The sequence below is a fragment of the Adelges cooleyi genome, unplaced genomic scaffold, assembly GCF_023614345.1.
Source record: "Adelges cooleyi isolate 19-005CV unplaced genomic scaffold, UGA_ACOO_1.1 ACOO_flye_CR_arks_rails_tigmint_CR_PRNA_108, whole genome shotgun sequence".
Taxonomy (NCBI): domain Eukaryota; kingdom Metazoa; phylum Arthropoda; class Insecta; order Hemiptera; family Adelgidae; genus Adelges; species Adelges cooleyi.
This window is the reverse complement of record NW_026095761.1, coordinates 8,082,634-8,134,011: the sequence shown is the minus strand read 5'-3', so window position 1 is coordinate 8,134,011 and position 51,378 is coordinate 8,082,634. Positions and strand designations below refer to the sequence as shown.

The following is a 51,378-nucleotide window of genomic DNA, read 5'->3' as shown; positions in this document are numbered from 1 at the left end:
TCTCTATAGACCATACGTACATCGCCTATATGGCATATCCAATCACCGACAATATAAATACATAAGTAATTAATTAATTAGTATAAATTAACAAATCATACTTGTAAGTATAGGTGTGTGTATTTATTCAAGAGCCGTATAATGATAAGTTCAAAACATCAATTTTTCTAAGCATCACTCAAAAGTTTTAAATAAACATAATATTTAAAATTTGAATCATATATTTATTTCAGAGTGGACACTTTTTATTAAGGCATTAGGGATAGTTTTTAATTTTTTACAGTAGTCGACGATTCGTGCGCTCATGGCTCACTCCTTATTGAAAACTATTACCATTGATAATGAATACAATAGATATTCCACTGGACTATTTTTCGATGGTGCGAGTTTCGACTCCCGGTAGATGGCGATAAAATATATAACGGTCAATAATTGAAAATTAAAAAAAAAACTATATATATTATTTTTTTTTAATAGCCTTTATTGTGAAATATGATAGCTCAACAATTACAAAATACAAACTATTATTTAGACAAAAATTATAAGGACGTTTCAATAAGTAATATTAAGTACATAAAGAAAATTAAAATTAGTGTAATAGAAAAGATAAGAAGTACAGTTAAGTTAAAAAAAAAAAAAAAAAATAGATAAAAGGGAATCGGCAATTTCATTACTCCTAACCCCAGCGTGACCTGGAACCCAGTGAAAGTGGACTTCTTTCCCGGAAGAATGGATTTTGAGTAAAAGGGATCTAATCGAAAGGATTACAGAGGAAATATAGGTGCTGAAAGGATTAGAAGTTAAAGCTAGAAGACTCGTTTGAGTATCAGAGCAGACAAGGAAGCGGTTTTCTTGTGAAGAAATTATATAGAGGAGCGCGTGAAGAATGGCAGTACATTTCGCGGTAAAGGAGGAAGAAGATGGAAATAAGTTGGTGGAAAAGATATACTAAGACTGGGAATAACATATGCGCATCCCGACTTGAAGGTCGAGACAGACCCGTCAGTAAAAATTAAGCGGAAATCAGGGAAGCTGGTGAGCGTGTAGTGTGAAAAGAACTTATTTACAACAGGCGAAGGCAAGGATGTGAGATTAGAGGAAGAGAACCCAAGAAATTGTGGAAGAATGTGAATAATGGGGAAAAATGTTAGGGCCTCATAAGGGCAGTCACACAAAGGAAGGCGGCTATAGTAAGAATGAATATACTGAGAAATAGGGCAAAGTAAAGCACAGAGAGAAAAAAGGATAGGCAAAGATTTGGGGACATATCTCCAGGATTGATGGACTGACTAAAAAGTTTGAAATAAAAAAGAAGGAGAGAAGATATTTACATAAAAAATTCAATTTTTATATTCTGGTGTTGATATTTTGTATAATGATAGTATTTACAATTAATATTACTTTATAAACAACATGTTAATTTTAGTTAGGTTTAATATTACGCCTTCAATAAGTATAATACGAGTCCTGAAATCTAAAAACATTTTTGACACAACATTTTAATTGTTAAATACTTTTTTTATTTAATTCTAATAAGTTATATAAAGTATTTGGGATTCCATATAAATGTGTCCTATTTACTTATTATCTCAACAACTGAAAAAAAACCTTATATTATTTTTACAGTATATAATAAATTGATGCATGTTTGAAAATAGAGTCCGGCTATGCGTTAAAAAGTTGGAAAGTACGTCAAAATCTTTCAGTAGGCATCTCTAATCATATCGTGGCCTTAATAAAACTATCCGTCCCTCTAAACTATACTTCTTAAATTGCATTAAAAAAAAAATGTAAAACCACATTCCTAAATCCTAATAATTATAGAAATAACATACATATGATTTAAGATTAAAAACATAATATATTTTTGTTCACTAATTAAGGCGTTGCGTCGTCTGCACCAGTGTAATGTCAAAAAAAGTAACAATGACATATCATATTATTTAAAAATATTTCCAAACCATTTTCATTAATATTTAATTAATTTAGTTTTACATCTTTCATTTGATCAAGATTATTTTTATAATTAATAATTGTTTGAATATAACGCATGTGCATACCGGACGAGCTACTATATACTCCCTTCTATCAACCACAAATACTTTGTCAATTAATTCAATCTATGCTAAATTAATATTAATAATGTAAAGAAATGTTGTGTTCAAAGAGATCCTTTATTATATATAAATATATAATACAATATAGAATCTCCTTGAACACAAAATTTGCAAACTTATGCTGACTCTATGTGTGTTTTTAACTGCTGAAAACAATTCGTTTCTATGTTAACTTCTGCATGTTGTTTGAATAACAAGACGTAGCAATTGCACATTGATAGTATATTAAAAGTCAATACTTAGATTTTAATATTTTCAGCGAACAATATGCATTGTGTCGAAGCGTTCTGCAGATATATTTTACGTTAAAACAATTACTTTCTCGAACGACTTAAACATTACTGTCATGTTCTACCATAAGTTTGGACGTAACTTCAAGCTATTTCAAAAAAAAATCCGAAGGCGACCAAAAACTCAAAAGAGGTTTCGCCTGGAGACTTGATGGTAGGTATTTCGAACACATACAGTTATTATACTATGTAACATAATACAGCAATACCTATGTTCTTCTCTCTCATTGTTATTTATAATAACCGTTTCAAAAAAAAAGAAAACTTTTATAAAAACACTAGGAATTTTAAAAGTTGGTAAATTAATTTAAGCACTTGAGAGTCTAAGGGGGGCGATTTCACATTTGGGCTTCAGAGTAATGCAAAAACCCAGCATGCTGTGTAGAAATCTCTTAATATATAATAATTTAGATACCAAAATCTAAAGTCCAAATCCAATTATTACTAAATACTACCTATTTACTAATATTATGTTGCATTTTTTTTTAGATTTAAGTGCAATTATTTACACATGGCGGTCGATCATAAATTTCCTAATAAGTATAAATAATACGAAGTAACCCGTAAGCAAAACATGTAGTAATTGATTTTAAATATTAATAATAATTTAATTGTATACAGCTGTAAGGGTGCGGAATTAACTACAGACGAAATAATTGTACTTAAGTTTCTCTGCTCAGTAAAATTCTTAGATATTAAATTCAAAATAAAATAATTGAAAAAACATTTTTTTATATGTCTGGTTTGTTAATTCTAGACATTTTTCTAGTGCTTGATTTGGTATAAGTAATGTATTCCAATACATTTCTGAGTAATATATTCTGGTCTCACTTGGAAGTAAAATAAAGATACCTACGCTAAAATATCTAAACAATAGAGTTACCTCCCCTCCCCTCTACTAAGTCAAGTACTGTGTGGATTAGGTCTATGTGCGATGATGCCATTTTACTCTCAATTCTCCCTTTATAAATTATTTTGGACAACCGCACAATTATAATTTATTTATTTAAGTAAATTTACACATTTTAGCACTATTGTCATTTCAGATAATTGAACTAAACTACTTTTTAACAATCTTTTCGTTTGTAACTTCTCACTTTCGCGTTGTGGTCGTTCTCGTTATAGTTCATAAACCTCTCACATTTTCTGCTCAGTAAAAATTAATTACTTACTTTAAAATTTGCGTCCAGTTAATCAAGTCACAACATTTTTACACCAACAAGATTTTTTTGTAAATCAAATTACCAATATCTATCCCGTGATCCTACTGGATAAACTCATTCGTACTCTTTTATACGCAAAGTCTGTCGATACCGGGATATCTTAGTCATTAAGTTAGTCTTAAGTTATGCCCGGATCGACTTCGATGCGTAAGTCCACCATTGTCTGTTGCGTGGCCGCCCAGTCTGTCGATACCGGGATATTTTAGTCATTAAGTTAGTCTTAAGTCATGCCCGGATCGACTTCGATGCGTAAGTCCACCATTGTCTGTTGTGTGGCCGCCCAGTCTGTCGATACCGGGATATTTTAGTCTTAAGTCATGCCCGGATCGACATCTATGCGTAATTCCACAATTGCTTGAAACGCCCCTACCACGCATTTCTGGTGGTTGTACAGTAAATACAATTCGAGCATCATCGTAGATGGAGATACCACATTAAAAAAAACGAGCCAAATACTCTACCTCATAGGTGGTTTGGAAACGAGTATACAATCCCTAATACGAAGTAACCGGTAAGCAAAATATGTAGTAGTTTATTTTAAATATTAATAATAATTTAATTATATACATCTGTAAGGGTCCGGAATTAACTACAGACGAAATAATTGTACTAAGTTTCTCTGCTCAGTAAAATTCTTAGATATTAAATTCAAAATAAAATAATTGAAAAAATCTTTTTTTTATATGTCTGGTTTGTTAATTCTAGACATTTTTCTAGTGCTTGATTTGGTATAAGTAATGTATTCCTCCTTAATGACGTCTTCCAATAAGGTACACCAACGAAATTCGAAAAAAAACTAAAATTCATTAGCGTGTCCATAAGCCTAAGCATGCGATAACGATAATATCACGTATTTATTATTATTTAATTCTATTTAAGGCTTTAAAGTTAAAAGAAAAATTACATCAAAATATTTTTATTTTTTTTACATCATTTTCAGGAATACTTTAAAAAAAAATGGAACAAAAGACATAAAAGAAAGGTAATACAAATATTTTTCGATGAAATTTCGGGGGGGGGGGGGGTTGATCCCGGACCCCCCCCCCTGAATACGGTTATGACACATTGTGAAATAGGTTGTCAACTATGTATATTACATTCACTTATTATCAATTAATTACTCTTTTATATACACTGGCACGATGATGAAATTAAACATGACCTTTCTCACAATGTCTTCGATTGTTTATTTATCAGTAATATTTATCCTGCTCTAAATCATACCGAGACATGCTCCCTACATAATTCCCCAATACAATATAAATCATACAATAGCATGATGTTCCTTAGCACCAAATCAAGGTAATATGGTTCATACATTTTATTCAGTTAATAAAACTAGATCAATTTATAACTGATTGTATAAATATACATACATACTTGTGCTAATGTATGATAAATATTTATAAGTTTAATTATTTTGTAAAATTTATCTAATTGACAAGCTATCGAAATAAAAGCTAAAAAAAAGACATTTAATAACATTTGTCAAACTATTGTAATAATTGTGAAAATATTTTCAACGTTCATATGACTGTTAGCACTAAATAGGTATTGACTAACTTTTAGAGAAAAATTTAATATAAAGATAATGCCAGCTCAATTGTCATAACAGTAATTACGATTTTTATAAAATAACTAAAACATATTGCTATAAAATATACCATTAGTTAGTTAAATAGTTTTTATTTTATGGGGGAAAAAACTGATCACATCTATAAAAAACCTATTTCATAATCTTATGAAATACTATCTCTTTCATTATAATAACAACGAGATTTACAGAAAAATGACTGATAATAGTTGACCTATAGCCTAACAATAAATGTAAAATGTTATCTGCGTGCATGAATGCATACTAGGTAGGCAGAAAATCACTTGTAAAGTAATATGAAATAATGTGATTAATATGTATGATTTAGCCATTATAACTTTGATATTTAAATAAATGTTTTGTTTTAATATAAAATACTTACTTAACATTTCAAATTTTTTATTATTATTTTGTTAATAAATCAAGAGCTTATAATGTAATAGTATGCTTATCCTTATAAGAATGCTTATACACAAGATAAAGCACTAATATTGTGTGCATTTGAATTATAATTCATAATCCATTTAAATTTACATTAATTTAAAATTAAATAAATAAAGAACATAAATAAAATATACATCACTATATTAATGGAACAAACATCACAATTAATAACTAAAATAATTACATATAACTTTGAATAGAAATATCTTTAAAAAAACAGTAAACATTTTGAGGAAAATAATTATTGCACAACCTGCATGTTGCCTTCTTATCAGAACAGTAATGTTAAAGAAAAAAAATCATGTTCAGAACTATTTAAATTAAAGTCTAAACTATATCTATTTTAAATATTATACTTTACAGTAAGGGCCATACATAATTTGAACTTTTTGTTGTTTGCCTACGATGTAGGAAGTTTAGATATATTATTATCGAGAATGTCAGATGTAGTGTCACTTAACAATGTTTTTAAGTCAACAGATTTTGGAATTTCAATTTGTGATGTGCCTGAAATAAAAATGTTGGTATTAATACACGAATAAAGAAAAATCATGTTTATTTAGAAAATTTACCTGCTTGCGCCATAAATAACTCTTTTAAAAATCCCAGCTCTTTACTTAAAAGCTTAATTTTTTCTTCTAACATATCGTTTTCGGTTTTTAATTGGTTGACGCGTTGTAATGTTTGTTGAGTACGCATCCTACTTTTGACTCGACTTCTTTTAACAGCCTAATATAATAATAGAAAATAAATAAAATTCAAATAATAACTTTAATATTAGCAATAACATAGGTTAGTTATGTAAGAAAGATACTTGATTGTTTTTATCTCGTTTGCGCCGATAGTCATCCTCACTGCTATCAGCTTCGTCTCTTAGTAAGGCCGATAAAGCCATATTTTTATTTTCCTTATTTTTACGAGCCATGCACCGCGACACACGCGCTTAAACGATCCTGAAATCAAGTTTTAGTACTGAATGATTGTTGTTTTAATAATACTTATTATGAAACAGGTAATACATAAGAAAAGGAAAAAAATATATAAATATATTGCGAAACTGAATAATTGTTTAGAGAAAAAAAAGCAATTATTATAATTTCGAGGACACGAGAGAAACGTGTAGATGTCTCTAGGACACCATTGTGTGTTAATTATTGGGTCATTGACAATATATATAATAATAGATAACTTAGTAAAATATTAGCTACTTAAAATGCAACGTTTATTTAAGTATAATAACTCGAGTACTTACGTCGTACACGAAGGTAGAATTTTACTTAAGTCAAAGAATCAAATCCGGTGTTGCGAAAATTAATAAACAATTATTATTCTTCAATAGAATTAATTTGCATGTATTCATGAAATACTGCAACAGATAAAACGCATTATCTTATCAGCTATGTAAATGTTTATTGTCCGACTTGTACAGTGTTTCCAATATTACTACAGTAAAATATGTACTGCGGAAGTCTAAATATTGTAAATTTTTGAATAGACACAATGATCACACTTTAATTGTGCGATAAGTTTAAAGTTAACTATAATAATAATAATATTATTGGTCATAGGCATAGATATATACTAATAAGTAATAACACTAATGTAGGCATAATTCTTTTTGACGGAAAAAAACTAAGAGTTTGTGTGGAAACGCACAGTTAATAGATTTAATTGTATTAGTAGAGATGCTAGTAAATCCAGAACTTACCTACCTAAAATGTTTTTGGACGTATGCTGTATGGTTCGTTTCACTGATGAAACGACAAATGTACAGTTATAATCTTACAAGGCGAAGTTGGTAATCTGGTATTTCTAAATTGTACATTAGTATCATAGACCTATCTTTATAGGACTATGATTAGTATAATAAGATTGGACAAATATTTGTTTATACATTGTATAAGTCCAATAGCTTGGTCCACGTTCACCATCTAAAACGTAAGTGATAACAACAGGTACAGTAGTATTTTTCCAGAATTTTGCCGGATACAGAGCAGGACTGGAAATAAATCCAAGTGATAGTAAATACTCATCGTTAACAACAAATTATTTTTGTTCAGCTATTTTTAAATTGTCCTTAAATTATTGTTAAATTAAAGGAAAATAAATTGATTACAAACCACTACAAATATTTGTGTAATTCAAATATAATACTTACTTTGAAATTGTTTATCTGTTTATGAGTTTCAATTGCCGGTCGGCTCAAGCTATCTTGAAACATGATTAACAGAATGCTGAGCGAAAAAATTGCCACAAAGCACAACACCATATAACGGGATCCCATGCTCAAATAATGTAACCTGAACATATGGCTAATGAAAAATTGCAACAATATATAGAGATACTATTAAATATTAATGTATGGAAACAAGTAAGTTTCGAAATCATAGAAAAAGTATACGCCTTCGTAAGCCGTAAGTCTACGTGTTGTGTGTACTAGCAATAATTGGCATAGACCCACGAGTCGTGTTCACTTATTAGGTATATTTGTTTTAGATATTAGTTTTATTCTATTTTCTATTGAATAATATCGATGAAAAAATAATCACTGGTCAGTAATAATTTAATCTTGGCGGGTTTTTGGTAAAATCGATGTTGGTACTATCTGTAGCATTACACATTTTAAAGGTTATGTAACATTTATTTCTTATCACGTGTTATCATTTTTTGGTAGAACAGCCCCCAACTCTATATAAGTACACAGTAATATGTATAGTAATAGTAAAGTATATTATATTAAAACTGATATCCCGTTATGCTGTCATTTTATTTCTGAAGATAACAATTCGAGACGATGTGCGATAACTTGAATATTTCAACCATGGTTCTAACAATAACAATTAACGCTACTATTCAATTTTCATTTTTCAGAATTATTCATATTGTGTTCAATGTTCATTAATATAGTACTTACATACTTGTCTATGTATTAACGTTTGCATCAGCCGTTTTGTCTAAACTGGCTTTAATTAAAGCCCTAAGGTAATGTTCATATTTTATATTATAAAACAATATGTTTTAATATGTAATATTCATATTAATGGTATTATATTGAACGTTTTTATCTTATTATTCAACGCAGAATAATCTCGAATAAAAAATCTAAGTTAATTTAAAAATATCGGCCATGGCCCATGATGTGTTATTATGTTATTCTGGGGTTCAAACATAATTTATCTACCAAAAAACAAAATAATAACAAATATTGCCAATTAATTATTTTATTATTAATATTTTTCAAGATAATACGTTACTCAAATTTCATGGTACTGTAATTTTTTCTTGGTAATAATTATTTTACTGATAAAAATCTTAAGTTTGTAGGGTTTTACCACATAAAGGATAATATTTAAATTAAAATTGGGCAAACTATTAATTATAAAAGTATAAAAAAGAAAAATTAAAAAAACTTCTGAGATATTAACTGATTCATAGTTAGTAAATCACCTTGTATTTAATGATTAAGAGTTATAATAAATATTTGTTAAAAATATTATTTAAAATGGTAATATTAAGAGGTGACTTTTATAACTCGAATAGTATTCTAGTTATTAGATTTACCTATGAAAAGCAGAATTATGTAATAGAAATAATGAGTTGTCAATAACCATTTTTAGATCAATACTTCTTAAATTATAAGGATTATTAATAAAGGCACTTAACTTTCGTGATATCTACTTGAGTTGTTTCTACACTTGTAAAAAATAGAAATTTTATCTGTATTATCTTAATCATAAAATTAAAATACTTGAGTGAATAATGAGGTATGATATTAATGTTTTATAATGATTTATGAGACTTTTGATAATTAACTAAATATCTAACAATTTTACTCTGTAATATCTATTATAGCCCACAAAGTACAGAATTTAGAAATTTGGTTTTTAGTGTTTAATCAATCAATAACTAGGTGTACAATTTATACTTTTAATAAAATTACTAAGAAATTATTCTGTGAGATGCTTGAGTTACTACTAGTTTAAACTATTTCATATTTTACTAGTAGTCAACAATTGTCTTTTTTGCTATTTTAAAATATAGTTGGCCTCATATTTAGATTGATATATTATTTATTGGTTACCTATAAACAAAATTTTCAATATCATTTAGTCAATATTAGATTAAGATATTCAACAATAAATGTACTCTATTTTTATTCAAATTTGTTGTATAAAAAGTAATTATTAAAAATTTGTAATTTTTCAGAAGATGGCTCAATTAAAATCGTGGATATCGCTTCCTCTCGGTTTACCAACAAATGAATTTCAAGAACTCATACAAAAAACGAAAGATTGGACTCTTATGCATGGTTATATTTTTATTTTGTTTTTTTTTTATATGATAAAAATTGTTTAAAAAATATTTTAATTTTTGTATTAAAGGAGGTGGAATCAGATCTAAGCACCATTTCAGTAGCGATTCGTTAACAGTGGTGCCATTTACATTATTGCCTTCAGTTTTCCCAAGAGACGAATTTCAAAAGGCGTTGAACATACAGCCAGTTCTTAATGAACTTACGCATATGGTATCTCGCGACTATGAATTTTTGCAATCATGCTTAGAAAAGTACTTAAAAAAAATATTTGTTGTATATACATAAGTTTTTAGTACATAATTTGTATTGTAATTTAGAATGCTCCAAATATTTGGCAAGTATTCGGCCTATTCTTAGAGTATTTGTCTATATGGCCTAATAATTAATATTTTGGTATAGTTGAACAATTTTATATATATACTAACTTATATCAATTACTTAGATAATCATAATTCAACACAAATATAATGAATTTTTTTTATGGTTAGTATAGATAATCATGTTAAAATTATACATCGTGATTCATGACATTTACATTTGACACGATTGCTGCGTATCAATTTTTGTATCCTGTGCGAGTGAGATATATATTTTTTTTTATGTCGCAAGTTTGCAACATCTACGTCATTAAATTAATTTTATGGCAGACGTTATAGGCTACGTTTTGAGTCATGATAAAAATATTTTCTTTAATACCTAACTCTGGCTGTATTATAACCAATTAAAAACAAATATCAAGGAGACGAGTATACACGTCATACGCAGCAAACGTGTTAAAGCTTTTCTCCTGAAAATTAAAGAATTCTCCAAATTCTAAACTTCAGTGTGGTATCAACTTATACTTTAGATTACATTGATGTCTGTTTTTAATTACTTAAATATGTAACATTTTTGGTCCCTTCCTTTCAAAATAAACAACCTTTTAAACGTTTCGAGTCCTACGGGTTTATTTTTGAGTTTTTATCGCATTTTACAATACTCTGATGACAGCATTCGATGCATAATTGCTAAATTTTATTTTTATAATTATGGGTTAATTTTTCCATGGCTGTGCCCAGTCGTGAACAAAAAACATTTTGGCAGTTAATTAACTAACAGAATAAATATGATCTTAAATTTTTTAGCAACTCATAATAATTAGTATTTATATGTACTAACTTTTTTCTTTAGAACAATTGAAGTGGATGAATTCACCAACAATTTATATAAATTATATGAAACGGTTCGAGAAGAAGGTTTTACGCAGGTAAGATTTTATATCTCAACTGTATAAAAAGTAAAAATCAAAAAATTGCTCTCATACATTCATGTTAATTACACAACACAGTAGGAACAATATACATGTGATCATATATGGTTATATGTTTTGTCCATAATATTTAAAAATATTAGAACAATTTTTTTAATTTTGCAAGTTAAAATTTAATACAACGTCTAATTTATCAGAATTTGTATTTTTCAGCTCGCATGAAGGTGCTTAATTAATTGATTAATGTTTATAGATTTAATAAGTTGAATATGTTTATTAATGCTTTTTATGAATAATATTACTGCAGTAATATTTTTGTGAATTTTATTTTAATTGTTTTCTCATTTGGTACTTACTAATGTAATACTATAGTAGTATATATGGGCACTACTTAGGTTAGTAGGTACTTTTAAACACATATTGTTGTCAACATAATTCTCTTTGGAGATTATGTGGCTTATGAGTTATGAGACTACATCAGAAGTTTTGGACATCTTAAGGGGAACTCGTGTATATTTTATATATTATGAAGAGTGAATTTGGCAAACGTTCTAAGTGCAAAAGTATAAAAATTGAACTTAATAAACTGAATTGTATTTCGCATGTTACAGGAAACAATTTTGTATTTTTGTCAAGTGAGATATAGTTTTAAAAATGAAAAAAACAATCTTATTTAACACTTAAAAATATGCTTAAGTGTTTCCAGTAATGGATAAAATACAAATCTAATTATAAAGTTCAATTTTTATACTTTGGCACTTTGAACGTTTGACAAATTCACTCGTCGTATGCTTCTATCATTTTTCAAGTGCTTAAGCCTGGGCATGTTTCGTTCAGACTTTATGCAGCAAAAGGATGCAAACGGTTGTGGTATCAAACAAGTTGAAATCAACACAATTGCTAGCGGATTTGGTTGGCTCGGTATTGTGTCCGGTGACATACACAGGTCAGGACTGAATTTCCATGTACTATCTCAACATGAATCTTAGTTAACTTTACTTTTAGTTAGATGGACCTCTGTCTTTGTATTTACCATTTACATAGGTATAATATTCGGATACCAGTATTTCGGTAAAATGTATGGTTGGTTTGGGAATGAGTGAATGCTGCATAATTTATTTAAGAGTTGCATTGTTAAATTAACAATTATTTATTAGAACTATGGATAATATATAATTTTGCATCATGATATTATATTATCTGGATTTTTCATTTAGCTTGAATTGCTTATAATCAACATTTTATTATATGTTTTTTTTTTTTAACTGCTTCAAATACAGTGTCGGACTGGCCATGGCAGCTTGGCTGCAATCAAGGCTGGAGCCCCTCAACTTTTTTTTTGTCCTATAGTTTTCTTTACTTTTTGGATCCTGATTAAATTGTATTTTAGACATATTACCGAGCCCATTATCCATTTAAAAATGCATAAGAGATACTTACGCCTTCATGTAAAGAATTTAAATTAAAAATTTAGTGTTGCTTATCAATACACTATTTAACTTTTAAGCAGAGTGTATAGGGCTTCAGGATTTAATTTTATGGATTCCCACTCGCGTATTGCATTATCAAAACAAATTGGACAGTGAAGAATTTTTTTATGCTCAATTTTTTTTACAAAGCTCTAGTTTTTAATTGTACGAGAACTATCATGATAGTCAAATTTGTTTTCTATAAATTTGTATTAATTTTGTCATCAACACAAACAACTTGTGAAAGGGTATTTCCTAAGCTTAAGTGCATAGAAACAAAACTTCACTTTTTCAATATACGGTATACCTACTTACATTAATAAAATGTGCTGTTTCCATCAAATTAAAACAATTTCATATCAAATATAGATGTGCACCATTATTGGAGAGTCTTTATATTTAATTATGGGGCCCCTTAAACAAATTTCCTTATGGCCTTTGGTGTGCCAGGCTGACACTGTTTAAATTAAAAATACTAATACGTGTAATGGGTATTAATTATAATTATAGTCAATAAGATAATTGGTTTGTATTAGTAAGCTTAATATTATTTCACAAAAAGATCTCTTATAATTAAATATTTATTTTAGTAATGGTATGTATATTTTGGTAAAATTATTCATTTATTTTATTATGTTGAGGAAGAAACTTACAAAGTTCAATCAATTAAAAATTTGAAGTAAAAAAAATATGTATGAAGTTTTATCTATGATATTGAAATTTTAATACAAGTATACATATAGATAGTTGAAAATATAAAATTTGTATGAAAAATGTATGTAAACTTTGTGAATATATTAGCATCATTTGGTAACTGCAGGCGTATTGTAGCGTTCAATGTTTGATTAAAAAAACTAAAAATCAATTAATTTTTTTTACCATAACATTTTATATAAAAAAAAATGTGATTTGAATCGTGTCAATTTTTCATTGAAAATTCAACTTTTTAAGTTTTTGTTGTCAATAAAAAAGCTTAAAAAATCTTTAATTTAAAAATTATCGTCTTAAAAAAAATAAAAAATACTGAAACTCACTTTTTATGGTTAAAAATAAAATAAACAAAATAGAACATCAAAAACATTAAAAAAAAAATTCTAATTATGAACCTTTTTATTTTTGTACTCATAAATCTTAATGGACTCAATAAGATGATCAGCAACTAGGTTTCTCCTTAAACATATCACTTTCAATTACATATACTCAATAATCATTATAAAACGTGTTATTTATAATAAATATAATCTTTAAATAAATTGTTAGGATATTCAATACTAATTAATAAACGTACAAATGTAAAAAAAAAATGTTTATAAAGGTGTGAGATTAGTATTGTATTTTTGTATTCCAATATATTTTTTATTAGTGCACACTTAGTTACATTGTAGTTAGAATGGAATAATTGTGAAAAGTGTGGTGCTTTACAGTCGAAATGCCTGGGACTATTAAGATCTGACTACATGTTAGATGTTTGTCATTCGTTATCAGTGAAACAAGTCGAAATGAATACAATTGCATCAAGTTTTGGTGGAATGACATCCTCAGTGCTAACTCACAGGTATAAAATGACCAAAGTAGTGTGTTTACTTAATTAATATTATTATAAATAAAAATAACAATGATTGACATATTAAATTTGGTACATACTGTAAATTCTGTTAGTATTATTTATTAAGTAATAACAAGGACAGAGGTCTAATATATTTTATTACAAATAAATTATCTTATTATAATTATATTATTTTATTAAAACACTTTTAAATAAACGCTTCGATGTAAATCTGTGGATAGTAGGTTGGTCAAACCAGTACTGTGTTCAAACCAAGCACAGTAAGAAAGTAATAGTGTTGAGTAAGTAAAGGATGTCCAGTGTACACAGATAAACATACAAATATCCATAAAGGTATTGTATAGTATGACAATTATGAGCTTAAAAATTAACTTTTAGTGTTGGAATGGATACGATTATAGTATTGATCGTCTGTCTATTAAAATAAATTGCCATAGTTATCCATATATCGTAAATAACAATAAATATAAAAAAAAGTTTGACTACAATTTTTTGAGAAAATTTTATATATTACAGTTCCAGATCTACCTTTGGTAAAATTTTCAGATCTAAATCCCTAAAACTGCTTGAAAAAGTGAAAGAAAGAAAAAAATTAAATCCCTTCTAGGGTAAAGGGCTTATGATATTCTTTTGTAAAAATAAGTAGTACTATGTTTCAAGAATATTTCATACAAATTTGAAATGAACTCTTACTATTTTTAAAAAAGTTATGAAGCGCCGTAATTTTAAGTAAAAAAATGAGTACATTTCATTGGTGTTTTTCTCGATTTTGAAAGGGAAAGGATAAACTTTTTAAATTTTTGGTCCAATAAAGTATCTTTCAGGTATGATTTCTGATTTATAGGGTTGCTACACAAAGAAATCATTTCAGGGGTTTAATAAATATCGTGGGTACACACAAAAAAAAAACCACATTGCAAGTGCTATACCTTCTCAGCTCCGCATCGAAGCTAATATATAATACAACTGTTAAAAAAAGGCATATAATAAAATGATTAGTTTAAAAATTAAAACCTTAAAATTTTCAAATTTTGTATAGTTTTAAAACTAACAAAAATATAATATTGTAACGCTCAAATATTGATTTTTTCAGATTTGTTTTACAACAATTGGATTTATTGGATACATTTAAATTGGTAAGTACTCATTATCGATAATATAAGTGAGGCACATTAAACCCCCCCTACCTTAAATTGTTAGCATGGAACATGCTTTAGCATTGGCCTCCCAGCTCAAAAATGACACAAAATAGTTTATCTCTCACACCCAATGGGCCACGGCTTGGTCCCTCTTTCCTTTCTTGAATATCGGCCTTATCTTGTCCTTGGCCATGCTCTCGCTCATTCTCAGCTCTGCGTTTTGCCTAGCTATCATGGTTGGAATATCATTGGGCAGCATGGCCGCGTCCACTCCTTTAATAATGACAGCGTGGCCACGGCCCTACTTCTGTTAAGATAGATTTGAATGCATCGGATCATTTTGATGTGGTCGGTCCCTGTGCCTCTTGCCTCAGCACCTCTACTCATTATGCTGCGTAGCGGTCCCCATTACAACTCTGATGTGGCGCTCATTTACAATGTATAACATATAAGATGCCATCGAAATAATAACAAGTCGTCATCGTCATGCAAACGTTTTGGCCAGAACATAAAATAATTAAGACTATACTATCGTCATAAATCGCAAGGAGATTATAAATCAGAAATAATCACTATTCAGGAGCCAGCAGGCTAAAGCATGTTCCATGTTTTATAAATTTTAGCCGTTAGGCTTTAAGTAGACTGTAACTTTTTAATTTTTTAATTTTAAGGGAAAATTTTTGGACTAAAAAATTTAGAGTCAATCATTTTATGTTAAATTAGTTGCGTTACCACCTGGCTTCGCCCAGGGCTATGCAATGTGTCTATTTTTTTTAAATTGTTCCTAGCTAATTGTATAGATTTGTCAATTTTAATATAGAATTTTCAAGTACCAAATAGTGAATTAGTTATCTGGTTCTTGATGTACAAAGTATCAAAAAATAAAAATATCGCTTGTGTCTTTAAGAAAAAATTGTAGCTATTGATTCAAGTTTATTTATTTAAAAAAAAATGAACCTATTAATACAGAATTATAAAGCTAAACTAAATCACAATAGGATAATGGAAAATTTGAGGATGTTCTATAGATCAGTGTTTCTTAAACTTTTTGAGATCATGGAACGCCAAATAATAATATTTATCTATAGTATAGATAATTCTGGACTTCTGATTCCGGTTAGGTTCTTGTTCTCCATTTATTACTCTAATTCTTATTAATAACTTTTGAAATTTTTATTTTATTGATGAGTTCTAAAATAAATGTTATCTTAGCTCATTATAAATCCTTTTTTTTATTGTTTATTTAATATTATTATTTTAATGAACATAATTAATAAAAAATGGACAATGTTTTATAGTTACCTGAAAATAAAGCTGTACAAGGCCTGTGTTCAGCAATCATCAAAGCGTGGGAACTATTCAACGATGAAGAGTATGTTTTAACTTTTATACATTGAAATTATTATTAGTAACTCGTTTGATTGTATGTATTTGTGATTTAACTATTTTAAAACAGCTGATGTAAAATTCAAAGTATTGTGTTTATAATGTTTTTTACTGCGGTTACAATAATATCATGCAGTATATTAATTGTTCCAGTTCGGTTGTATTAGTGATCATCGAAGACAAATCAATAAACATATGCGATCAACGTTTTCACGAGTTTGAATTAACTCGTCAAAAACCTGAATTGCGTGTTATTCGAAAAACACTAACACAGATATCGAATGAAGCAAAACTTACAGAATCCAAAGATCTCATAGTGTAATCAACATTTTTTTACAACAAGATGTTTTATTTGTTAATAATAAAGTATACTATTTGACTTTATTGTTTCAGTCAATCAAAAAAAGTAGCTGTTGTGTATTATAGAGCTGGTTACTCACCAGACCATTATCACAGCGATGCCGAGTGGTCAGCGCGATTGTTAATTGAACGTTCTACAGCGATAAAATGTCCCAATATTCAATACCATTTGGCGGGAACCAAAAAAGTATTAAACTATTTTTTTAATAAAACCATTAAATAATTATGATACATATAAATACCAAGGGATCATTTTTTGAGAAAAAAAAATGTATGTTGTGCTCTACAGCATATAGGTTGCAAACCAACTAAAAGGAAATCTTTTTTAATTTTAATCCTTTTCTTTGAGCAAGAAGTTTGGCATGTATGATCCCAAACGATTTTCCTTCTTTTTTCTATAAACTTATATCTTGATTCAATTGATTCACTTATTTTTGATGTTTTTAAAAAACTCTTCTTTTACTTAACTTAAAATTAATTTAAAAACTTTGTAAAAATTTAACTCTTCTATCTAAAAAAAAAATGTTATAATGTAGTGCCTAATTTAAAAATTATGATAGAAAACTTAATTTTCATACCTTCAAACATTTTTAAAAAGTTAAAAATTAATTTTGTTATGTTTATGTTCATTTTTTTTGGTGGTAAGTTAAAAGGCTTGTGTTCCATATCTCTATGTACAGTAAAATTATACCAAATAAATTATCACATCTTTAAGCATTTTCGCAAGAAAATTTATTTGAAATGTTAATAAATAGGTATAATGAGAAAAATAGGTATTCTAAGAAACATTCAAAATAAAAATCTCAAATATTTGTTTTACTAAATTGGACCTTTTTGCAAGTAATACAGTATAAAGTAAAAATAATCACCTTATTATACACAGTATACAGATTTTATAAATTATTCGCTGTAAGAGTAACTGAGTTACACTTGGAAGTATTTTATAAACTAACAGTTTATTGTCACTCTTATTTTTTTTCATAAATGTAATCAAGTCAATTTAGTTAATTTAATTTTAAGAATAATTGTAAGTGTAAATAATTTTATAAACTGTATAGAATTCTATTAGATGTCACCTTTATAATTTATAACTCTAGGTTCTTCTTCTTTTCTAAAGGTGAAAAAATAGACTTCCACTCTTCTCTCTTAAATGCTAGAGTCTTCATATGAGAATACCCGTTGCATCCAGCTATTCCAATCATCTCTCCTATGAATGTCTTCCTCTGTCTTCCTCTTCCTTTGCGTCCCTTGATTCTTCCTTCCATTATGTTGGTTATGAAGGGGTTATGTCTCATTAAGTGTTAATGTGTCCTATAAGCTTTCCGCTTCTTGATCTAATGATAGATAGCAAAACTCTCTTCTCCTCTACTATTTGGAGAATTTCTTTGTTGCTCTTCCTTTCAGTCCAACTAATACGAAGTAATCTTCTCCAGGTCCACATTTCCATTGCTTCGATTTTTTTCTTATCTTGTGCTGTTAAGGTCCAGGTTTCACGATTAATAATTAATTAATTTAAAAAAATTGTGTTTATATAATTAAGGTACAGCAGTCATTAGCGATTCCAGGCATGCTGGAACGTTTTATTAAAGATCCCGCAAAAGTTGCTGATGTTCGAGAAGTTTTTACGGGTTTATATTCTCTTGATTTGGTAAGGAAATTAACAATTGTTCAGTCAATACCAAACATTTTACCTATATGTATATATTATTATAAACATGGTTTTCTTAGTCAGACATTTTGTACAGGGTGATCCATCTGGTGTAAGACTCATTTACTCGGAAAATATGATGATTTAGAAGAAAAAAAAATTTCTCATACTTTTAGGTATATAATTTACTATATTTTTCAAAACGTTGAATATTTTTACCTTCATCTCTTACACTTAAACCAAATATGGATCTCGTTTTTTTAAATAGGAATATCTGTTTTTAATTTTATCAATATGTAGACAACACATTTAAAAAAAATGTTAAGGTTTAAAGTTTTAGTTTTCATCAATCTGTTCGTTTGGTATGCCTTCACAAAGATTTGCGTTTTCTCATATTATTATCATATGTCTTTGGTTTTCTAATTTCCAGTAGCTTCCAGAAGTTCATATTTATGTTGGCATTGTCCGATAGGCAACAACACCAATAACCAGACACAATGAAATTTTTTGAGATAATGATGGACAAGCCGACCTTGTCTACCTTTTCAAACACAGGAACGGCGACAATATTATCGATGGGGATTACCATTATTATTTAATGGCAAATAAAAGTGCTACTGTTGTAAAAAAACCGAACGAATATTATCAAATATCAAATTATTCAAATCCTAACAATTTTTTAATTTTTTGTCTACACATATTTATGGAACTAAAGACATATGTTCCCATTTCAAAAAAACGAAGTCAATATTTATTTTACGTATGAAGGTAAAAATAAGAATCGAAAAATAAAGTAAAATTTTCAAAATATTCTTATTTTCCGAGAAATGAGTGGCTTCAGATGGATCACCCTTTATGTGCGAGGCGAAAAGGAAAAAGGGACCACTTGTCACAAAAATCAAATATTGAGTTATTCTAAATTCTGAACATGTTGATCAGATCAGATACGTTCTCCTATCTTAAAAATTGGCCATTATTAGTTTTGTTTATTTTTGAGAAAAAACACTTGTTTTGAAATGTTGCCTACTTTTTGCTTTACATACTTAAGGAATGAAACTCAACCAAAAAAATAAAATAAAGTACCCTTAAGCCAATAGTATAATTTTTTTGCTAAAATATGTTTCCTACCCTGATTGATGTTTTGGCCGCTCCTGAGATTTAGATTCTGGGGACAAGAAGTCCCTTTCCCTTTCTGTCTCCATACAAAGTCAAACCTGGGCATTATTTCAATAACTTTTATATTTTATGTAAATAAAAGTTAAAATAATGAATACAATTTTTTATTTAACATAACTATTTGAAACAGTCTAATAAAAATGTATTTTAATAAAAAAATGCTTTTTCATGTAATTTATCCAATCGAGGCTCAGACATATAAATTTGTCATTTTTTGGGTAGAGGGTTTATATTATTTTGAACAGTAATAAGAAATTTATTTTGAATAAAAAATTATTTTATACACTGAAGAAATTGTGTTCAAAATAATTTATTATTTTAAAATCGTTATTTAAAATGAATAGCAATTTACTAACTGCTAGGTCTGTAAAACAAGCCCAGGTTTATTTGAAGTACTTCACAATTATTACAATTTTTGTTCTTATCAAACCAATATCTGTAGATTATACATGAATTTTTAGGACGAAAGCGGTGACAAAGCTGTTAAATTGGCCTTAGACAATCCTGAATGTTATGTATTGAAACCTCAGCGAGAAGGAGGTGGCAATAATTTTTATGGTGAAGCTATTAGACAGGTAAGATTTTATATGGTGTTTTACTATTGCTCGTTAAAAAAATTAAACTATACTTGTATTTGAAAATTGTAACTGTGGTTTTTGTTTCATAGAAACTCATGAGCTGTATAAATTCTAAAGAACGATCAGCATGGATATTGATGGAGAAAATTTGTCCGCCAGTTCAGCAAAATTATCTAATAAGACCAGAACAGGATTTCACGAAAAATTCTACTTTGAATGACGTCATTTCTGAATTAGGCATTTTTGGAACTATTCTTTGGTAAGCTAATAAAAATATAATACAATTTGTTGTTATAATGTTTGCCAGTAAAATTTGACTATCCAATTATATATTTTAGTGATGGCGATACAATTTTACTTAACGAACAAGTCGGTCATATGATGCGTACAAAGTTAACATCATGTAATGAAGGAGGAGTTCATGCAGGTGACGGAGTATTAGATAGTCCATTTTTAATTGATTTGCAAAAAAAATAAAAAATATTTTTCTTTACACTGTTGATATTTTTATATTTTATGTTTTTATATTATAATATCCAATTAACTTATGTTTATCCAATCTATTTAATTTATTAAAATCTATTACATTGTTATTTTTTCATAAACTATTTTTAATTAAACGGATATACATATTTCATTATTATTAAATAAACTGTCAATGTTGATATTTTCCAACAATAAATTTATATAATTGACCATATTTTTTTACTATTTATTATTCATTAACAAATCAGTCGCTTAATCAAAACGTAGAAATGATAAATCTGTATTTTATGTTATTTCAAGGACAACATACAATACTATTTAAGAAAGTAAAAAAAAGATACAATTGAAAGGACTACGATCGAAAATTTAGATTACTAGTGTTATTAAGATGAAACTTGGGAACTTAGGAGGATGAAATATAAAGACGTTTCCAACTTTTTTTTTTATTCAGATAATTATGTCAAAATAATGAAAATCAACACTAGTATTTGAAAGTTATAACTTGTAACTAAAAGTTTACAATTATTAACTACACCATAGCAAATGTTTAAAGTAAAACCAATTTGTATGTACAAAATTACTTTTCAAAAATGAATTGAATTTTCAAGATAGTGACCAACATTAAATGTCAATCTACAAGATTAAGGCTAATGATAGTAGTGATTTAAAAATCTTCGATTGAACGTATAATTTTTTTGAAATTGATTTAACAGATATGATACATATTTTTATTCGTTTTTTTTAAGGAGATTAGGATACTCTCATCATCCTGTACCAATACAAAGTACGAAATGAAAAGATTGTTTTTTTAGAACGTTAACTAACTCGCTTGAATATTGAAGAATTGGTCTGTACGATGATATTTTTATAAAAAAAATGCCTAATACGATGATAATGGTAGGTCAAAATTAAAATTAAATAACAAAGTATGGACACCATTGATATGAAGAAAAATATAATATGTAAAATTCATAAAATATTATGTTGAATATAAGGCTAATATCGAAATGTCACTTAAAATTAAATACTTATACACTAAAGAGGTGATACTGAGTTATAAATTAAAAAAATAAAATACAAATATTAACAAAATAAATAAATATTAACAGGTATTACTATAAAACAATTTAAATTACAGGTCTGTATTTAAGGTACTAAAGTTATCCAAAATAATTGTAGCGTTGTTCGTTTGCGCTGATGATTTTGAATATATATATTTTTTCATCTTCTCCTACACATAAAATACATATGTAAATAACAACATTACCTAGGTACATAAATACCTACATTAAAACATTTCAAACAGATATAACAAGATATAACAGATTAAACAATTATTTACATTGATTAATAATTGTGAGTTCAACAGTTTCTCTCCATACTAACTGATAATAAAAACAGATTGGAATTTTAGAAACTGTTATAATTAGTTTCAGACAACAAACACAAATACAACTATTAAGTTCATTGATGTGTGGACAAGCTTTCAAGTTAGAATTTATATATGTTAATGTATCTAGAATTTTTCTCGTTTTAAATTCAAGAAAATATTTATTCATAACTTACAGGAAATTAGACTTCAGACCTCTTAATGTCACAGACAAACTAAGAGGCCCCTAGAGTCAAGTCATTTCCTTTCATTTAGAAAGGATAATCTCGCAAGGATGGTTATGTCATCATTAGTCTAATTTCCAGATTATAAAACAGGACCAAATAAAATAAATAGATATTAAAAAAAAATATTGCAATGATAAAAACTACCAAGTGTCATTTTGCCAATCCATGTGGAGTCAAACGTATTACTTTTCATAACTAAGTGTCAAACGTTATAGTTTTCATCATCATAAGCCGGTCACACACGACTCGTGTACTTGACTATCATTGTCATTGCCGATGCTCGCATAATTATCGTCTTTTGTGTGGCGAATATAAACGATCGTAGACGATGAACTCGGAGTCGTATGAGAATATCGACAATAGTTAATAAGAACATTCGTTATCCCTTTGACACGTGTCACATTCACCAACAACCATCGGGAAATGCTGAGTAAAAATAATTGTCATACTTTGCGATTAAATATCGATTAAAGTAAAACAATTAATCATTATTTGCCAAATACGCGAGTCGTGTGGGACCGGCTTTCGATACAAATTAATCGGTATTCTTTTAGAAATGTTGAAATATGTAGATATGTTGATACGTACTAGTTTTAATTGTTTAAGTAGTGTACTGTGTACTACTTAAGTTAAAATAAAAACCTCCAAACATAAAATATAAAATATTTTAAAAAGTACTGAATTCATACTTACAAAAAAAAAAATAATAATAATGAGTCACCACACCATGAACGTTCATCCAAAATTATTGTTACGTGTAGTTCGTCTGCGCTTTGGTTCTATAACATTGTCTTCCTCATCTTCTCTCTGAACACAAAAAAAAAGGAATTATTTGATTAAAACAATTATCTATACAGTTAACTATTTAATACTTACATCTTCTGACATGTCTAACATGGTTACGTCACTATGCTAAAAAACAAAGAAAAAAAGATGTTACACGTTATAATAAGCTCATTAATATTACAAATATTTCCAATGCTTATAAAACTAATTGCTTATTAGTTTATAGTAATTTGTAAAATTTACTATTTGTTTTTAATTTACAGGAAATCAGACTTCAGACCTCTTAAGGTCACACAGACTAATTAAGAGGTCCCTAGATTTAAGTCATTTCCCATCATTTAGAAAGGATAATCTCGCAAGGATGGTTATGTCATCATTAGTCCAATTTCCATGTTAAAATTAAACCAAACAATAATTAATACCACAAAAAAACTTATTTATAATTGTTGTGAAAAAATAACTTAAATGTAAAGAAAGATCACAGCACCTTCTAGATATCATAATGATACATAATAGTGATTAATAATAATAATATTTAATAGCTACACATATTATAAAAAAAGTATTAAATCAAATGTTAACAAGTCAGGATAATATAATTAAAACAACATGAAAATAGTAAATTATAGCACATACTAAAAATAAAAAATACTAACCACTTTGGTATCGTTAGCCCGGTTAGTTTGAATAGTATGCTTTTGAGCTCGTGTCTTTGTAGTCCTCAATGCTGCCGATAGTCCGGTTTTCTTACCATTATTATTTACTTGCTAATCATGTAAAAATTGGTTAAAAATAATTAGTTAAGAGAAAAATATAAACAATAATACTATTTTTAAATCAATTATAATTCATTGTTAGCTTAGTTTATTTCCAGTCTAAAACAATTAAATAATATAAGAATTTTTTTTTTTTTTTAAGAAAAATTGTATTTAAAATGTTATACTAAGTTATGGTTAAATTGTAATACACTGTTAATATTGATCAGATGAATGATGTTATTAAACTGTGACATAGGTTCAAATATTTTGCTGGTTATTTTCTTCATAAAATAAGCAATAGGTACTTACTTTTATTTGGAACTTTTCAGGTAGATAAACTTTGACGTTCACAAACATTGGGTCTTCGTGGCGTTTGAAAAACATTGCCGATATTCTAATTTCTGAGAACGGGGCAGTTTCAAATGTACTCGTGTGTACAACTAACACACTCATCGCTAAATCGCAAAGAGCCCACATTTTCTAAAAAAAAACCAACAAAATAAATAAATTTCTTTTTAATTTATTATTAGTTGTAAAGAATAATATTGTTCATAATAATAATAACTAATTAGTTAATACAATTATTTATAATTAACTCAAGGTTTTTTCGTTACAAACTTCTTACTTCACACTTATCAATAACATACGGGCATTTCTTCCAAGCCTACCTACCATATCTCAAAAAAGTACTACTTATTTTAAACAATAACAAACCATCATCACGGGTATATTGCGGTTATCATCATGTTTACAGTACTTGGGTTAATTAAAAGTTTTTCACTTAGCACTGTGACAGGTTGAAGCGTTTTGCAACAAAGTGATCCAAGTGCCAAACATTTGAAATTTGTTTTCCTTCATGCATTGATCTAGAAACAGCTAGTGCAACATACCGGTTATCATCGGAGGTTGTCAGATTTCTATTTATAGTTCAAAAGCATCCTAGTAGATCACGCTGATAACACCATAGCCAAACTAAACAGTTTTTTAATTATCCCGCAAATTTGTTTTTCCACATTTAAATCGCTTTGTCACAGAACGCTTCAATTATGAACTTTTTTTTTCAACATACGTTCACTAAATGTTATAAAAAATAATTTTGAATAAATTACCGCATTGACAGTCTCATTAGTTGGTTCTACAGCATCTACATAATTTTTGACCCTCTCCAACATCTCTTTGTAAAACCCAAAATTATAAGAGTCGTTTTTCGTAATTAACGGTTCTAGTATGAACCACAGACACTGTTGCATTAATGTCAAACTCTCTTCGTCTTTATTATCTTTGTACACCGGCGAATGAGTTAAAATGGATATAGCAAACAACAACATGTAATCGGGTAATATATGAGGCAATTGTGCTACGGCTTTATCAATAGAACCTAAAAACAAAAGTAAAATATATTTTTAAATAAATAATTCTGCAATAATGTATGTATTACTTAAACACACAAACGTATGTCAAAACTTAAACAAATGTTACGTCATACAGTAATATTAGTTTAATAGCTCTTAAGTAATATTCTTGTCTTGTTACGCAGTATTGCAGTTATAACAAATAAATTTACTTACATGTAGTTGATCCTTGGGTCAAATTCCGAGCATACTCTCGTCTTCTGTTTATATCTTTTAAAACGTAATCATAAATCTTACTTCTTAAACGTTCATCGGTCTCTAAACCAGCAAGAGCATACATTCCCATAAAATCTAAGGGGAGACATTTGAAAGGTAAACCACGACCTAAACCTTTGTGAAGTTTAGCAGCGAAAATTTCTCTAACTTGTATAACTTCGTCCTGAACATTTAAAAAAAAATCCTTAACCACTCCCTTAAAATTATTTTATTATATAATAAAATAAAAGTTATATATTACCATCATAAGCCTCGAGAGTAAAAAGAACTGTTCAGCAGTATATTGATCACCCACACCTTTTTGTTCACAAATTTTCAACATCGAACATCCAGCTTGTAATCGTAACCAAGCTAATTCAGATTTGGTTAAAATTCCTGATTGTGTAAGATCTCCCTTTTGAGAGAGAAAAGCATTGAACATTCTAAAAGTCTTTTGAGCAGACACTTTGTCGTTTTTTAAACCTATCAGCCATCTAGCCATAGCTTTCATACCCTCAGCCTGAAAAAAAGAACATTAATTGTAACAAGTATAGTTATGACGATTTCTAACCAACGAAAACTTACTCTACATTTAGTCCCTTTTGGCAGCATTTCTTCAGAACACCAATCGGCGTCTGCATTATAGATATCGCTTTTGGTTGAAACTTTGACTAATAATTCTTTAACAATCTAAATGTTTCAAACAAAAAGTGCACATTAGTAAATATAAAGTAGAAACAAATTTAGTTAGTTATCATAATACCTTTCGAGATATTAAATTTTTGAATTGAACACTATATTTTTCTGCCAAATTTATTGCAAGATGCCCAAGCGCAACTATGGCAGTTTCGTAATATTCAGAATCAGGTTCTAAATTTAATTTAGTTTTCTAAAGAAAAATATAAACATCTATTAACACATAATATGATACTTTGTAGAATAGTTGACAAAAAAAAAAACATTTTGTTTTACATGAAAGGTAATTTTTTTTTTAAAGAGCATTTGTCGATTTATAAGAATTACTAGTTTGTACTCTGTAAGAGCTATAACTAGTCTTAGTATAAACTAAACTGCATAACAACCATCTATTTAAAGTATTGACTACCTCCAAGGATAGCCTATTATATCTTATATACTATAATGATAGCGGAAACATGTTTAACCTTACCTCAATTATATCATCAAATACGTCTTTATTCGATTTGTAGACATTGACAAACAAACATCGAATAGCGCCTTTAGCTTGCTTAGACGTCCCGGTAGTTGCCAATTTCTTACATATTGGTACAAGTTTTTCGGTAAATTCAGGATAAGAATCGCCTGTTAAATAAAATTAAACACTTATTTTTATATAAATTTGTTTTTAATTTTATTTGTTTACTACCTAATGCACTATATTTTCCAATTGTAGTAAGCATGGTAAGAACTTGAGGAGCGATATAGTCATCTTCGTGATGTAATAGATCCAATAACTTGTCTAAAATATCAGGATGATAAAAATGGCAGGCAAACGTATTTGACAAAACCTGAAAAAAGAAATTTAAAAAAAATGTTAATGCAACTGTATGTTTTTACATTTATACATACATATGTGTTCACGTATATTTATATATACTAGATTTGGTGTGTGGAAATAGGTAATGATTTTCAATACATTACTAGTTAATTTAACTGTTTTTACAATTTTACCCTACATAATGATTTATTTTAATAAATTAATTTCAATTTTTTACAGAAAATTAAAAACGTGATATAGTCTATAAACAGTATGCAATGTTAGAATTCAGTATATATAAAATGTATACATCTACATGTATGTATGTATCATATTTTTATATATTTTACAATAGTACATTCAGAAGTTCCAGTCCTTTATATCCAGCAGTTCCAGGATGCAGACCCAATTCTTCTATCATGTTTCCGCCACTCAAGCAATTTTCCACATGGTTAAATAAAGCCTAAAAATATATATATATATCTATATAACCATACTTTAATTTAGTAATTTTGCTATTTTGACTTAACAAGTACTGAACAAACCTTCAAAGCCTGAGAATCTATCATGACAGACGATGCTCGTTCTAACAGGCCTTTCACTGTATTGTAGTAAAGATTTGTCATAACGGGTTGACCGAGTTTCCTCAACACTGAATTAGTAGCTTCTGATATTTCAGTAGTACTTGAATTTTGTTTGGCAATTACATCCAAAGCTTAAAATAAAAATTCAAAATTACATGTAAGGAAATCAATTAAAAACAAAAACTCGACTTACAACTAAGCAGTTTAGCGTCTTTCATTAAATGTAGTGAAAATTTGCTAATGAATTCTGCTGCTTTCACTGATTCGGGTAAATAGCGAGTTAATAACTTGATACTCGCTTGAATTTCTTTTTCTTTTTGAGGACTATCTTCTTTCTTGTGTAAGTCCAGAAAATCTTTTAAATGAGAACGAATTCTGCAATAAAAAATTAAAAAATATTGTAATTTACTTATCATTACTAAAACATTGAATAGGTTTTTTACAGGAGTTGAGTTTTTTGGATTTCCATAAATGCTTTTTTGGCGTAATCGTCGATAGTTCCATACAAATGATAGAGCCTTTTCATTCTTTCTTCGGGTGGAAGTTGATATGGTACTAAAGATGTATTGACAAGTCGTTCTACTAACGACTTATCGTCTACACAAGTTCTGTAATAACCATGTAATATTTTATCCTTGATCCAAGTAAAAGCTTTTTTAGTGGCTTGTGGAATATCTGGATCGTTCAAATATGTTTTATAAATAAACGCAAGACCCGAAGTAGCTTCTTTTCTAATTTTATACTAAAAACAAAACAAAGTGGAAAAATGGTCACAAAATAACAGTTTTAAGCTAATTTTTAATAATAAAGACTATAGTCTGTGTTTAGAAAGATCACTGTCTATTTCTGTGAGCGGCTCTGTAAAAGAGTTCATTTTTTGAGTGAATGCTCTAAACACTGACTTTAGGATCATTTAATATTTTACCTTTTTATCACACATTCGTTGTTTAACAACTGAAAGTAGTTCTTCGTTATCGGCAATAGGTTCAAAGTCATGTTTAGCTGTTGACACAATAGCCAATACGGTTTCATGCCTTACGTTCATGTCGCTATCTGAACTTCTTAAACGTAATGCTTCTGTTAGGTCTTGGCGAAGTTCTGGTTGGTTTAACAGCAAATGCATAGCATATTGAACGCACTTGATTCTAATGCTTACGGAAATATCATTAAATCTACTAAGAAACGCTTGCCACAAAACGTTGTGATGGCGAGCGAGATTTGAATCTTTTTCAGAAAACATCCTTGCTAAAAGTGAGACTGTACCGTGTCGTTCTTGTTCTACTGTGGACTTAAGCTTGCATTCAAGTTGCGGTAAAACTGCTAACAATACAGACGGACTAATCCTATTCAATTCATATATGAGATCATAAGTTTTAGTACTTATAGCAAGATTTTTTTCATTTTTGCCAAGTATCAGAACATGATTAAAGAACTGCAATGAAAAAAAGGCAATTAGTATTTTAAGTTAAATAAACAAATGAGAGTGCTACTAAACTAACCGATTGAATATAAGGTTCTAAGGTGTCCGAGCATTTAAGAATAAGGTCTTTAGCCAATGAATAAGCGTTTTTCCGTTGAGATTTATTAGGCTCCACAATATTGATTAAAATTATATCGAGAAGTTCACTAGAGACCATATCAGATTCACAAATAAGAGGACATAATATATCTAACATGAATGATTTTACTTTGGTAGAGTGTTCATCACTGAAACATAGTTTAAAGAATAATAACTTTTACAATGCCCAAACAATAATAACTGTTATAAATATAAAAGATATCATTTTATCTCACTTGACAATTTTAAACATGAGTGAGAATAGTTTGCAAAATATTTCTTGACAATCCTCAAGTTCAAAGCACATGTTAAAAGATTTTACATAGGCTAAATTTTCCAAAAGATAAAAATAGCGTTTGAAGGCCGGATCTTTAGGATCTTTTAAACCACCAAGTTGTTTGATTAGGAACATAAATATACCCTGTGTAAAATACATAGAACTTGAGTTATAAACAAAAAAAAGCGTTATTGGAATACAAAAAAAATAATGACTCTTGTGAGCCACACCTTCACTTGTTCTGGATCTTTGTAAGGAGCTTCAGGGGCATAAACTCTAAGAACATCAGCAATACAACAAGCAATTAAAAGCTGAACGTCTTTGCTGGCATGTTTGAGAAAATAGTCTTCTGCCAAATGTAACGTTAACGGTATGTACTGTTGATACATGCCTTCGTCCTGGCCCATGGCTTGAAGAGTATGGGCTAATGTCTATAAATATTCATAGTAATTAAATAATTTTGGACTAAATCAAGAATTATAATGTCATACTTTTAGTCGCCGAATAAGTTCGTCTGGACCAAGATCATCTGTCACGGGACGGCAGCCAGCAGGATAAATCATATCTTCTTGCATTTTCAATGTTACTTTTAGTCACGAGTACACTACATATAAGCAAAATGGTATGATTAATAATTATAATATAATTAGTCATATGTAATTTGTAATTAAAGCTGGAAGTGGACAACAAAGTCAACAAAATGTCATTTTTAGACATAGTATCATAATAAATAAACCTTCAGTAACGAAAATATTAAATATTATATAACCTTAAATTTAATTTACCTCTGGTCTGTTGCACACTTTTAGTTAGTTTAAAATTAACTGCACATGTTATTCAATTTATCATATTTTGCCAGAACATTATATATCGAAATATAACCTCTAGTATTTGATGTACTTTTTATAGCAGTTAAGTACATGTTCTGTAATATTATGACAAATTATTTAAACAGAATTACTAAGCTATGGCTATTATAAAAACAAATATAACCATTACGATACCTACAATTATAAAATTACAGATTATTACAATATCTGTATAAGATTGGAAATATGAAAATATTTTATTAGGATCTTAGAATTAAACTGATTTTAGCACTACATTGAAACCGCGTATTTTAAACTAAACAATTACAAAAAAAAAAAAAAACAAATAAATTGGCAACACACGATATTTTGTGTTGTTAACCGAAGTAAAATGATAAAATTACAAAACCCAAAAGTAAACAATTCGGCAGTTTATACATGTTTACAGTGTTCAAATCATTCGCAGTTTAAAACAGGGTCGGTGTCGTGTTTACAGTAATGAAGCTACACATATACGCTTACCTACATATAAACACCGGAGACTGGTTTCGACTTTTTCAAGCGAATAGTGAAATCATTGTAGAAACTAACACACAATACACTGAACGATCAAACTACATGACTCCGTTGTCACATAACACAACACCGAAATAATTTAGTATAATATTTTATATTTCAAAAATATATAAAATGTAATAAACACAAAATTTTATTTGTAAAAATAATAATGTAAATAGAACACGAACGAAAAAGAAAAACACAACACTGAACACACGTAATAAACGGGCTCCAAAGACGCTGGTTAAAAAAATTGTCCGGGTAGCGCAATGTGACCATATACGGCAGATAAATAACTCCCGTTAGATTCCCTATTATACCAGCCGTAGTAATATTTTGTCTATTTACCAATAAATCAGTGACTTTTTCAAGTAATACAAAAATTGTAAATATCATAAACATAATGATTTGTATAATATTATAATTGGCTTTTTGAATCCGTTAAACAGATTCAAAGACGTTATAAGCGGCAAAAGCTCTTTAAAACCATTGGAAAAAATTGTTTGATTATATTTATGGCGTACTATTTAAAATTTTATATGGATAACCAGCCTACATACGGCCTATACCTATTACAAGAGTTAATCGAACTAATAAAATAATGAATTCAAAATTAAAACAAATTGAATAACGTAATAATTGATATAAAAATATATTAGTCACTATAATATTATTATACTATACTATAATATATATATATATATGTATTATATATGTATATTATTAAAATTTTAAAAATACATCAATGTTAATTAACAAACGTTTTAATTAACTTATAATTGCGTTTTTCGAATAAGTAGTACAAATAATTTTAATATTATTGTCCTATATTCTCCTTTACCATTCATGCATTTTCCCAATAAGTGTAAAATAAAAAAAAAGTTTCACATTTGTTTATGGTATTATTCGTAGTCAAAAACTATAATTTATATAATAGTATTATTAGTTAGTATTATATATAATCAAATATAATTTGCCCCTTCACCTAGAAAAGGTGAAAAAAAATTTTATTTCATTTTTTTGAGGAATAGTATTTTTGTTCTAATGTTTATCTATATTATAGTAATTACTAATTTAAATGAATGTTTACAACTGTACCTAACTTATGCACAAATTTTCAGTGCTAAGGGTGTTTAGCACTTCCCATTTGTTTGTATTATTTATCTAGAAATATTGTTGTAGTTCAAGGGTTATGATAATTGCACTCAGAAATTTGATTATGAATTTGCAATATTAAGCAATTATTTGTTCCTCTAAATAAGTATGTGGTTTTAAAGCTTAGATTAGTGATAACATAACCTATTGACCGCATTAATTTTACAACATAAAAACACGTCACACCAAAAGAATAAGAATTTTTTTTTTTTACCACCATAGCAAGAAGAAAATTTATTCCTATTTATAATATAAAAAAAAAAATACTTGAATTTGTTTCAACTTTCAAGATTAACCAACTGCCATAACAAATAACTTTTAAAAAAACTAGTTCTCAATATTGATTTTTATTGCCCATTAACATAATAGTAGTAATATAACATCATAGTGAAATGGTTATTTTTTAAAACATAAAATATAAATTTTGTTTAACAAAAATTTACATGATTTGAATATTATTCAATGCATAACACAGATAAGATCTGATTACTCATTAATTATTGTATACTTATAAATTAAGTGTCATATAATATGAAATATAAATAATCCAAGAAAGTTGTTTAACTATTAATAATGATGATCATTACTATATAATAATAGATCGTGGAATACAATTGTTTGGTGTTTGATTAAGTGGAATACTTAACTTATATATTGATTAATAATAATACAATAGCTTTTAAAAGAAACATTTATATAAATTAATAAATCACAGTTGTCTTAACAGCAAAAAAAAATAATAATTAAAAACCACAACCTAATGTAAAAATGTCATATTAAACTTAAGTAAAATATATTTTAATCAAAAAAAAATATATATATAACATAATGTCTAATGGAGTACCTGTCACACAATAATAAGATCTTTAAATAAATAATAAGAATAATAAATTGCTATAAATGGGAATGTTGCTCTTCAATAATTTATGATTAATACTTAAATAACTATTAGTGGATATCACAGTCACAACATAATAGTGTGTAAAGTGATAAAGCCGTTAATATTTTTCAATGTGGATAAGTAACATATATGTTATTAATACAATTATTTTGTTCTTTTTTATTACTTCCACTAGCGAGAAAATTGTTGAACAAAAAAATATTTTAGTTAAACAATGAAGTTAAAAAAATATTCTTAACTTCTTGTACTTAAATTAAATTAAACTTCAACTATCAAAACAATTTTTGTAAACTATAAATAAAACAACAATGTATAGACACTAAAACAACAATTTTCTTCTTTCATCACAGTACAAATGAAATATATTTTTTTTAAGTTATTATTTAATTAATAATACCAATATTTCATTGAAAAATATTTTCTAAAAATACATTTTTGTTAAACCAAATTTTGTATGATTACTGATAAAAAAGAAGTCAATATTAGTTGTTAAGTAACATTTTTGTATAGCTACACCTACTATAGATTTTGTTGAGCTTACCTGCTTATAATACATGTCAATTACCATAAGTTAGATGCCATTCCATAAACCTAATTCAATAATTAATGAGATACTTAAAAATACCTAACAGGGCATCCAAAAAAAAAAGTTTTATATTATTATTAACAAAAAATAATTAGAAATATGAAATTAAAACAAAAAACTAATAGAGTCAATACCAAACAATTGAAATAAAAATACTGGAAAATGTTTAAATTGTTTAAACATTTAATTTAATTGTTATATATATTTTTTTTTCATTCTTAAGTATTCTTATTATATTCCATACATTTTTGGCAGTTGAGAATTACTTGAAAACTATTTTGATTTTTTAAGAACAAATGAATGAATAAAAAATAATAATAATTAATAACATTTTTAATAAATATTTTTTTTCCGTGTTTGTAATCTATTATTCTTTTTTTTAATAGGTTCTTTAATAATAAATATTGAATGTTTACAAATAAAAAATTGTTGTTTATTTTTGTTTACTTCTCTCGCATATTATTTGTTTAGGCAAGTTCAAAATTTTTACTATGAAGTCATAATTTATGAGTAGTTTGATTATAATAACATTTAAAAAAATGTTTAAGAATTGTTGTCTAATTAATTTAATAAAAACTGATATTAATTGTTCATATAATAAATTATCGAGTAGAACACAAAATATGTCGAAAAACATTGAATAAAAAGATACATTTTTAAATGGAAGAAATATTAATTAATAAAATAATGTATGAAAATGTACAGTTTGATGTGTACGGAATATTGACTAGATTATCTAATTGGTCTCATTTTCAAAACCATTTGATTCACTGTTTGTTCATCTGATAAATAAGCAAAATGTTGTCCTTTAGTTATCAAATCAACCAGTTATCGATGAACAAGTTGAATGATAATTATAGTAATGGTAACATTCACCAAAGTTTTTCCACCGAATAACTAGAGAATCCTGGATTCTTACGCAAGTCCCAATACTGATGATTATATTCCCACGTCTCCATGCCGTTTTTAACTGTTTTCCTAAACCATTTTGGTTCATGCTGTTCTCCAGTTTCTTCTTTTTGTTTACGTCGTTCACGTTGCATTTGCTCTAAATTGAGTTTCATTGATTCAGCACGATTTAAATCTCCTTCTTCTAACATCCTACATTTATGTGCACATAAAAACATTTATTACATATATTGTATAGGAGAAATATAATGCAAACTAGTTTTTATTACTTAAATTACCATACTTTATCGTAAGTGCAGAGTTGGGCATTGTTTAATATTAAATATTTGATAATACAGTCATTTATTAGTTATTTACAAATACATTTTTTATTTATTTATTTGAATGTTAAATTATAATTTTTTTAAATTGCTATCAGTTGTTCAAAATATTAGCAGAGTTTGTGTAAATATAAAGCTGAGTTAAGATCAAAATCTAGATAGCTCGTCTTTGTTTGTCGTCTTATTTGTTTGAAAAAAGAAGTTATTTTAATATGTATCTAAATAATAAAAACAAATTTTTAATTACATAAGATAAAGAGTAATTTAAGTTCATTTTTTATTTCAAAAAACAGAAGTTATTTATTTTTTATGAAAACATATTTGTAATCAATTTGAAATGTACTAAAATAATTTTTTTTTTTATTAATTATAAACAAACAGATTATCTATTATTTATCAAATTTCAAATCATTTTATCTTAAAATTATGTATTATTGATCGGAAAAATGTATTCATTCAACTTGTTCTCAACACTAGTTTTTTTTTAAATTTAAATCCAGAAAATGTTTAGTACTTACCTAAAAAAATGGATTTTTAGGGTTTGATTAGATTTGAGTAAACCATAAAAATTTTTTTTTAAAAAACCGGATATTATGCCAACTTTATATTAACAATTTAATTCTTTTAAAATAATTTTTAAAATATATGGATATTTTTCGGTTTAAAGCTAATTGATAAAATCTCCAGCTAAATAATTGATTAAAGAAATGAACATTTTTTTAAAATTTCAATTATATCTTAATAAATAAATAATTGAAAGGATGCAAAAAATGTACTTACTTCAAATGATTTTAATCATTTTGATTTACAAAAGTGATATACAATAACGCAAATCATAAATACCTCTGATCAGGACGGAATCTGGTGTCAGTTTTGGGAAGGTATTTGGCTGTGTCTGTATCGAGTTCGTTTAGCTCCATCGCAAACCTCGTAAAGCCATAATATAATTCATAGTTTTCAGGCATCGTACCTAATGAATAGCAATACTTTTATAATGATTATCACAAAAACTTGGCTGCAAACATATTTCTTTTAACTAAAAAAAAATTACTATCAGCTATTTAGTAGAACCAGTGAAATTTTCAAAATATCTACGCAAGTATTTCCAACTTAAAGTCTAGAAAATAATATTACGTTCTACATAACTGAAAATCGAAGTTAATAGCTGTGTTTAGAACTTTAGGATCTTAAAATTTAAAAGCCTCTGTGATTATATAAATATTAAGTTTTAAAAAATTGTGTGCTTACCCGGTCGCCATATACATTTAGCGGAAGGTGCAACTCCGCAATATAAAGCTTCATTCCATTTACCAAATAATTTTCGTACTACTCTACCTTCGTTATCGTCAACTACAACTCCGTGTATTTCGTGGCGTTTTGCTGAGAAATAACTTGCCTTTAAAAAAAAATTATAAAAAGAACTATTTTAATATTATAAGTTCTTTGAATCTTAAATAAAACTTAATAAAACACAAACTTTAACAAAAGTTAGTTTGCATGTTATATTTTTGTCCAAATTGGTAATTTTTAGTTCACCATATTGATCTACGGATCTCTGTCCGCCAAACAAATTGTGTACACAAGTCGTCACTTTATTCCATCTATAATGATCTTTACTATCATTACATATCAGCTGTACATTAACATACCCTGAAAAATAGTCATAAGATAAACCATTATTACCATCATTGACATTTAACATATGAAGAACATGTTTTTTATAGTCACAATAAAGAGAGAACAAGAGGCGAAGACAGGAGTTAGTTTCTGTAGTTTAAGTTTTTACATAGAGTTGAGTGTAATATTACCAGACACATATGAGATGTTTTTTTAAGTACATTTGATAAATAGATTCATTCAAGCGAATAAAAAAAAAGTGCTTAAGTCTATATTAATTTGTTTTAATTTACAGAAATAACAAAATACAACTAACTTAGTTGCAACATTTATAAACCATTACCTGTTGGTTGGAATTCCATTGATTTTCCCCAAAATTTAGTTTTAATTCTAACGTCTTGCCAAAATATAAAGTTCTTCGATTCGGCATGGCAAACACTAATAGGCGGATGGTGACTTACCTAAAAATTCACCAATTCAAAGTTACAAGACTGTAAAAACTTGATAATTTATAACAATCAGTAAAATTTTCCAATTCACTTTTCATTAAGCCAAACTTTTTCTAGTGTGATGTTTATCGTAACATTATTTAGTTCTTACTTGTTCAGCAATAAATTTGAAACCTTTATCGTCCCGTATGCATTCATATGTTTCACCTAAAAGTGGATTGAAGGGTTTTGAACCAGCTCTATAGTAACTTGATCCATAGCTAGACACTGCAAAAGCAGCTACATAAACCATACGCTCGTACACATCAGATTGTTCAGAGGCCTTGTCCAAAAGCTCACTGTATTCCAATTCTTCACACATCCTCTAAAAAACATTAATTTAATTTAGTAATTAGTTGGTAAATCCAGATACGATGTATCTAGCCCATTTTAAATTATTTAAAGTAAACAGAAGTCAATGTGACAGAAAATTGAATTATAACAAACAAAATAGGACGATTAGAAAGTCAGATAGCTTTTAGACTGAAAAGTACAGGTTAAGAAAGTCTTAAATTTCATTAACACCATTATCTTTTTTGTAACAAGATAAAAATACCATAATTACTTTTTAATTGATTTTTTAAAGAATCTATTTTCGAACAAATAAAATACAACTGTAACTGTTAACTAAAGAAGCAATATAATATGAAAAGCGATAATTTTTTTTACAGAAAATCTAGTAAAATATATTGTATTGCATTTGATATTGAATTCCTATCTTCTTAGAAATAATTTGGATAAATCTGCATCTGAGAATTAAACGATTTTCAACAGAAATTAAAGATTGTACAAAGATTGTAAAGATGTTAATTTGCCTATACTTAACTCCTTGTCTGCGCGTGGTCTAAAATCGCCTTTTTATTAAGGGGCTTAGCCATTTTGGAGGTGATTCATGAAAAACAAATAACGCAAAATACATAATATGAGGTTCAAAACTTTATTACAACCACATTAGATCTATTAGATATTAATGTATGATATTTTTTATAAACAAAACCATTTTAACAATGATCTTGCTAACTATCAATTAAAACCCATTATTTAAAAAAAAAAAAAGTATTATTATTTTTAGTATTGTAATGGTATAATATTAATTGTCAATAATAATAAACACTTTTTTTTATAGATTTAATTAAAGGGGAAACCTGGTTACAAAGCTAATAAAAAGTAAATTGTTAACTAAATGACTATTTTTGTATAAGTTGTAGTTATTATTAGCATTATTGCTTTGGCAACGGTTATGCTAACTGCGGGCGTGTGTAACATTCAATTTTTGAGAAATGATAAAAAAAAAATTAGGAATATAGGCAAAAGACCAACGATGGAAGTCAATTATTTTTTGTTTATAAAAACCAAGCGTGAAAAATAATAAAATGTTCGATCATCTAATGCAAATTTTTTGTTAGGTACTTTGGAAAATACCAAAGGCATATTGACTTATGAAATATTTTTTTCTCGAAGTTTTCCACAATTTTGGATAATATAATAATGAGTAAACGACAAACGTGTCTATTAACCGCGGCATAACCATTTGTGTACACAATAATAATTACATAAATACTTCGAATTTAGGGTTAAAACCAAAGAATTAAAATTGTAACCTTGTAATTTCATTATGTGAGCCCGCCCCGCGAAGGGGAAACGGTTTTTTTGCAAATAAATAATTGTGACATTAAAAAATTAATAAACGATGCGGGCTGGGGGGGGGGGGAGTGAAATGACTAGCGGCAATGACTTCGATTTCAATGATAAAAAAAAAATTAAAACTCAACGAGTATAGTCGTCTTCAATAGTTCTATCCATTAATGAAAAAAAAAATTCGGCAAGACTTTGTAAGAGGTTCTGTAAATGTCTACATTTCGGACTCGTTTAGCTCTGAATAGGAATATCCGATTTCATTCAATATGTTTAAGCACGTCAGTGTATCATGCATTAATATGCCCCACAGAGCACAGGGGGATGAAATTTGACCTTCTAAGTTCTAACAATGGGTTTAAAGTCATAAGGTGCGATTGTTTTATGAGGAAGTTTTAATTCTAGATAGCACCCTCGTACGTAACTCGTAAATAGCCTCACAATTATTAGGAAAAAGTGTTCTTACGATACCGAGAGTAGATATATAAAATATCGTTATTAATGTAAAGGGTTTAAACATGGTAAATATGGTTCGTAATGTACAGAGTCTCTGTAACAGAGTGATATGAAATCCCCCTTGTCCCCCTTCCATTGTTAGGTCCATTAAAAATGTCTTACACGTGTATTTAAAGTCTAATGACCAGAATTTCGATTCAAAATAATGTAAGCTTAAATTAGCCATAAAACATAATCAGCAAATCTCTCGCTAAAAAAATTAAATATAAAAGTGTATTTATTTTGAATAGATTATAACTTCAAGTTTTTAGTAACCCAAGCCCCTTAAATTTCCGCCAATAATTTTAACGTGTTTAAGTAGATAATTCAAAACGTCACAGCTTGAACCCAGCCAACTACCCGCGCGAGACGACTTCTAGACACGTTCCCATATTTACATAATAATAATAATATTATTGTAATATTGTATATTGCGTAAATAGCACGTGTTTGATAGCGATAACAACAATAATATTCGGATGCGCGCCTTATTGAAGTCGAACAAGAGACAAAAGTCTAGTGTATACTGTTTACATACAAACCCAGTGAATAAGACAAAATTAACCACGGCGACCTTAATAACGTTCAATGCATACTCAATCAATACTTACTTGTAACATGTTGAGAGGTTCATTAAGGGCGACTGGCATAGACACTTGAGACAAGTCTTTGCCAATGTTTTTGCACAAAAGATTCCATAAAGACAAACCTTCAGTGTCGGGTTTGGGACACGGCAGTTTAGTCCTTCGCCCGGTCATGTTTCGAATAACCCCCGATCCTTCACAATCGACTACTGAAAAGATAAAATATGTTGGTGGAACAATCTTTAGCTAAAGCTAAATAAGCTAATTGTGTAATTTACCATTACACGCGTAAAAAAACAAACATTACTGTTAAAAGCTAATATGTAAATGTATTTTAAATTCAATTTTTGTTATTTAAGATTTTATAAAAACAAAACTCTTATCATAAAAAGCTTTGGTATAAATAGAGGCTGATTACTGACAAAAATATTGATTTTGCGTGCAAGAGAAAGAGGAATAGGTATGTGCCCCTTTTGAGCTTTTGCCAGTGTGCAAACCTTAACAGAGTAGCCACTTTTCGATATACGAAATGTGCGGAAGTTCTCCCAACGTTCAACGTACATAAAGTTCTATATTATGTTATTATACATTGACCATTTGAACCAACATCTACGAAATTAATCATATGACAAGGAAAACATGGGTTTATTAAGTATACGATATTTTAAATCGCTAGTTTCGTTCTGAATAACAATTCATATAAAAATTGCTGTAATACCAGTGGCGTAACTACCGTGCGTACAGTGTGACAGCTGCCTCTAGGCGCATTCTATTTTAGGTCGTTTATGTACGATTTACTATACACGTTAACATGTAATATAGGGCCAAAAAAATGTCTTACTCGTGGGCGCTTTAGTCTCTAGTTTCGCCACTGAGTAATACCAAAGAAAATTAAACAAAATTCCAAGAAGGATGGTCCTCTCTAACAGTGATAAGATTGAGGATCGGCGGACGACGATCACTCCCCCCCCTTTGTAAATCATAATATTAAATTAGAACTACAATACAATGTCTGATACTTACAGGTAATTGTATTTTTGTTAAAACTAACCTATTAAATATGAGTTGTGTATGTTACGTATCTCAGTAGGCCACGAAAATTCAAAAATAATAATTAGTACTACATTAAGACGTTTTTGTGACAAATATATAATATTGTATAAATTTAGTACAGTGATATGATTATTTTGCTAAAAGAACGAATTGGGGATAGTTTATTAAGAACACCAAGTTTAACCAAGAAAATTATTTAGTTAATGAAAAAGACGGGACTTTAAGTTACAGAAGACATGAAGTGAGTAAAAAGGATAAATATTTGTCTCAAGTTAGGATATGGACATTGGCTGACCAAATATAAAGAGGAAGAAGCTTGAATCTTCAGTACTTAACTGACTCTCGTGCAGACGTCTTGTCTTACGAGGTTGCCTACATAAGAAATTATAGTGTATTTTAAAAAAAAAATATTAAACATATTTAATGTTTAAGTATTAAAAATAATAAATATATGTATGTTGTATTCTCAACGTTCAAACTAGAACTGAACTAAATTGAATTCAATAAATTAAGAGATCATATTTTTATGAATTGTTTTAAGCCAGATATTAAACACTAAAATATTAGACAGAAACTTAATATGTTTTAATATACTAGCCACCTTAGATACTAGCTTGTTACTGCTTGTTAATATACTATATCATTATCTATAATTCCACCACTACTCTAAATTTATTTGGTACTTCAACGAGACATGGAAATGCTCTTTCGTTGTTCCAGGCTGAAAAACTTTTTTTTGCTTTAAAACTACCACGGACTGAGTAAAACACATTCTAAATAGCAATGTTGAGGTTAATAATGTAAAGTAATATATTTTTGTATTAGTTTTGATGTAATAGTATTTTTCAAAATTCATGCTATTTCCACTTTTAGGTATATTAATTCTTTAAGACCTGGGATTTCCTTATCCCCACTATGGCCTGACGTGTGGTAGCTTTTTTTACTTTATAAAACCGTTTTATTTAATATAAACATGCTTTTTTGCCTAAAAGCAGAATGGATTACATGAAATAATGTAAGTAAGTACCTCCTTGATGGTTATTATACTCAGAAGTTGCACCATCACTGTTTTCAGAAGATATTGAACCGTCTTCTGAGGATAAAGACCCAGCTTCAGACGATGTATCTGAAGTATGAGCTACATCGCCAGACACAATTTCATTTGAAATATTTTCTTCACACTCAGTAATTTTGCCACCTTGATATTCTTCTGCGTCAAAGAACACCTCTGAGCCACTTACTCCTGAGCTATACGACAATGATGAGCTCAAAACCTACAATTTGTTTAAAATATATAACACTGTCTTTGATGGCAATTAGTGTACGCAAAATTGATTTAAATATTACTTACTGGATCGGGAAAGCTTGATATGTCTGCTGTAACATGTATGTTATTTAGTTTAGCGCGTAATTCACTGTTTTGTTGAATAGCTTTGTTTAACGCTGATCTATAACTTGATAGTTTATTATCAAGTGAATCGCCAATAAATAAATGATTACGTTCTTCAGTTATTGCACCCATTAAACATTTAAAACTGTTTTGTACTGAATGAAAAAAATACGTATCATAATTATTAATACATACAAATAATCTTTGCAGTAGTATATATATATATATATATATATATATATATATATATATATATATATATATATATATATATATATATATATATAGTTTATACATACTATCTTTTGCTAAAATCACAAAATCTGTATAAAGTTGAAGGTCACTAGATGATGGATTAACAGTTAACGAAGGATTACTGTTAGATAAATTTTGTGAAGGATTTCCCATTTGCTAAACAACAATAATGAAGTAAATGGTTATTAATTTATAATAATGTGTTTAAATATATAGCTTTGTAATACACATACAAAATGAACAGACGAATCCACTGCATCGTTAGACATTTTATTAGCAGATTGATTTGTCGACTGATTCATATCAATGCCCCATCCAGCAATTGTACCACCCCAACTTCCACCTCCACTCTTCTTTTTGCGAAGACGAAACCTGGTACTTTTCTTAGTAGTTTGTAATCCATCATATGCACCAATCTCAAAAAAAAAAAATTATATTTTATTACTAAAAATTTAAGATAATATTTTTAATTTTTTGCATAAAAATGTTAAACAAACAAAAATGAGCATAGAACAACATAAAATCCACTCTATTTACTATTATTTTGTTTCAGATTTAAAGTTCAAGGAATAGTTCAATGGAATATATTTATATTTAAAATTAACTTACATCATTTTCAGTGGATTCCAGCTGATCAAGAATACGGTTTAGCGATTTCATATTTTGTTCTACATGTTTTAATTCTGAAGTTGCAGAATCTAGTTGTGAACACCATCCATTAAGACGAGTAGAAGGTGTTTTGCCTGATTCAACTGGAGATAAAACTGTAAACAAATAATAGAGCAAAGGTGAGAAGATACTGGTTTGATGCTTTTTAATATAAAAACTATAAAATATATTATTTGTTGGGACCATTTTATTGACCTAAATCAACAACTTTATTTAACTGATATTTAAATATGAGGTATCCATGCTTATTACAAAAACTAGTAGATACGTTGGTTTTATTAAGCAGAAAAGTATGTTTCACCTAATTGAACCCCATGTAGAGGCAAACGTACTAATTTTGGTAGCAGAGTGAAACATATTTGTTTTTGTCATTGGAGGTGTTATTTCAAAGTTAAGACTAAAAATAACTTTTATAAGTGTAAACGCTATAATAGCTTAATAATACACAATGAGTTAAAGATTTGGTTTGGAGTATTAAAAAAAAAATACTTACTTGAAGTAGTTTTTTGAGGTGAAGTATGCTTAGTTAAGCCAAACGTTAGAATATGTTGTCTATACAGACGATGGTGTTTTATTTCTCTTACCCAATTAGTAAACGTTTCAAAAGTTTTTGCCTAGTGTACAAATTTAAGTAATTTAATAAAATATTTTTATAGTTTACAAAATATCATAAAACACAATTATGTCACAAAGAGTTACCTTCAAGTGATATATAAATTCTTCAGCGTCAATATCCAATCTTTTACGCTGATACTTTGTAGAAATAACTGATAGGCCTATATCAACTTGACCATGTATTTTACCTCGAGACATATCTATGGGATTCTTTCCATATTTTAGAATTCCTTTGTCGAGGATAAAATACCGCTAAATTAAAGGGGCAAAACCTATTATTAATAATTCACAATATTACATTTTTTTAGGTATAAGAGTTATTGAGAACATTGCATATTGTTGACTGAGAATAAAAACCACTATTGTAAAGGTAATTTGCCTCTTTATAGCTTATTAATGTAACTTATAAATTATATTTTGTTAAAGCTTTAATGGATTGAAATTTCATTTGAATAATTTTCAGTTTTTCGCTGTCTTTTGGACTCATTGCAGAGTCTATCCTCGGAGCCTAGTCACCGTTCTGCTGTTGTGACTATAGCGCTCAGAGGATGAATCTGCAATGAGGCCAAAATTCAGCAAAAAACTGAAGACATACATCTGAAAATTATAAACTTCACTTATAAATTGTTAAGTGAGATTTCATAAACAGGACTACGGTAGAAAAACTTATAAAACAATAGTACAAATAAATAAATTTTAATTTATATTATAATTCACCAATATATTATGACATAAAATAACTTTCCATAAACATTAATAATCCTCATTAAACTGTTTTTCATTCATAAAAAATATAATCATAAGTTACGTGTAAGTCTGTGTAAAAAGTACGTAAACTGATGTTATAATATTTTTATTTTAGATAAATCATGCTAAATAAATTTCATCCTCTTTAAAATACTCTCTATTTGTTGCACTTGGACCATCTCAGACTTAATTGTAATGAGCCTATGTTGTTTAAAAGGTCAAGTACTAGGACGAGATCACTGTCTCGGCCAAGAACTCGTCTATTGTAAACAAGGCATTAGGCTTTTCAGCTGCAGTGTCAACGGTGTCTACCGAATAAATTTTATCTAATATAAAAAAATTACGGCATCAGTTCGCAAACTTTTTGGACATGTAACATATTATATTGCATCGTATCATATCATATTATAACATAAGGTTTTATCAACAATTGCAATAAAACCAAAACCAAATTGTGTATTTTGTAATTAAGAAAATGTTTAAAAATTACATTTTCAGCAGCTATTATACCCACCTTGTGCCATCCTTTTAATGGCCATTTTCGTTTCTTATGTAAATAACCTCTGTAAAGCTCTGGTTTTTTATCGTACCTTTGACCATCTTTTAAGCCTTCTACAATTTCCCATTCAATACCACGGCGAAATACTTTTTTGGAACCTAAAATATAATTTAATCGGTTTAATAGTTAATATGTAACATTCTATATGCCTAATATAACATATAATTATTAACGGTTTTTATTTAGTAATACATAATTATTAGTTTACAACACATTTTTTATTAGAAAAAGAATAGACATTTCTTTAATATTTAGTCACAATACAAAAAAGTGATTAAAAAAAAAAGTATAATCAAGTGATAAATTAAAATAAGTTGCAGTTTATTGAACATTATAATTTTTAAAAAACTATTGGAAAATTTTTTAATTTTTAGAGAATAAGCTTACTTATTAAAGTGAAGTTAAAAATGTTTTCATGAAATTTAAAAAATATTTATGTATTCATGTTTGAGTGTATTCATTGTTAATATGGAACATATTATGTATATATTTTTCTTTAAGTGTTTATACATATCATTAATTAGTCTTGTTCATATGACCTATTGAGTTGGTTTGTTTGTATACTCTATTCTATGTTAATTAATAATAGAAAGGTAATTTAATTATTAACATTTAGTGTTGCAAAACTATTAGTCCAGAAATTAAATAATATAACACCTACTAATCTACATACAAAATTATATATTTTGCTGTCACATGTTGGCTGTTTTTATTTAGAATAACCGTCGAATATTTTTTAAGATTTGTTAAATGTATAGCACAATAAAGGCTTTGAGTAGAATTGTAAGCAATCAGTAAATTGACTCAAAATGACTATTGAACTTGTTATAGTTTATTTCTATATTATATACAACAAATTATTGAATGTAAGTAAGAATTTAGAATAGTTACCGGGTTCTCTCTCGAGCTTTCGTTTTTGATAAACGAACCCGTCTTCCTTGGATTCAATAGATGGTGTATTGCTATCTACACTACCGTCCTGTATTTTGGAATAATATATTAATTCATAAAAAAATATGTAAATTTGCTGTATGAATATTACTGAATCTGAATTCGCGATGAGTGTCCTTCTTTTGAAGCTTAATTGTGGAGACTTCTTTTTTTCCATTTCACTACAAGCTGGGACAGCAATATTGTTTGAACCGCTGGCCATTTTATGATTAAATATTTCTGTTAAAATTAATTAAATAACGTATATTAGGTATAAACTAGAACGTAGAAAGAAGGTTGTTAAACAACATAATTGCATATTACTACAACTATACTCAGATCCAAGGTTAATAATTACAAATTTTGTACTTTAATAATTATTATCATTACCTACCTATCAGTATCAAGTCTATAAACTACCGCAAAAAGGTAGGATAGTGTACAATCGTATTTTGTAATCAAGGAAACAGCTGTTATTTCATTAAAAATTGATAAGTTTATATCGTGTATAATGGGCATTCGGTCTATGTTCCCGTGGCTATAGGTATCCAAATGATTCTTCAGAACGTCCATCAACAGTTAAGTCGACCAAAAAATTATGTAATTTGTTCACATATATTATTACTGGATAATAAAATGACACTTACACTTCAAAAATAGTAAAATTGTTATTGGTATTAATCGTGTGTAAAAAAATGCGACTTTTTAGGCTTTCTGACGAAAGAAACCTGTCGTTTTTTTGTTCGATTTCATTTCGTTTAAACTTTAAACACAAAACTGAGTGATATTACTACAGTCTACAAAATTATATAGTAATCCCGTTTTGTGATTGGTCAGTGAAAAGTATTATTCAATTTTTGAGTCGCGGTAAAGAATTTGTTGATCGCCGACCGACAGGAATCATAATTTTGGCTTTTGTTTGATTTTATATTTCCCTTGGCCCTTTTGCTACCAGATTTTGTTGGTCGGTTGATCCTAATACATCTACGGTATATATTTTCACGGAAGAGGTATATTGGCCGTCTATTGACATTGCGAAATCGTGTCCCTTTCTAGTTTCTATTGACTTGATGTGGGGAAGTCCGAAGTGGGTGTCAGTGAGATTTGAGATAACGGTCACAATCGATTTGATGCGCGGACCTGCCGATGGTGGTGGTGCAAATGACGCTACAGAATTTGCTACTAAATGGTCAAATCCTACTATTATCTCGAGATACTGTTGACTTAATCTCTCCAACCCTTATGTCTATCTTATACAGTAAATTTTCCCACTACTCCATCAACCCGTGTCAACGCCTTTGACTTATTGTTACAGTTAGAAATCGCTATCAAAACAAGTAACCTGTAAAAAACACACACGCACCGACCGACCACCGCCAAATTCAAGATTTTCAGCTCTATTCAGGATTTCGCCAGACAGATAAATGAGACCGGTCGTTGGGGAGTTTTTCGTGTGTTAAATCATAATCGGTGTCATTAAAATCCAACGTTTATTTACTCTTGTTCCGAAGATACTTTGTGCCAATTATCTTTTTCTCGATAATGTTTAACTTCCGTGAACTATTGTTCCGCAGTACTGTTATGACATAGCATTTTCCTTCCGCAAAACATTTGTTCCAAAAAACAATTATTCCATACATTTTATGTCCCCAGTCCCAATTACTTTTGTTCCACAAAACATTTGGAACAAATGTTCGTTAGAAGAAAAAATGTATGGAACAAATATTACCCACCTACTCAGCGACATCTGTGCGTAAAAATACTAATGGATTCATACCGCAACCGCTATAGAGAATTATAGACTAACCTGAAAATTATTTGAAAATATTGGTCAATAATATATAACAACATACACTTACACTACGACTACTCATTACTCAATACTTTACCTCGCTCATAATCTCATGGCTTTTGTTTTAACACTTAAAAACACAAATTAATAATTAAATTATTGTACAAATTGTTGTTCACCGTAAACTTATTAAAGCTTGTTCGATTTCAAAAATCTTTAATTAAATTAAATTCCTATTAAAAACGACGTAGATAGTCTAAAGCTACAAGTACCATCTTCTAACATAAAATGGCTCAAACTGACGCAGCAAAAAAGGTAAATGAATATTATTGTTGTTGTAAATGTGTGTGTACGATTATAGATATTAGATAATGTAGTTATTGAAAAGATATTGTACATAATTGTCGTAGTTTGATTAATTAAAAACATATCTACTGTTTTATATTTGTCTATTGTTTTTACTTTTTTACTTTACATAATATTTACCTCAAGTCATATATTTTATAACAAAGAGTATATATCATGTCAAATAGTTTAGCTGATATCTTGCATATTAATTATGACAACGCTTAAGAATTTGTATATATAATTATTTACAATACAATTACTGATTAATAATAACTGTTCTATTAGTAAATTTTTTTTGTTTTTCAGGCCAAAGAATTTCATGAAACATTAAAGGTTGATGTATGTATAAGATCAAAATAAGTATAAATCGATAAAAATATAGTCTAAGAATACTTTTTTATCAATATTATCTATATTAAAAAAAAGTCATGTAACTTTATGCGATATAAAATATAAATGGTTGATCTATGGATTAGTTTTAGTTTAAAAAATAAAATTTATGGAGTTCTCTAAGTAATGATATTTAAAAAAAATAAAAACAATTGGTTTTAATAAAATGTCATTCTTTACTCTTACACCAAGTCATCATGTATGTTTTTTGGTAAATGTGTATAATGCTTACTTATATTTTATTTCTTTTATTTAAGGCGGAAAATAGAATTGTTCAAAAATTCCCTGAAAGAATAATTCATTTGAATGAACTACTAAAGAGACCGGAATTTAATATCGCAGACATGACAAAATTGAAGTGTAGCCTTGATATCCCAATCGGGACGACAGAAAACAATGTAAATCAGTAAGTATAATTTAAATTTGAGTATGCTGGTGTATGTAATGACTATACTAAATATTATTAAATAAACTTTTTTATTGTAGTTGTGAAGGAAAAACTCCTGGGAAAAGGCCTCGTGTTGATAGTTCTAATTCCAATTCGGGTTTTCAGTCTATGATACCGTCTAACAAAAATCTTACAGAAGTGATTAAAATTGTGAAACCAAATATTAAACAGTTAGTCGAAGATACAAATGCAGTAAGTTAGATGTTAATTTTATATATTAATTAGGATGATGGCTATAAAATCTGTTATCTTTGTTCATCTTACATGGAATAAAATATCTAGTGCATACTGCATTTTTAATGTACCCAGTGGTGTTAGTGGTTTTTTACATATTACATCTGTGATGAACTAAGAAATTATGTTTTATACTATAACTCCTTAATCGTGTAAAAAACTTGGCTATGCAGAATGCACTTTATTGGTCCTGTGATGGATTTAAAGTAATATAAACAACATGTATCTGGATACATGTTGTCAATAGTATGGCGCGTTCAAATCTAACCCGCGCGCTTCGACTTGGTGGGAGAAACCTCTCACCCACCGACGAAAATCGATTGGCCGTGCAGAACGCTCTTATTTTGAATAGAGTATAATTTTTCTACGTGAAAAATATAATAAATGTAATTATCTCTATTTTTTTATAACATCAGATAATTTTTAATGTTATGAATATCTTTGAATATATTTTTATATTATTACAAGTGTGATCACAGGCAAAATAATAATAAAACTGATACTAATTAAAATAAGTTTATTATTTTTTCTCGTGGAAGGAGTTAAGTACAAATATTCAAAATGGTCATATATATCGCGTACTAATTATTTAAAAAAAAAAACACTTCAATATCTAGGAGGCAGGGGAAATGGGAAATCGGTATATTATTATTTTATCGTGGAAAGAATTAAGTACACATGTTCAAAATTGTCATACAAATTTATACAAATTGAGTACTAATTATTGGTATAAAAAATTGCAAGTATTATAATATTGTATATTACAATGTATACAATTGTTGACAACACCGTCCATACTGAGCGATGTTTTCCATTTAGAATGGAAAACCTAGATACAAGCAACAAGTAACAAATTTATTTGATGTCATGCCGCCTACTGTTGACGAGTATCCATCAACTTGTTACCAGTTAGTGGGATACATGTTGACAACATTGTTATTAACATGTTGCTTTATCAGTACCTACCTTAAGTTTAATTGATGGCTTATTTTGAAAATGGTTTAAGTAAGTTTAGGTGTAAAATTTAGATCTTACTGCACATCATTTAAACTTTTTTCATTTACATTTGTAAATAGTACTTAACACATTTGTTTATGTTGAAGTAGTTGCAGTTGATGTATAGATATTTTATTTACCACTTTATTGCAAAAAAAAAATAAAAATTATTAAACCGTTTTTTTAATGAAGCCAATTTGTTATTGTTATGTACTTATCGCTCTGCTGATATTATAATCTTGATTATGATATGGTAATAACTTATATTTCATACATTGACTTAGCAATGGTAATGTGATAATTGACACTATGAAGATATACAACCATGTATAATATACATCATTTAATTTTTAGTTGAAAATGTGGGTATCGTTGTTAATACCGAAAATCGAAGATGGTAACAACTTTGGAGTATCAATTCAAGAAGATACTTTAGCTGAAATTCAGCAGGTCGAAGTTGAAGCATCCAATTATCTTGATCAAGTTTCTCGTTATTATGCTTCGCGGGCTAAATTAGTTAGTAAGGTAAGTTTATGTCGTAATGTAGAAAAGTATGAATCATTTTTACAAAGCCACTTACTGGCCGTTTTATTTTTCAACTAAATTTTATTTTTACGTTACACTGATAGAAAAGTCTTGCAGTTTTTTTTCATATATGCTTAAATGACATTAGTTATGATGGGTAAATATTTATTTTACAGGTCGTTAAATATCCGTACATTGAAGATTACCGAAGATCTGTCGAGGAGTTGGATGAAAAGCAATATTTGTCTATTTCTCTTACCATGCACGAAATTCGAAATCGCTATTCGACATTGCACGATATTGTCATAAAGAATTTCGACAAAATAAAAAAGCCTCGGTCGTCAAACACCGATAGCCTGTATTAAGAATTTAAGATTAAAACATTAAATTTAATTATTCAAATATTTTGTACCCTCATCATTCCTATTGAAACTCTTTAGCCTAATCACTTAGCCTAAAGAAAAATAATATAATACGATCAGTTATAAAAGAGAAAAAAATCATTACTGTAGTCTGAGGAATAAAAGTAGTTGCCTTTAACTGCTTACTATTGATCGTACTTTAGGTACGCTTTTAAATGTAATGTCGTTTTATTCATAAATCTATAAACCCCATAATTTTATTTGTTTTTCTTTTATTCTTATGTC

The 51,378-nt window shown here is 28.2% G+C and overlaps 5 protein-coding genes across 16 annotated transcripts; 2 read left to right on the top strand and 3 right to left on the bottom strand.

Moving 5' to 3' along the window:
• Positions 1-5,792: 5,792 nt before the first annotated feature.
• Positions 5,793-7,061, bottom strand: LOC126843413 (CCAAT/enhancer-binding protein gamma). The gene is made up of 4 exons (XM_050580956.1): positions 6,921-7,061; positions 6,483-6,621; positions 6,241-6,397; positions 5,793-6,175 (listed from the first exon to the last, which is right to left on the bottom strand). Exons 2-4 carry the CDS (start codon positions 6,591-6,593, stop codon positions 6,069-6,071), a joined length of 375 nt encoding a protein of 124 aa, XP_050436913.1. The 5' UTR covers positions 6,594-6,621; positions 6,921-7,061; the 3' UTR covers positions 5,793-6,068.
• A 1,382-nt stretch (positions 7,062-8,443) lies between these two features.
• On the top strand, positions 8,444-21,255 carry LOC126840407 (glutathione synthetase-like). 6 transcript variants are annotated; one of them, XM_050576125.1, is made up of 13 exons: positions 8,444-8,650; positions 9,878-9,977; positions 10,051-10,234; positions 11,154-11,229; positions 14,111-14,256; positions 15,362-15,404; positions 16,706-16,779; positions 16,947-17,111; positions 17,187-17,340; positions 18,694-18,801; positions 20,439-20,552; positions 20,645-20,814; positions 20,894-21,255. In XM_050576125.1, exons 2-13 carry the CDS (start codon positions 9,878-9,880, stop codon positions 21,030-21,032), a joined length of 1,473 nt encoding a protein of 490 aa, XP_050432082.1. In that variant the 5' UTR covers positions 8,444-8,650; the 3' UTR covers positions 21,033-21,255. The 6 variants fall into 6 exon arrangements, with proteins under 6 accessions (XP_050432082.1, XP_050432106.1, XP_050432073.1 ...); XM_050576149.1 differs by lacking the exon at positions 14,111-14,256 and adding an exon at positions 12,042-12,178 and having other exon boundaries at positions 9,875-9,977; XM_050576116.1 differs by having other exon boundaries at positions 8,445-8,650; positions 9,875-9,977.
• A 724-nt stretch (positions 21,256-21,979) lies between these two features.
• Positions 21,980-31,313, bottom strand: LOC126842642 (sister chromatid cohesion protein PDS5 homolog B-B). 3 transcript variants are annotated; one of them, XM_050579695.1, is made up of 22 exons: positions 31,055-31,313; positions 30,215-30,327; positions 29,954-30,154; positions 29,683-29,867; positions 29,388-29,595; positions 28,814-29,320; positions 28,332-28,630; positions 28,082-28,263; positions 27,850-28,019; positions 27,663-27,767; positions 27,194-27,335; positions 26,978-27,129; positions 26,573-26,698; positions 26,395-26,499; positions 26,072-26,329; positions 25,771-25,993; positions 25,312-25,580; positions 24,512-24,682; positions 24,101-24,211; positions 23,535-23,570; positions 23,352-23,465; positions 21,980-22,272 (listed from the first exon to the last, which is right to left on the bottom strand). In XM_050579695.1, the coding sequence occupies exons 2-21, from the start codon at positions 30,296-30,298 to the stop codon at positions 23,394-23,396; spliced, it is 3,606 nt and encodes a 1,201-aa protein (XP_050435652.1). In that variant the 5' UTR covers positions 30,299-30,327; positions 31,055-31,313; the 3' UTR covers positions 21,980-22,272; positions 23,352-23,393. The 3 variants fall into 3 exon arrangements, with proteins under 3 accessions (XP_050435652.1, XP_050435660.1, XP_050435668.1); XM_050579703.1 differs by having other exon boundaries at positions 31,059-31,313; XM_050579711.1 differs by lacking the exon at positions 31,055-31,313 and adding an exon at positions 30,509-30,648.
• Positions 31,314-33,175: 1,862 nt separating this feature from the next.
• Positions 33,176-47,751, bottom strand: LOC126837954 (oxysterol-binding protein-related protein 6-like). 4 transcript variants are annotated; one of them, XM_050572001.1, is made up of 18 exons: positions 47,732-47,751; positions 46,111-46,238; positions 45,960-46,047; positions 45,024-45,166; positions 43,847-44,014; positions 43,641-43,761; positions 43,088-43,242; positions 42,712-42,894; positions 42,523-42,634; positions 42,185-42,378; positions 41,861-42,107; positions 39,808-39,989; positions 37,179-37,391; positions 36,922-37,039; positions 36,439-36,611; positions 36,210-36,357; positions 35,805-35,931; positions 33,176-34,833 (listed from the first exon to the last, which is right to left on the bottom strand). In XM_050572001.1, the coding sequence occupies exons 2-18, from the start codon at positions 46,219-46,221 to the stop codon at positions 34,605-34,607; spliced, it is 2,712 nt and encodes a 903-aa protein (XP_050427958.1). In that variant the 5' UTR covers positions 46,222-46,238; positions 47,732-47,751; the 3' UTR covers positions 33,176-34,604. The 4 variants fall into 4 exon arrangements, with proteins under 4 accessions (XP_050427958.1, XP_050427950.1, XP_050427942.1 ...); XM_050571993.1 differs by lacking the exon at positions 47,732-47,751 and adding an exon at positions 46,393-46,551; XM_050571985.1 differs by lacking the exon at positions 47,732-47,751 and having other exon boundaries at positions 46,111-46,370.
• An 86-nt stretch (positions 47,752-47,837) lies between these two features.
• Positions 47,838-51,133, top strand: LOC126837971 (proteasome activator complex subunit 3). Of its 2 annotated transcripts, XM_050572019.1 has the most exons (6): positions 47,839-48,105; positions 48,445-48,477; positions 48,786-48,934; positions 49,015-49,168; positions 50,561-50,731; positions 50,908-51,133. In XM_050572019.1, the coding sequence occupies exons 1-6, from the start codon at positions 48,079-48,081 to the stop codon at positions 51,094-51,096; spliced, it is 723 nt and encodes a 240-aa protein (XP_050427976.1). In that variant the 5' UTR covers positions 47,839-48,078; the 3' UTR covers positions 51,097-51,133. The 2 variants fall into 2 exon arrangements, with proteins under 2 accessions (XP_050427985.1, XP_050427976.1); XM_050572028.1 differs by lacking the exon at positions 48,445-48,477 and having other exon boundaries at positions 47,838-48,105.
• Positions 51,134-51,378: the final 245 nt, after the last annotated feature.

Excerpts from the sequence above, each read along its gene's own strand:
- LOC126840407 (XM_050576125.1), top strand. The coding sequence starts at position 9,878 with ATGGCTCAATTAAAATCGTGGATATCGCTTCCTCTCGGTTTACCAACA. Across the intron at positions 15,405-16,705 it reads TATTGGATACATTTAAATTG|TTACCTGAAAATAAAGCTGT; the intron begins GTAAGTACTCAT and ends AATGTTTTATAG. Across the intron at positions 17,341-18,693 it reads ATTTGGCGGGAACCAAAAAA|GTACAGCAGTCATTAGCGAT; the intron begins GTATTAAACTAT and ends TATATAATTAAG.
- LOC126837954 (XM_050572001.1), bottom strand. The coding sequence starts at position 46,221 with ATGGCCAGCGGTTCAAACAATATTGCTGTCCCAGCTTGTAGTGAAATG. Across the intron at positions 43,243-43,640 it reads ACCTCAAAAAACTACTTCAA|TTTTATCTCCAGTTGAATCA; the intron begins GTAAGTATTTTT and ends ATTTGTTTACAG. Across the intron at positions 39,990-41,860 it reads GTATAATAACCATCAAGGAG|TAGTCGATTGTGAAGGATCG; the intron begins GTACTTACTTAC and ends TTATCTTTTCAG.
- LOC126843413 (XM_050580956.1), bottom strand. The coding sequence starts at position 6,593 with ATGGCTCGTAAAAATAAGGAAAATAAAAATATGGCTTTATCGGCCTTA. Across the intron at positions 6,398-6,482 it reads AACGAGATAAAAACAATCAA|GCTGTTAAAAGAAGTCGAGT; the intron begins GTATCTTTCTTA and ends TTATTATATTAG. Across the intron at positions 6,176-6,240 it reads GTTATTTATGGCGCAAGCAG|GCACATCACAAATTGAAATT; the intron begins GTAAATTTTCTA and ends TTTTTATTTCAG.
- LOC126837971 (XM_050572019.1), top strand. The coding sequence starts at position 48,079 with ATGGCTCAAACTGACGCAGCAAAAAAG. Across the intron at positions 48,106-48,444 it reads AAACTGACGCAGCAAAAAAG|GCCAAAGAATTTCATGAAAC; the intron begins GTAAATGAATAT and ends TTTGTTTTTCAG. Across the intron at positions 50,732-50,907 it reads GGGCTAAATTAGTTAGTAAG|GTCGTTAAATATCCGTACAT; the intron begins GTAAGTTTATGT and ends TTTATTTTACAG.
- LOC126842642 (XM_050579695.1), bottom strand. The coding sequence starts at position 30,298 with ATGCAAGAAGATATGATTTATCCTGCTGGCTGCCGTCCCGTGACAGAT. Across the intron at positions 28,631-28,813 it reads AACGAATGTGTGATAAAAAG|TATAAAATTAGAAAAGAAGC; the intron begins GTAAAATATTAA and ends TTTTGTTTTTAG. Across the intron at positions 26,330-26,394 it reads CAAAAGGGACTAAATGTAGA|GCTGAGGGTATGAAAGCTAT; the intron begins GTAAGTTTTCGT and ends TCTTTTTTTCAG.